Raw genomic sequence first — 71,881 nt, 5'->3', positions numbered from 1 at the left:
AATGTTTCCCAAAGGAAAACAAAGTTAAAGAAAAATAAAATAGATTTTGACAAGGCTAACAACAAATAAAATTCAGTAATTCACAAGCGAAATCACTTTTCACTTCATCTGTGGAGGCCCTCCGGCTGGCGGAGGCCCCTGGGCTGCGGACATTTTAAAGTTGATGGACCGAGACCCGACGACCGAGCGGAGTTTGCCCTCGGAGGTCCACGTGGCACCGAGGATTGTTTATTTTTTTCTAAAATAAATTGAACTTTACCGAACTGCAACCACGTATCCTACGGTCGGTCAAAGCCGGCGTCCGTCGCTTGATGATGGCGCAGGAGGAAGGGATCACTGCGTAGGGAGCGTCCGGCCGTTTGCCCTCCGACGATCTGCCCTCCCGTTGTCACATACTCCGTCGGTACCCGGCTCATGAATATTGGGGCCTCAATAAACGAGGCGCCTCCTTAATCACCAGGACCTGCTGACCTTCATCACCAGGATCGCCTGACCTCCTTCATCACCAACATCACCTTCATCAATATTGAAACGGTCTCGTGACAGTGAGACCTCTCCGTCAATACCGGGAGCCTGCTCACCAAACACCGCCAATCTTCACCCTCGCCGATCTCCGCCACCGTAACCTCGCCATGGCCCTCGTGGCGGCCGACAACGCGGCCGCCGCCGCCGGCGCCACGGCCTTCTCGCTGCCGGGCGTCCTCTTCAACGCGAGCGGCGCTCCAACGGCGTCGACGATGGAGAACGCGACGGCGTCGACGTCGCCCTCCTGCGCCGCCAAGTCGACGCCGAACCGCACCTCGCCCTGGTACTCGGCGATCTTCACCGCCGCGGGGCTCGCCTCCAACATCTTCGCCCTCGTCGTGGTGGCGAGGGCGGCGCGCCGCACGCGCAGCCGCTCGCGCGGCGCCTTCCTCGCCGTGGTCACGGGCCTCGTCGCCACCGACCTCGCCGGGCTGGCGGTCACGGGCGCCGTCGTCGTGAGCATGCACGCGCTCGACCTCGAGTGGACGAGGGTGGACCCCCGGCGCCACCTCTGCCGCTTCTTCGGCGGCTGCATGGTGTTCTTCGGCCTGTCGCCCCTGCTGCTGGGCTGCGCCATGGCGGTCGAGCGTCGCCTCGGCATCGCGCGGCCGCTCGTCCACGCCGCCGTCGTGACGCGGCGCGGGGCCGGCGCGGCCGTGCTCGCCGTCTGGGCCCTCGCGCTCGCCGTGGCGGTGGCGCCCGCCGCCGGCCTCGGCTCCTACTCGGTGCAGTGGCCGGGCTCGTGGTGCTTCCTCGCGACGGAGGGGGCGGACGGAGGCGTCTTGCAGGTCGGTGCCCGACGCGCCCGCTGGCAGTTGCGGCCGGGGTCAGCGGGCGGCTCCGGTTGGCACGGTTGGCTAACGTACGGTGCGAAAGAAGTTCGACGCACGCACGTAAAGGCAGTTTGTCGGATATATCATATAATGTTGAACTTCTTTCGTACGTAGCCAACCGTGCTCATCGGAGGTGCGGGGTCAGGACAGCAAACTAAACACAAAACGCAGTTCTAAAGAAATGAGTTTGTCCATCTAGATGATGGTTTAAAAGTGCATAGCTCCAGCGGCTTCCTAATATCAGAAGTGAGAGCGTTCCAGACGGTCGCAGGAGGACCACCGTCTTTGTTCGGTGGCTTAGACAAAAGCCGCCGCCGCTGCTGCTGCGAGGATGATCAGAGTTGGCGTGATGATGGTTCACAGCTCCTTGACGATTATCACCATCGTCGGAACATCAGCGAAGCGTCATTCGCGTTGCGTTGTTCCCCACTCCCTCCCCGATCCTCCACTGCGGCCAGCCGGCGCACGCGGCCGGCGCCGTCGTGTTCTCCCTCCTGGGTCTCGTGTCCCTCGCCGCCTCCCACCTCTTCAACAGCACCACTGTGCTCACGCTGGTGCGAGCTCGCCGCTGCGGTGCCGGTGCCGGGGCCGGGGCCGGCGCTCGGAGGCGGCACCGCGCCAACAAGCACGAGTTGGAGATGGTGGTGCAGCTGCTGGGCATCATGGTGATCGCCACCGTGTGCTGGACTCCGCTGCTGGTGAGAGACAGGGCCCTCGGGTCGTTGGGGACTTCGGGGGGAGCGGTGGCGGTGTTGTTGTTGTTGTTGAGGTTGTCGAGGTTCAATTTCTCGCCGAGTATTTTCGGCGCTCTCTGGGTCGCCTGCTGGAAGAGACTGCGGTGAGTGGCAGCTTGGCAAAGCGGTGGCCACAGTCGTCGAGATGTGCCGGGCGGCGGAATTATTGTAGGGGTTCGATCTGCTGGTGGATTATTTATTCGTTTGATTTTACTTTTTCCACCTACGTGACTTTACCGAAAGAACCAAAGAGTTTGTCTTGTGTTCGTGACCTACGTCGCGTTTCGACGTCACCACGTCAGATGTAATACTTTGAAGGCGTCGGGGGCCCCACACGGCGTGGTTTGCCCTGCACCCCCCCCCCCCCCCCGGCTGTGGATGTTGGGATGGGGAAGAGGAGGAGGAGGCTGCATGGGTGTCGAGTAAACAGACCCTGGCTCCGGCTCTGGCTTGCAAGTCGTCCCATTCAAACTCGATTCGAAGCTTTCGTGACTGCAGGGATTACTCTTTGGTTCTTTCGGTAAAGTCACGTAGAGTAGAAAAATTAAATAAAGCGCGGAAACGTCATGATTTGTTTTATTTTGTACCTACGTGACTTTACCGAAAGAACCAAAGAGTACTGTAGGGGTTGCTGAGCCGAGCGGACCCCGGTTTAGTGGTCGTGGTCTCTCTGTCATTTGTCGTCTTCGTTTTAATTTGCGTGTTTTTTTCTTTTGTCACTAATTCATCGCGATATTCATCATCTTCATTGTCAGTCGTCGCCCTCGTCATTTCCTCACGGTCGTCGACGTCGTTACGACGATCCAGTCCGGGTTTTCCTCACGTGGCCACGTGACCCCGTGACCGCCGCTCCGTCGTCAGAGGCTCTCGTTCACGGGGAGAGTGACTCTTCGCTCGCGGTGGGACCCTCGTTTTGGTTCCCGATCCGGTATTCATGGACCAAAAAGCCACAAATGGGAAAACCAGAACTGGAGATATTTTTATCGTGATAACAAACAATTCATAATTTACAGCCCCACCACCTCCACCAGCAGCAGGCATCGTGTAACTTATTGAATTCACAAAGAGACCCATAGACTCGCACACAGACCTATAGATTCACACACAGACCCATAGACTTACACACCGATCCATAGACACACACACAGACCCATAGACTCACACACAGACCCCTAGATTCACACACAAACCCATAGACTTACACACCGACCCATAGACTTACACACCGACCCATAGACTCACACACAGACTCATAGACTCACACACAGACCATTAGACTTACACACCAACCCATAGACTCACACACAGACCCCTAGATTCACACACAAACCCATAGACTTACACACCGACCCATAGACTTACACACCGACCCATAGACTCACACACAGACTCATAGACTCACACACAGACCATTAGACTTACACACCGACCCATAGACTCACACACAGACTCATAGACTCACACACAAACCCATAGACTCACACACAGACCCATAGACTCACACAGAGACCCATAAACTCACAGACAGACCCATAGACTCACATACAGACCCATAGACCCACACACAGACCCATAGGCTCACATAGAGACTTATCAACTCACGCAGAGACCCACATAACCATACAGGAACCCATAGACTCACACACAGACCCATAGACTCACACAGATAGCTATAGATCTGCCCGGTTGGCTACGTACGAAAGAAGTTCAAGATGCATACAATGCTGCTGAGGTTTATTTTCTTTTGTCACGTGGAGGAAAAGATTAAAGTTGTATTTATTTTTACCAGGCTGAGAGCTCCAGAGACCGAGATAGAAGAGACCCATTTGCAAGAGCGGCCCGGCTCACCAAAATAACAAAAAGCAAAACACGCGAAAGTAAATTGCAGCAATTAAGTAAATAGGAGGCGGATGGCCCGCTTTATTTATTGTATCCGAATTATGACGACGATAATGTGTACTTGTAACGCACCGCGCCCGCACGCCATTCGATCCTCTCCCAGAGAGGGAGCGAGGGGCACGAAGAGGAACTGCAGCAATGCGGTGAGCCCGGCACCAGATTCACACTGCGAGCTCTGCAATCCTCTATCTATATTAAGTTGTTACCGGACACTTAAAGAGTGCCTACATGCGGGAGGAGAGCAGAGCAGCCGCAGCGTGCGAGGGGGCAACACTCGATCCCATACAAAAGGCACTGGTGATATCAGTTAGCACTTTGCTGTAGACGGATTCTTCCTAGCGAGAGCTCTCCATCGACGGCCACAAGAAGGGAGCATCACCAACCCTCGATGCCTCCACAGCTTCTGGTTTAGAGGCCACGTGCATAGTCACCACCACCGCCACCACCGCAGCCACCCCACCAACACCACCGCCACCATCGCCACCACCACCACCATTCGCCACTAAGTGACGTGACGGTGACGTCACCACGGCGCCTGTGCCAGGCTAGGTGCACCTTGAGGCTACCACGTGAAGTGTCGAAGTCCCACTGCTGACAGGAGGTCTCGGGACAGACCCTCCAGGTGCAATGGGTCGGCCGACCGAGATGACCGGTAGATGCACCACCAGCTGTACCGCCCTCCTGTGCCAACTCCACCACCACTACTACCGCCGCCACCACCGCCACCACCACCACCACCACAGCCACCCCACGGCAACTCTCGAAGCTCTCACTGGTGGCGATCCCCTCCATCCTCGTTTCTCTCCCCCCACCCCCTCCTCCAGGTGTTCATCGCCACCATCGCGCTCAAGAGCAGCCTCATACCGGCCGAGCGCCACTGTAGCACGCTCATCCTGGGCATCCGCATGGCGACCTGGAACCAGATCCTCGACCCCTGGGTCTACATCTTGTTCCGCCGCTCCGTCATGCTGAGGCTGTGCCCCGGTTTGGGCGGCGGCGGCGGCGGCACCGCAGCCTCGTCCGTCCGGAGCGCGTCAGCGGCGTCCGTGTCGATGGCGGTCTACGGCGCCGCGCTTCGCACCGCCGCCTCCGTGAAAGGCGCGCCAGAGGGGGCGGTGGTGGCGGCGGTGGCTGTGGTCACCACGCCTCGGGGCCGAGCGGCCGTGATGCCCGCGGTGAACGGGGGAGGACGCGGAGGAGGAGGCGGTGGTGGTGGTGGAGATACGGGAGATCGACGAGACGGTGGAGATGGAAGAGGAGATGGAGGAGGAGAAACAGAGGAGGAGAGTCGCTTGTGAACGCAGTCGCCCCTCGGCGCGTGCCGACTGTGGCCGTGTTGAATGCCGGTGGAGGAGGATGAGCAGGAGGAGACATCGCGGGAACAGGAGACTGTGCGGCCAGGCCTCGTCAATGAGCAAAGAAAGATGGAAGAGAATCATAACATTGGAACCTCTTCTCCATTGCCCATTGTACCTCTTCATAATTTTTTTTTTAAAATCAAGATTGAAAACTAATTTCTTTAGAAACTGCTTGTAGTGTGTTTAGTTTGTTGTCCTTCCCCCCGCATCTCCGATTAGCGCGGCTGGCTACGCACGGTGCAAAAGAAGTTCAACATACAGTGTGCATCAATTATAGAATTATCTTCCTCTCCTTGCCTGCCCTCGTCCCCGCACGTCTTCCCGTCCCTCCCCGCATCCCTTCCGTGATCCCTAGGCACCCCCTCTATCTCGGCCACTCATTCCTCAACCCTCGCAGCACTACCCCTGCCATCTAAACTCAAAATCATTATGTTCTGTATAGCGCCTTGGGCGAAGGCGCATCCATAAAAAAATATATTAATATATGTAAAATATAAAAATGTGATTATAAACTGCACAAACTCCCCCCGCTGTTGCCACCACCCGCTCCCTTCACCCCGAGGGGCTCCACGTGCTCCACCTACGAGCCCGTGATTTAGATGGCGCCATGGCAGTGAGTTACAGGGTTTGTTATTTAAATCACGGCCGTTGAGCAGAGGCCCAAAGCGAGGCCTATGCGCATGTCCAGCGTAGGAGTTGTGGCAACCACCACAGCGTGTTCGGTGTGAAGGCGACCTCGGTCGATGAAGTTTGGCGTTGGTGGCACGTGACGCAGTAGCCACCGTGCCGAGCGAGAGGTGGAGAGCGTGTCGGAGAGCCCTCCCCTGGAGTGCACGGCCAATCGGGGCGACTGCCCCGGGCCCCACGCTTTGGGGAGGGTGTGCCCCGCTCTTCAAGGTCACGGTGTCAGATGTAATCACACTCCCCGCCTCCCTCTCTCCTGTCCTCTTTAGCCATTTGTCCCTCTCTACCTCGCTCTCTCCCTTCTTCCATTCTTCCCCCCTCCCTGCCCCCACCTCCCATTCCGCCTTTCCGGAGACGACCACCAGAGTTTGAAAAAATAAACACCACAACAGTGTCTTGTGTTCGTGACCTCCCTCCCTCCCCCCTCCTCCGTCTGCTCTCCCCTGGCTCTGTAACATCTCGAGATGGCCGTTGACGCTGAGCCGTCCCCTCGGGGTTCACGGCAAATCGGGGCAACTGCCCCGGGCCCCGCGCTTTGGGGGGGGGGGGCGGTGCCCTATTATAGGCAACGGTTAGCACACCGGACTTGCAATCCAGAGTTCGCCGGTTGAATTAAAATCTCCGGCAATTGAAACGACGGCCGAACGCCCGAATCACCATCGCCCCTGTCCACCCATCGGTGTCACTTGGGTGCACACCCAAGCTCAGTCCCGTCCAACGCGACATCGGGAAGAGTAGGCCTACGTGCCCATCGACGCGGAGGTCCTCAGGCAGTGCCCTCCTCCTAGCGGACGACAGCTTCCATCGGCGGCGGCGGTGCATGTGTAGTGGCGTTAACTACTCGCTGTTCGCAAACTGTGAGGGATCGGATCGTAAACAAGGGTTTCCCGCTCAATCAAACGGTCAGGGTCAAATGGGGTGAGGTAGGATCCAAACGCCAGATTGGGAAGGACCAATCGGAGGGTTCCACAGGGTGGCCGGGGATTGGACAACCCGGCCACGAACAGGTATAAAAGCCGGAGCGCTGAGAGCTCTTGGCCAGTTCTGCTACACGAAGACCCAAGTCGGCCGAAGACATCTAGGATAGGGACTGTGTGTTAAGATAATAAACAGTGTGTGCCATACAGAAGTTTAGGAAGTCCGTCCTTTACAACACTACACATGCCGACAATCGCCGGGGGCTGCGTTGTGGGGGTGCGGGGGGGGGCTACTCCTCGGCGTGCCCCTCCCCCCCTCCCCCCCTCCTCGTGCATCACTTACCACGTCATAATGGAAGCTGCCGGCCAAGCCCCTTTTGATTGGTTTAGCGGGCACGCTCTTTGCTGATTGGTGCCGTTCATCTGCGAGACGCGTGCTGCGAAGGGGGGGGGGGGGCACTCCCCCCCCCCCAAAACGCGTTGAGTTACCGGGGGGGGGGGGAGGTCGAGGTGGGATTTCAGAAAAATTGAGTCAAGCTTCAATTATCCGTCGCTTTGCGGGAATGTCTCGCGACGTTTCGGAGTGCGTGTGCACGTGTGTGCAATCGGTTCGTAGCGAGTGCGTACGACCTATTTGTGTGTGTGTCTGTGTGCGAGTGTGTGTCTGTGTCTGTGTGTGTGTCTGTGTCTGTGTGTGTGAGTGTGTGTGTCTGTGTCTGTGTGTGTGAGTGTGTGTGTCTGTGTGGGGAGCGGTAGTGTAGCGGTCAGGGCTCTGCGCTACGAACCGGGCGACCCGAGTTCGATTATCCACTCACGGCCAACACCAGCGACGATTATCTGAACCGGTCCTGGGCTTCCCACCCTAGGTCGACTCAGACTCAAATGAGTATCCGGTGCGGTGTGTAAACATCGCCACTCGGGGAGACAAAGGCGGCCGGGCGTGGTGCTGGCCACCCACCCACTCGTGTACCGTTTTGACCTTCATAGGTGCTCGCTAACAGCACTTGCCCCTACAGTCTGTTAAGGCTATACGGGGGATCTTTGTCTTTGGTGTCACGGTTAGGGCTCTGTGCTCGAACCGGGCGACCCGAGTTCGATAGCCCGCTCACGGACAACCAACACCAGTCACGATTATCTGAATCAGTCCTGGGCCTCCCCTAGGTCGACTCAGCCTCATGTGTAGACTTCAGGACGTGGGGAGACAAAGGTGGCCGAGCGTGGTGCGAACCGAACCACCCCATTTTGCACCGTGCCGACCTTAACGTGCTCGCAATCGGCACTTGCCCCAACAATCTGTGCGGCTATATGGGAGACCTTTGTCTTTGTGTGTATGCACACGCCCCACTTTATGAATCCATAGCCAGTGCTGTAATGACAGATAACGTTTATGGTATCAATATAAATATCAAGTTACGTAGATCGATGATCGTAAGCGCATCGGCTTGATTAATTAATTAAAGCGACGCCTTGACGTGTGGGAGTGAGCGTGGAGGTGGTTGATGTGATCATCGTTTGACCGATTTTCGTGAAAGCCACTGGGACCAGCACTGCTGAGAGCTTCGGTTCTCAACGAAACGATTTTTGTTTTATTTAACCAGGCAACGACCACTTAGCTGTATAGCTCTTTTTCAGAATGTGGACATTTCTAGCAACCGAATACTCTAAACGCGTGATGTTGTTTCTAAATGCGCGGGGAAACAACCGGAGGACCCGGAGAAAAATCCACGCGGCCACGGGGAGAGAGAGAGACACGCAAACTCCAAATATACAGCAGCAGGCGTCAGGGTCGGGATCGAACCCACGAACTCCTGTAGACCAGGCGAGGTAGTTAACATCTCCTAGCCACCGTGATGATGATGAGAGAGACACGCAGACTCCAAATAAACAGCAGGCGTGAGGGTCGGAATTGAATCCACAACCTCCTGTAGACCAGGCGAGGCAGTTAACATCTCCTAGCCACCGTGATGATGATGAGAGAGACACGCAAACTCCAAATATACAACAGCAGGCGTCAGGGTCAGGATCGAACCCACGAACTCCTGTATACCACGCGAGGTAGTTAACATCTCCTAGCCACCGTGATGATGATGAGAGAGACACGCAAACTCCAAATATACAGCAGCAGGCGTCAGGGTCGGGATCGAACCCACGAACTCCTGTAGACCACGCGAGGTAGTTAACATCTCCTAGCCACCGTGATGATGATGAGAGAGACACGCAAACTCTAAATAAACAGCAGCAGGCGTCAGGTCGGGATCGAACCCACGAACTCCTGTAGACCAGGCGAGGTAGTTAACATCTCCTAGCCACCGTGATGATGATGATGATGAGAGAGAGACACGCAAACTCCAAATAAACAGCAGGCGTGAGGGTCGGAATTGAATCCACAACCTCCTGTAGACCAGGCGAGGCAGTTAACATATCCTAGCCACCGTGATGATGATGAGAGAGAGACACACAAACTCCAAATAAACAGCAGGCATTGAGGGTCGGTATTGAACCCACGAACTCCTGTAGACCACGCGAGGTAGTTAACATCTCCTAGCCACCGTGATGATGATGATGAGAGAGAGACATGCAAACTCCAAATATACAGCAGCAGGCGTCAGGTCGGGATCGAACCCACGAACTCCTGTAGACCAGGCGAGGTAGTTAACATTTCCTAGCCACCGTGATGATGATGAGAGAGACACGCAAACTCCAAATATACAGCAGCAGGCGTCAGGTCGGGATCGAACCCACGAACTCCTGTAGACCACGCGAGGTAGTTAACATCTCCTAGCCACCGTGATGATGATGAGAGAGACACGCAAACTCTAAATAAACAGCAGCAGGCGTCGGGGTCGGGATCGAACCCACGAACTCCTGTAGACCAGGCGAGGCAGTTAACATCTCCTAGCCACCGTGATGATGATGAGATAGAGACACGCAAACTCCAAATAAACAGCAGGCATGAGGGTCGGAATTGAACCCACGACCTCCTGTAGACCCGGCGAGGTAGTTAACATCTCGCCACGGTGTCAGCCGGACCACCAATGAGACCCGCAGTCTCACATAGAGACCCATGGACTCAAATAGAGACCCATGGACTCGTATAGAGAAATATTGACTCGCGTTAAGACCCACAAACTCAAACAGAGACCCATAATCTCACATAGAGACCCATAGACTCGAATATGAATCCATAGACTCGTATAGAGACACATTGATTTACATAAAGACCCACAAATTTAAATATAGACCCATAGGCTCACATAGACACCCACAGACTCAAATAGAAAACCGTACACTCACACAGAGATCCATGAACTCGCATATAAACGCACGCACGCACATCTCTGACTTGTGTTTGGATTTTCCCACAAAGATGGAATTTTGGAGCAAACACGAAACCGTTTCCAGATGCCACTGGGCGAGCGCCGTGCGGTAACTGATGGAGCTTGGGATGAAAGTAAAAAAAATGTTTCCGCTTGCCGCTGGTCCACTTGCCCAGCGTAGACGGTGGGATACCGATAGGGCAGATCTGTGGTTTCTGTGAGCATATGGATCTCTGTGTGAGTCAATTAATCTCTGCGTGAGTCTATGGGTCTCTGTGTGAGTCTATGGGTCTTTGCGTGATGGGTCTATGGGTCTCTGTGTGATGAGTCTATGGGCCTCTGTGCGAGTCTATGGGTCTCTGCGTGAGTCTATGGATCTCTGTGTAAGTCTATAGGTCTCTGTGTGATGAGTTTTTGGGTCTCTGTGTGGTGAGTCTATGGGTCTCTGTGTGATGAGTCTATGGGGCTCTGTACGGGTCTATGGGTCTCTGTGTAAGTCTATAGGTCTCTGTGTGATGAGTATATGGGTATCTGTGTGATGAGTCTATGGGTCTCTGTGTGATGAGTCTATAGGTCTCTGTGTGAGTCTATGGGTCTCTGTGTCTATGGGTCTCTGTGTAATGAGTCTATGGGTCTCTGTGTGTGTCTATGGGTCTCTGTGTCTATGGGTCTCTGTGTGATGAGTCTATGGGTCTCCGCGCGAGTCTATGGGTATCTGTGTGATGAGTCTATGGGTCTCTGTGTGATGAGTCTATAGGTCTCTGTGTGAGTCTATGGGTCTCTGTGTCTATGGGTCTCTGTGTAATGAGTCTATGGGTCTCTGTGTCTATGGGTCTCTGTGTGATGAGTCTATGGGTCTCCGCGCGAGTCTATGGGTATCTGTGTGATGAGTCTATGGGTCTCTGTGTGATGAGTCTATAGGTCTCTGTGTGAGTCTAACGCCAGACGGTGGGATGAGATTCCCAGGGTAGACCTTGCAGGTGGCTGTGAGTCGACTCTGTAGCAGCTGCGGGATCTGGCGGAGGGGAAAGAACGCGTTGGCGATGGTGGTGATGGTGGTGGTGATGGTGGTGGTGATGGTGGTGGTGATGGTGGTGGTTGTGATGGTGGTGGTCGTGATTGTGGCATCAAAGGCTGTGGCCACGATGACAACTCGATCTTCTAATCTGGTGCTGTTTGTTGCTGGCCGTTTGGCATTTTGGACCTTAGCGCCTGTGCTCAGAAAACCGTGATGAAGACAAATCGTCACCACCAGCACCACCAACAGCAGCGTTCTCTCTGCTCATGGCTTTGGTCACATTCTCACTTTTTATTTGAAAATCCAGGCAGGATGTAAATCATGGGCTGTGTCCCTTCTCGCCGAGTGCTTCCCATGGTAATTATTCACAGAGGAAGATGGGGGGGGGGGGGGTAACACAGGTCATCATTCTGCCTGTCTGTCGCAGTGGCTATTGAGATGAATAATTTAATACATTTGGTATGTACGCCATTGCTGTAGCGCAGTGCTATCACGAGGGATCTATGTATGCTGCATTTATTTCGCACCGTATACGTAGCGGACCGTGAAATTTACTTTCATTGTCTACTCGACAGACCTGCTCTCCACCTGAGGACGGCTGCTTGCGTTGTGGCCGAAACGTCGTGAGAATTATTTTATTATGTTTTATTTTTATTATTTTATTATTTCCATCCTACGTGATTTTACCGAAAGAACCAAGAAGATTACTTTCACGTGTTTTGCTTTTTGTTATTTTGGTAAGCCGGGCCTCCTCTATCTCGGTCTCTGGAGTCCTCGGCCTGGTTATAACAAATACAACTTTAATATTTATCCTCCACAATGACAAAGAAAATAAACTTCAACAGCATTGTATGCATGTTCGTTGAAGTTCTTTCGTTACCGTGCGTAGCCAACAGCGCTGATTGGAGGTGCGGGCGAAGGACAAACAGCACGAAAAAGGCAGTTCTAAAGAAATTATTTTTCAAACTAGAGGATTTAATAAGTGCATAGCTCCAAGCGGCGCGTGACGCCCCCCCCCCGCGTTCCCAGTGACGTCAGGGGGTCTTTGTGACGTCCGCGCGTGACGCGGACGACGCGGAGTTGTTTCCCGCGGTTAATCCGCCCCGCAGCAGTAACCAGGGGCGGCCTGCCCGATTCGAACCGTGACCCCCCCATCTCTTGCAACAACGAGCAGCGACCGCGTGCTATGCCTCGCGTCACCCGCCCTGACATTGTCTGAGTGAGTGTGGCTGACGAGAGGCACAGTGTTACTCATCCATTACACAGGGGCTCGTTTGTGGGTTACATCGCGCAAATATATAAATGTGTCGTGGGAGAGCACATCGATTGTGCTGTGGTCGCAACGAATTGGCGCCCTTCTGTTTACGTGACAAACCTTACGAATTGGCTGTGTCGGGTGGTGGCGGGTTTGACGACACATTCATATATTTACGCGATCAAACCCAAAAAACACCTGTATTATGGATATTGGTCGCGAAAGCCTGCGTGTTAAACAGTATTACTCATGTTGAACTTCTTTCGCGCCGTACGTAGTGACCGTGATAATCTGACGTGCGGATTACAAGGCGAGCAGGTGATTTATAGACAGCAAAAAGCACGATTACGACCACAGGATAGGTCTTCCCATCATGCCTTGCACGTCACGTGACATCATCATCATCATGCGTGTCATGTCATCTTCTCTCGCGGTGCCTGTACGTGCACGTGACGCTACCTCACGAGTAGCTCCGGGGTGTCCGCTTCCGTGGGATGTTCTCCGACACCGCTGCTCTGTGAGATGTCCAAACTGCTTCTAGATTTGAAGCTTTCATGACTGCAAGAATTCATACTCTTAGGTTTTTTTCGGTAAAGTCACGTAGGTAAAAAAAATGCTCAAACTGCTCATTTCTTCCATTGAAACCTCATTTGCCGGAAGAAAAAATATGATAATTGTTTTTTTACCCTTTTATCTGGCAACAAAACTGACACCTTTTTTTACAAGGAGTCATGTTTGCATTGACCACAACACCTGCGGTCGTAATGCAAACAAAAAACATAACTCTGATAATGTATGCACTGTCCTTGAAGTTGATTGGTCCACACCCGAGACAGCTTTCCTTAGAGCCTAGTCTCACATGGTGTTGGACCAGATGACGCCAAAAGGCGCACTATTTTCTTCTCGTGCCATGATGCCGATAGCACCACATCATTCACATCATCATCGTCATCATCCTCGTCAACCACGCTCATGGCCACCCAGAGCTTCCTGGAGGCCCAGCGTCGAATTCGACAACAACAACAAACACCAGACGCGTTGTGGGGACCTCTTTCAGAATCGGCATCTTAATTTGGACTGCGGGAGGAATCCGGTGAGCTGTGAAGCTCTTTGTCCTCAGACGTCCAGTCGGGACGGGGTCAGAAAGTCACAACAACAACAAATAATACAAACACATTGTCGGAGTGCAAAGTATATAGGAAGGGTCAGCGAATCGCAAAAACAGAACATGATTTATTTTCTCCAAAAATTGACACGAATACATCTTTCGAAATGTTTTAAATAAAATGTTCTCGCCTTCTCTCTAATTGACATGCTAAGTTATCTACCCCCCCCCCCCCTCTCTCTCTCTATGTAAGGCCTCGACACAGAGGCGTTGTTTCTCTGTGTGCCTATGTGTGTGTCTCTCTCTGTGGTGTCTCTCTCTGCTTATGTGTCTGTGTGTTGTCTCCCTCTCAAATTTAGTAATCTTTGGAAGAACGTTAACCAACCAGGTAGGGTGTTCACTTATGTTAGCCGACTCTCTGTGTTGTATTTCATTATATTTCTAAATTTACTAGGTTTGTTTTCTCTTTCATTTGTACCCGATGACGAGTGCTTGTTTTGCAATCGAAACGTCTATTGTTTAATTATTTTTTTCTTTCTCCGTGACTTTACCGAAAGAACCAAAGAGTAATTCCTGCAGTCACTGAAAGCTCCAAATCAAGTTTGCCTTCTTCCTCTGCTTAAGCGACTTGGCATTTTGAACAAACAAAACAATAGAGACTGTCTGACTATCGACGGCGTTGCACGGTGGAAACGTCGCCCTTTAAATGTTGATGAGTCGCGCCGGACACGACGGAGACGATGGGTGCGCAAATGAAGCCTCTGCGTCGTAAATCAACGCGGGGCTCACGTTGAGACGTCGTAAAACGCGGACTGTGGAGAAAATCGTAGGCTGTCGCAAACCGGATGTAATGATGCCCCAAACTTTAAATCATCATAATAGAGGTTTTTATGGGTTACATCGCGAAATGTATAAATGTGTCGTTAAACCCGCCACCACCCGACACAGCCAACTATTAAGGGTTGTCACGTAAACAGAACGTGCCAAATCTGGCTGTCGCCTGATGAAGCTAGTTGTAATTACTGGCGAAACGTCGTACTCAGATTGTAAATGTTGTGGCTTGGCTCTCCAACACACCGGTTAGTGCTTTACTCGTGACGAATTGGCACGTTCTGTTTACGTGAGAACCCTTACTAGTTGGCTGTGTCGGGTGGTGGCGGGTTGAACGACACATTTATATATTTACGCGATCTAACACAAAAAAATATCCTCTATTGTGGATGATATTAGTCGAGAAAGCCTATGTGTTAAACTTCAAATAATAATTTTTACTGGAATTGAAAAAATATACGTAACATAATTACTTAATTGAATTGCAATGTTAAAGCAAAAAAATGGACATTAACAAACTGACACTTTCTCCATTATAGTATAACGATGATATAATACACAGTACATACATGTATAAGGTGCACAAATTCCTAAGCTTGGGCAAGGCAGTAAAACAACAACAACAACAGTCCAAGGCCAAACCGAGACCACACACAAACAGTCCCTCCAAACTATGGGCCGCACGTATGTATGTTGAACTTCTTTCGCACCGTACGTAACCAACCGTGCTAATCGGAGGTGCCGGGGAAAATGGATATCTTTTTCAACGGTGGTCAAATCTTGTAATCAAAATTTAGTCTACTTCCTGTTGCCCAATCATTTCCAAATTTTGCACACGTACTCAGATCCGGTGACAATGCATGCCTGTATTAAAATCGGCATCAATTAGTAAATGAATTGGCTCTGTTAAAGCAATTAACATTTTGTATGGACGGCTTATTAATTAAATATTGATTTGGGCAGGTTAAAAACGCCGCGGTCCCTTAACTCTGGAATCGCCTCGCCCAAGAAGCAGGTGCCACGTGTCTCAGGCGCGCCTGCTCCGTGTGAACGAGTTAGAGAAGTCATCAATTTATTCAAGCATTGATGTGGGAGCAAGCGCCGCGTCATTGACGTACTTCTCGACTGTGAGTTAAACGAAGTCGTTAATAAAACCTTTGTTTTAAAAAAAACTTTCTTTAAGGAGTTTATTTATTCAACAGATGAAGGGTTCTAATCTGGGTTTCATCCACCCGTGATTAAACCTCGTGAGTTGATGATGATGATCTCAGCCCAGTCACTGATGGTTGCAGTCAACATGCAACGTCGTGCCAAAGCCTTCACGTGGTTGGAAACGTTGGCCCAATCTTTGGTCCAACATGCCATGCTTGGCTGGGCCAAGCGTCGGAAATTTAAGAAGTAAACTGTTGTTTGGGGGTTTGATAAGTTACATCAATGTAAACACTCCATTCTAAACCCTGGTGGAGAGCGGTGGTTGCAGTGGTGAGCGCACTGTGCCGTGCTTTGTTCTTATTCGTATGATTCTGATTGTTTACCCAGGAAAGCCTCACCGAGTCTCATGACGCCCTTCCCAGGAGGGTCCTGCCACGAACGCACAATAGCAGACGATGGCGGCTGCGTCTAACCCCAATTTAGTCACTTTAACGGTGTACCCTTGGTCTTTTTCCCCAACTCAAATGTGGACGATGAAGTTGGCAACACGGTGCCCCAATATAGTGATAGGTTTTTACCCTTTCAACTGGTACAAAAACTGACACCTTTATACAAGGCATCATGTTTGCAATAACCATTGCCACTGGTAAAGGAGGTCTCATAGTGTAAATGCTTACCCCGAGCTCTCAATACTCTGATAGTGCGCTGTCTTTGAGTTTTACGCCTTTTGGCGTCATCTGGTCCAACACCAATGGAAACTAGGCTCTAAGAAAAGCTGTCTCGAGTGTGGACCAATCAACTTCAAGGACAGTGCATATCATTATCATCATCAGAGTTGTTTCTTTTTGTTTGCATTTTGACTGCTTGTGTTGTAGTTATTGCAAACATGATGCCTTGTATAAAGGTGTCAGTTTTTGTACCAGTTGAAAGGGTAAAAACCTATTACTATATTTTGCCACTGGTAAAGGAGGTGTAAACGGTGGCCCAACTTTCGCGAATGACTTCACCGGGCAATCTTTGACGGCCACTGTGAAGGAAGAGGACGCGCATTTTCAACGGTTGAGTACACAGACACACACACACTCTGCGCTCTGCGTGAACCCGACACGTGAGTTCGAGTCCAGGCCAAGGGCAACGTCACGAGCGAGTGGGGTCAGAGCCGGTCCTGGGCCCTGCTCTTTCAACCGCCATCCTGGACTGACCAGCACGGGCAAGTATGGTCAAGACAGTGATCCCCCGTATAGCATTTACAGGATCTTTTGGACGAGATCAGGGGTGGGGAACCTTATTTCTGCCAAGGGCCATTTGGATATTTATAACATCATTCGCGGGCCATACAAAATCATCAACTTAAAAATTAGCCCGTTATATTTGGTCAAACATTTAATTAACTCGCCCCTAATGCGATGGCTGGAACTGCTTCTCTTTGGTGAGGCATGTGATGTTAGCTGGTATTGATGATGCTGCTGCTACTCGCAACTGCTTTTCCAGGTTTGCTGCTAGATTTATTGAATTTCGAGTCCCGCCTGCGGTTGCCTTGGCAGGGTCACACCAAATGATTTCGCGGGCCTTATACGGCCCGCGGGCCATATAAGGCCCGCGGGCCGGACGTTCCCCACCCCCCTGGGCTAGATGCTGAAGGCCGGCGTGATACACCGCTCCGTGACAGTTATTTACTAAGGGACCGTCGTCTCGTAGTCACCCACAGTGGCATTGCGGCTCTTGAAATTCAGAGTTTTTTTTTGTTTTTACCGAATTCGGACCAAAAAAAATCTACTCTTGTTATTTTGGTTGCCGACCTCTGCACTGGGGGGGGGGGGGGGGGGTGGCCAGCTCCGCACCCGCCCGCCTTTGTCTCCCCAGTGCGGATGTTTTATACGCACGGCACCAGGCACTCACTTGGGGCTGAGTCGACCTAGGGGAAGCCCAGGACCGGTTTAGATGATCGTCACCGGGTGTTGATGGGCGTGAGCGAGAATCGAACTCGGGTCGCTGGTTTCGTAGCGCAGCGCGATTACGGCTACAATACCGCCCCCCACACACACACACGTGAGTACAACTATGTACTCACACGCATGGGTACACGTGGACATGTACACACACGTATAGGCACACACACGCATGCAGACAAATGAAAACCTCCACATGTCACAGAGGCCATGGGGGTTACTGAACCATACTCCAGCGCGCTTGTCAGTGCGGGTTGGTGAAGGCAGGGGGTGCAGATGGAGTGTAGTACATTGCCCCTGCTGGTGGGAGCTCTAGGGAACCCGTCTAAGACGGTATTTGGCCTACTCTTCCACACTGGTCAGACTTGTTCTGGGAGTACCCACGCTTCACCCCACCACAGACGATCTGCCCATGAACTAATATTATTACGATCGTCACAGTCTTGAGATTTAAAAAAAAGCAAGGGGGAGATGTTCACGTTTCACACCTCCGTGCAAACGGCAGTGGCCTTGGCGATTTTCCCGATTGCTGGCGGCGAAGTTTTGGCCCAAAGAAAAATCCCCCAAACGGAGAGGGTACGTTCCACCATCGCAATTTGTTAGAGGTGCCCCGTGATTTATTCATACACACGATGGCACGCGCGCGCGCGTGTGATGTAGGTGTGTACTACGCGTGTGTGTGTGTGTCCGGCAAAAACAACCCCCTACCTCGTTGGTGCCAGATGACAACGCTGTGGTGAGCAGTGCCGTGGGGGGGGAGAGGACCAATTCCGATTGGCCATTCCCCTCATGGCGTTTGTAACCACCACAGTGGCCAAATGGGGGCTCTGGACGGGTGCGAGGGGCTGGTAACCCCTCCACCTTCAATTAATTACCACCAAACAACGATACAAATGTTGTATTAATAAGCTTGTGCAAGAGGCCCCGGGGGGACAGGAGTCTATGACGTCCCCTGGCCAAACCCCATTTGGCAGAGCCAGGAGACTGAATCCTTACCCTCGGGGCTCCTCCAGAAACAACAAAAAACCACTGCGGGTGGCCACGTGGAATGTTCAAACGCTCACTGCGAAGGAGAGGCTGCCACTCCTCTGTTGGGGGCTGGACTGGTACCGCCTGGATCTCTGTGGTATTCAGGAGGTCCGGTGGACCGGCTCTGGCTCATGCCACCATGAGGGGTGGACAGTCCTCTACTCGGGGCAGGAGACTGCCAAACAACAGGAAGTGGCTAGTCTTATGAACAAAGGAATTGCAGGGGGCGTGGGAGCATGGCGGTGAGGTGTGGGAAGCGGTAAACCCCAGGCTACTTTGGGCTCGCCTTCCAATCAATCGGAGGCAAGGAGTGGTGGTCGTGGTTACTTATACCCCCACCGAAGACTAACATCCGTGGAGGGATGCAGGCAAGGCCGATAAGTCAGATGCTTTCTATGACCTCCTGTTACAGGTGCTAGCCAAAGTGGATCCTCGGTATAGAGTCATTTTGTTGGGCGACTTCAATGCCCAAGTTGGTCATGATGCTGGCACCTGGTCTGGAGTGATTGGAAGGCATGGGCCAGTTCAGTTCAAGAACAACGGTAGGAGGCTGCTAGATTTTTGTGCAGCCCATAGGCTTATAATTACCAATACGCTGTTCCGGCATCGGCGCATCCACACATCATTGATGCATGCCGGGTCCAAGCAAGAACATCTGCTGGCCTATATAGTGATGGAACAGCGGATGCAGGCCCATGTCCTTGACACCAGGACCTACCGTGGAGCTGATCTGCCCACTGACCATCGACTTGTCATCTGTAAGATGCGCCGGCCATTCTTCCACTCCGATGGTGGGTGTACAGCCAGGACCCCATTCAAACCCATAGTGGCCTGGTCTCAGCTAGCTGATGAAAGTTGCAAGAGACAATTTCATCATCGCTTGCGGCTGGGATTGGCATCGTCCCCCACTCCTCCTGGTGTCGAGGGAAATGCGTGAGGTTTAGGACTATGGCTCATGCAGCTGCAATGGCTGCTTTAGGTACACGGTTCAGACCTCCCTAGAGACCCTTGCTGACAGAGGAGGTGTTCAGGCTCGCTGAGAAAAAGCGACAGGCCCACTCTCATCGGCTACAGTATCCCACGTCAGAGAATGAGGAGGTTTACCGCAGCCTTCGCTCAGAGGTTCGGAGAGCAGCGAGGCACTACAAGGATGGGTGGTGGTCGCGCGTTGCTGAGGAGATGGATTCTTCCCCAATAACCCGCAATCACAAATCGCTATTTAACTCCAATAAAAAAGTAAGCTGCAGTGCCACACCTATTACCATAAATAAGGAAAGGAACGGTGATCCAATCTCCGACCCCCAGGAACAGGTTTGCAGATTTGCTGAGCATTTCTGTGAGGTCCTGGGGGAGGGGAAATTCCTCAGCCTGGAAAACATCGTGGGACACGTTGTCTTAAATATTGGAAGAAGAAGAAGAGGTCACCCCCTGTGAGTGGCTGGCTGAGGTGCCATCTGTTGAGGAAGTACTGAAGGCGATCCAGAGTCTGAGACCAGGAAAGGCACCGGGGCAGAGATGATCTCCCAAGCGAAATGCTCAGGGAGGGTGGAGTTTGTACACAGACTGCCCTACATGACACCATAACAACAGTCTGGACCACTGGACGGGTTCCACAGGATTGGAAGTTTGCCCTGGTGGTCCCCCTCTTTAAGAAGGGGGATCGCACAGACTATAACAACTACAGGGGCATCTTACTCCTCAGTGTGCCGGGAAAGGTCCTGGCAAGGATTATTCAACATCGACTTGCCAGGCACGCCGAGGAGAGGCTTGCGGAGCCTCAGTGCGGTTTCAGGAAAGGGCGGTCTTGCACAGATGCCATATTTTCTGTTCGTCTGCTACAGCAGAGGTGTAGGGAATTCCAACAAAATCTACATCTCTGCTTTATTGACCTGGTCAAGGCCTATGATACCATCAGTAGGCCTGGGCTCTATTCTTTGTGCATTCTGAGTCTTTGACCCTCTGCTCACGATCATTAAGGACCTTCATGATGGTGAGCGGGCCCGGGTAAAACTATGTGGCCGAAAGTTCGAGCCATTCCCTGTTTACCTTGGAGTGCGACAGGGATGTCCTCTGGCTCCCTACATAATTTGACATCTTTTTCAACCACGTAGTTCGTGAAGCCTTCGATGGCTGTACTGGAAGAATTTCCATCTGGTGCAGATACAATGGGAGACTGATCGATGCCCGGGTGCAGTCAAGGGATGGCTCCCTATTGGTCAACCACGTTATGTATGCCGATGATCTGGTAATTGCTACTCACTCAAAGGAGTAGTTGGAGGCGCTGCTGCTGAACCTGGAGCTTGCCACTAAGAGGTGGGACCTTACCATCAGCCCCACCAAAACTAAACACCTTCCTGGGTACCATCGGACACTCCACCCTTACAACTCCCAATTGGTGATGGGGCAGTTGTGGAGAGAGTGGAGAGTTTCCCATACCTGGGCAGTGTGCTCATGACCGGCTCCGGTTTTACAGCAGAGGTCTTACTCCGAATCAGTTGAGCGGAATTATCTTCTCATCGGTTGCGTAACGGTGTGTGGAGGCTACCTGGTCTGTAGCTCCGCACGAAGCTTCAGTTCTTCTCGGTCATGGTTATTCCCTCCCTTGTCTACACTTGCGAAACGTGGACCCCCCTAATGGAACATCTTCGCCGGTTATAATCATTTAGGCTGGCCTGCCTACGATCCATCCTGGGTTTAAGTAGGCTGGATTGTGTGAGCTCACAAATCCTTGGAAGATCTGGACAAAGTCCCATCGGTGAGCTCCTCTGGCAGGCAAGGCTGCGTTGGCTGGGTCATGTAGCCCGCATGCCCAGCCACTGCATGCCTAATCAGCTTTTTTTCGGCCAGATACAGGGGGCTAAACGGGCGTGGCATGGGCTAGAGAAGAGATGGAGTGATGTGGTACAGGAGGATGCGGAGCTGAGTGAACTTGCCGATGACTGGTACCAGCGGTGTCAAGATCGGCCCCTGTGGAGGAAGCTCGTGAAGGACGCTACTGGGCAGTTGGAGGCAGTCGCCTTCCAACAACTACGGAGGGCGGAGGAGCGACGCTCACAACAACGAGCGGAGCACCGTGTGGCTAAAGCACAGCAAGTTGGCACAGTAGGGGGCACAGGTGGTGCATCAGCCAGTCGTCTCAGTCAGTCAACCCGTGACACCTGAGTCTGTCCCGTGACCTCCTGCCAGCGGGCGTTCGACACTTCACGTGGCCTCAACGTGCACATAGCCTGGCACAAGCGTCGTTGTGACGTCAACGCCACTTAGTGGCGAATGGCAGTTGTTGTTGTTGTGTGTAAGAGAGGAGTGGTGGTGTAGTGGTTAGCGCGCTGCGCTGCGAACCCCGGCGACCCGAGTTTGATTCCAGCTCACGGTCAACATCCGTGACAATTGCCTGAGCCGGTCCTGGGCCTCCCCTAGGTCGACCCAGCCTCAAATGAGTACCTAGTGTGGTGTATAAACATCATCACTGGGGAGACAAAAGCGGTCAGGCGTGGTGCTGGCCACCCAGCCCCCTCGTGTGCCGTGCCGGCCTTCATAGGTGTTCGCTAACAGCACTTGTCCCAAAAGTACCTTAAGGCTACACGTGGGATCTTTGTCTTTGTAAGAGAGAGAGAGAGAAATTAATCACCGTGCATTGGCGTACATCCCTTTGTTTGAAAGCGCAAATGAGGCAAGGGACCGGGTGCGTTGAGGAGGCATTGCCAAGATCTCTCGTGGAATGATGTATCGTGTTGCTCTGTTCCAGACTCGCGCGCGTTGGCAGCACCAATCTGCTTCAGGGATCTCGATGTCAATGTGAAGGTGCTGCTGCTGCTGTCACGACGAGAGGGCTTCAGCAGAGAGAGAGAGTTCGTGTGGTGCTGCTGTTCCTCCTCCTCCTGCTCCGTTGAAGGGGAGCAGAACACAATGGGGTTTACTGTGCGGTCACTAACATTGCCCATAGACTTACATTGCCCATAGTCTTACATTGCCCATAGTCTTACATTACCCATAGTCTTACATTGCCCATAGACTAACATTGCCCATAGACTTACATCGCCCATAGACTCATAGACTAACCTTGCCCATAGACTAACCTTGCCCATAGACTAACATTGCCCATAGACTTACATTGCCCATCGACTTACACTCCCCATATACTTACATTGCCCATAGACTAACATTGCCCATAGACTTACATTACCCATAGACTAACCTTGCCCATAGACTAACATTGCCCATAGACTTACATTGCCCATAGACTTACACTCCCCATATATTTACATTGCCCATAGACTAACATTGCCCATAGACTAACATTGCCCATAGACTTACATTACCCATAGACTCACATTACCCATAGACTAACATTGCCCATAGACTTACATTGCCCATAGACTCACATTGGCCATAGACTTACACTGCCCATAGACTTACATTGCCCATAGACTAACATTGCCCATAGAATAACATCGTCCATAGACTAACATTACCCATAGACTTACATTGCCCATAGACTTACATTGCCCATAGACTAACATTGCCCATAGACTAACATTGTCCATAGACTAACATTACCCATAGACTAACATTACCCATAGACTAACATTACCCATAGACTTACATTACCCATAGACTTACATTACCCATAGACTAACATTACCCATAGACTTACATTACCCATAGACTAACATTACCCATAGACTAACATTACCCATAGACTTACATTACCCATAGACTAACATTACCCATAGACTAACATTACCCATAGACTTACATTACCCATAGACTTACATTACCCATAGACTAACATTACCCATAGACTAACATTACCCATAGACTTACATTACCCATAGACTTACATTACCCATAGACTCACATTGCTCATAGACTCACATTGCTCATAGACTTACATTGCCCATAGACTAACACTGCCCATAGACTAACACTGCCCATAGACTAACATTGCCCATAGACTAACATTGCCCATAGACTACCATTGCCCATAGACTAACATTGCCCATAGACTAACACTGCCCATAGACTAACACTGCCCATAGACTAACACTGCCCATAGACTAACACTGCCCATAGACTAACATTGCCCATAGACTCACATTAACCATAGACTAACATTACCCATAGACTAACATTACCCATAGTCTAACACTACCCAAAGACTAACACTGCCCATAGACTAACACTGCCCATAGACTAACACTGCCCATATACTAACATTGCCGATATATTGACATTGTAAGAGGGAGATAGCAATGCATCACCGTGCGTTTGTGTACATCCCTTTGTTTGAAAGCGCAAATGAGGCGGTGATGATTTAAAGTTTGGGGAAACATTACATCCGGTTTGCGACATCCGGGGATTTGCTCCACAGTACGCGTTTTACGACGGCTCTACGTGACGCCGCCGTTGATTTACGACGCAGAGCCTTCACGTGCGCACCCATCGTCTCAGTCGTGACTCAACAACATTTTTAAAGGGCCACGTTTCCACCGTCGATAGTCAGACAGTTTCTATTGTTTTGTTTTTAAATGCCAAGTCGCTTAAGCAGAAGAAGGCAGAAGGCGAGGTGAGAAAAGTGAATTTTTGTGTTACATTTCAAAACATTGCTTTGTGTTAAATTCGGATAAAAAATATACTGCATCTATTTTACCTATTTATTTTTTGCGATTCGCTTACCTTTCCTATATACTTTGCACTCCGAGAATGTGTTTGTATTGTTTGTTGTTGTTGTGACTTTCTGACCCCCGTCCCGACTGGACGTCTGAAGACAAAGAGCTTCACAGCTCACCGGATTCCTGGATTCGGATTCCTCCTGCAGTCCAAATACAGATTCCGATTCTGAAAAGAGGTCCCCACAACGCGTCTGGTGTTTTGTTGTTGTTGTCAAATTCTACCCTGGGCCTCCAGGAAGCTCTGGGTGGCCATGAGCGTGGTTGACGAGGATGATGATGACGATGATGATGAGGATGATGACGATGATGATGAGGCTGATGATGATGATACTCATACTCTTAGGTTTTTTCGGTAAAGTCACGTAGGTAAAAAATGTTTTATTAATAAAGTAAAATATGATGATGACGATGAGGATGATGACGATGAGGATGAGGAAGATGAGGATGATGAGGATGATGATGATGATGAGGATGATGATGATGATGAGGAGGATGATGATGATGAGGCTGATGATGACGATGAGGATGATGATGATGAGGATGATGAAGATGATGATGATGAGGCTGATGAGGATGATGATGATGACGATGATGATGATGTGGTGCTATCGGCATCATGGCACGAGAAGAAAAGAACAGTTTGTAAATCTCACAGAGCAGCGGTGTCGGAGAACATCCCACGGAAGTGGACACGCCGGAGCTACTCGTGAGGTAGCGTCACGTGCACGTACAGGCACCGCGAGAGAAGATGACATGACACGCATGGCGATGATGATGTCACGTGACGTGCAAGGCATGATGGGAAGACCGATCCTGTGGTCGCAATCGTGCCTTTTGCTGTCTGTAAATCACCTGCTCGCCTTGTAATCCGCACCTACGATTGTCACGGTTGGCTACGTACGGCGCGAAAGAAGTTCAACATGAGTAATACTATGAGACCTTCTTTACCAGTGGCAAAATATAGTGATAGATGTTTAAAGGGTAAAAACCTATCACTATATTTTGCCACTGGTAAAAGAGGTCTCAGTGTAAATGCTTACCCCGAGCTCTCAATACTCTGATAGTGCGCTGTTTTTGAGTTGTACGCCTTCTGGCGTCATCTGGTCCAACACCAACGGAGACTAGGCTCTAAGAAAAGCTGTCTCGGGTGTGGACCAATCAACTTCAAGGACAGTGCATATAATTATCAGAGTTGTTTCTTTTTGTTTGCAATTTGACTGCTTGTGTTGTGGTTATTGCAAACATGATGCCTTGTATAAAGGTGTCAGTTTTTGTACCAGTTTAAGGGTAAAAACCTATCACTATAAGTAATACTGTTTAACACGCAGGCTTTCGCGACCAATATCCATAATACAGGTTGTTTTTTGGGTTAGATCGCGTAAATATATAAATGTGTCGTTCAACCCGCCACCACCCGACACAGCCAATTCGTAAGGTTTGTCACGTGAACGGAACGTGCCAATTCGTTACGACCACAGCACAATCGTTGTGCTCTCCCACGACACATTTATATATTTGCGCGATGTAACCCACAAACGAGCCCCTGTGTAATGGATGAGTAACACTGTGCCTCTCGTCAGCCACACTCACTCAGACAATCTCAGGGCGGGTGACGCGAGGCATAGCACGCGGTCGCTGCTCGTTGCAAAAGGGGGGGGAGAGTCACGGTTCGAATCGGGCAGGCCGCCCCTGGTTACTGCTGCGGGGCGGATTAACCGCGGGAAACAACGCGCGTCTGCGTCACGCGCTGACGTCATAAAGACCCCTGACGTCACTGGGAACGCGGGGGGGGGGGGCGTCACGTGCCGGCACGTGGCCCAAAATTCACGACGCCGCAATAAAAGAACCTATTACTCGGTGTGGTTCTTTACACATCGCAACATTGGAACCAGCACCCCCCCCGCCCCCCGGGCTGCTGGCAGCCAGTATCTTGTTCCTATGATCACTGTTTCATTGCTTTTATGGATTTATTTTGGTGATTTTCGAAAAGTTGTTTGGTTTGGCCATGTTTGTTTGTTGTAGTACAGAGTTAGACTGATGGCCTTAATCTAAGTTGTCTTGTGGTTGTTGTTGTTTGACTTGCATCCTACTGGGATTTTTGCACACAGTGTTAGTGTACGGTGCTTTTTCTGCAATATTTTGCGGTCTTTTCTTGGATTTTCTGTTTGCACTTTAAGATGTTTTCTTGTTCATGTTTTAGTTTTTTGTGTGTTGCGGTTGCACCCGATTCAAGAGCCGAATGGCTCACAGGGCTATACCTAATAAATTAACTTGAACTTGAACTATCTGTCGGTGATATGAGGAAGCCACTGGGATTGAAAACTCATTTCTTTAAAACTGCTTTTTTTTGTGCGCTGTCGTTTGCTGTCCTTCCCCCGGACCTCCGATGAGGGCAGTTTAGCTACGTACGGTGCAGAAGAAGTTCAACGTTACGTACATGTGCACGGTGCACATAGTTTGGGCTGCATGGCCACTATAGCGCTACGACTGTGACTCAAACTAGATTCGAAGCTGTCGTGACTGCAGGAATTACTCTTTGGCTCTTTCGGTAAAGTCACGTCGAAAATAAAATCACGTGATAATAGAATGCGACGTTTCGGCTGCAACACAAGCAGCCTGTTTGACTTGGTGTGTGTCTCGCTCGGTGTGTCTCTGCATGTGTGTCTGCTTATATTGTTTCCGTGTCTGTGTTTTATCATTCATTCTTGCCTGATGATGGCTGCTTGTGTTGCAACCGAAACGTCGTATTCTGTTATTATTTGATTTTATTTTCTACGTGACTTTAGCGAAAGAACCAACGAGTAATTCCTGTGGCTCGTGACTGTAATTGTCCGTTCATGGAGAAGAAGCGTGCATCGTCCTGTTGATGATATTCCGATGATTCGGTTTGATGGATGCCCCAGAGACTTTGAAGAGAAGGAAGAGAGAGATGGGGAGGGGGGCAATGTCAAAGCCACGGACGTGGAATATTTATAAACAATCGCGGTACAAAGACAAACGACCCCCCCCCCTATAACTACAGCACCACTTTTAATAACTCCACCACTATACTCGAAGGTGGAATTTTATAATTGCCGTTAATTCGCCTTGGAACAAGGCGCTATGTGAAACGTTTTGTAATAATGATGATAAGATGGACACGACAAACCGGTGGGCCTTTGCTCAGCAACCGTGGCTTATTAATTAACAACAAAACCAGTCGCGCATTCCACGCTATTAAATTCACGAACATCAGATATTATCGCCACAATATCATCATCCACACTCGATCTCGTCTCGTAAGCTCGTGAGCTCGGGGGAATTGCTGTTTCCTTTCAAATGTTGGCCATGAGTTGAGTTTGCAGCAATTCTCTCTGCACCCCCCTCTCTCCATCACGCCCCCCCCCTGCCCCCCGTCGTCTTTAGGAATTCACGATGGTTGAAAAAAAAATTTGTTTCGAGATTGTTTATTATTTGGCGTCTTGGGAGGGTTTTTTTTAGCGCGAGGTGCGCGTGTGTGTTTGTTTATCGCCGAAGAGCACTCACACGTGGACGTGACGGCGCGCCAATGAATTTGAGATTAAACTGGGGGCTGGACTCGCCTCGAGAGAAGGGTTGCCATCATCTGGATCACCAGCAGAAGGCGGCACGGCAAGTGGACTGATCTATCCAACTATGAAAATATATTTTTTCATTTTACCAGGTAAGGACGCTTGAAGGTTGAGCGATGAAGCTCGTTTGTCAGAAGCGACCTGGCCACAAGTGAAACTCCAGAGCAGCCAAAGACATGAAAACTCCAAATATGTAGCAGGCGTCCGGGTCTGGATCGAACCCACGACCTCCTGTATACCAGGCGAGGTAGTTAACATCTCGCCACCATGCAAACTCCAAAAATACACCAGGCGTCAGGGTCGAGATCGAAACCACGACCTCCTGTATACCAGGCGAGATAGTTAACATCTCGCCACCATGCAAAATCCAAATATACAGGAGGCGTCAGGGTCGGGATCGAACCCAGGACCTCCTGTATACCAGGCGAGGTAGTTAACATCTCCTAGCAATCGTGGCGCCCGAGAGGGAGCTCTAAGAAAAGCCCAACTGGAGGGTGCTTTTGGCCTCCTCTTCCACGCTGGCGAGACGTCGTGGAAGAGGAGGGAGTTTCCCACACTTCACCCCACCACAAGCAAGCCACCTGCATGCCGATCTTCTGTCGAACTGCGGTGGTGTCAGCGTGTGCAGTAAGGGGCCGTCGGGTGGACAAGGAGGACAGACAGAGGAGGCGGGTTCAATCGACCTGGTTTGGCTGAAAACATCTTAAAATTAAATCCCAAAGCATCAACCCTCCTGATAAAAAAAGTCCTACAATTCTCCTGAGTAAGTATATTTCCAAATCTCGCTTTCCTGGAAATCCAGTCCACATTTGGGGAACATGCAATCCGGGAAAGATCCACTCCAGATTCCTCATCTCTCCCACCCCGTGCTTCCGTTTCTCCGCTCTTTTTCCATAATTTTCCTCTCATTTCCTTTTCCTCATTATTTACTGATCTCATTTCCAATTCCTTCCCCGCTCTCTCCCCATTCCCGTTCCTCTCTCTTTCCCCACGCATGGACATCCTTGACTCTTAGTTTTTCGGTAAAGTCACGTAGGTAAAAAATGAAATTAAAATGAATAAAAATAAAATAATAAAAATCACGACGTTTTGGAGGCAACACAAGTCTCCGTCATCAGGTGGGACCGTCACAGCCAGACTTGCTGATGACAGAGACTTGTGTTGCCTCCGAAACGTCGTGATTTTTATTATTTTATTTTTTATTAATTTTAATTTCATTTTTTTACCTACGTGACTTTACCGAAAAACTAAGAGTATGAATCCTTGCAGTCACGAAAGCTTCAAATCTAGAATCCTTGACTCTGCCACCCACCCGGTGGTTTGCGCCACGTGTAGAAAATTGGAAGCAGACGAACGATTTGGTTGCATGCAACTCAAGTTGCGAGCTCAGGTGTGAGCTCGGCTCGAAAGCTGCCGTCCCGGCATAATTCCGTTTCCGTAATGAGCAAGTGATTCGTCTTCTTGCTTCTTTCGGTAAAGTCACGTAGAAGGGAAGTAATAAAATAATAAAAATAAAACATAATAATAATTTTATTACTTCCCTTCTACGTGACTTTACCGAAAGAACCAAGAAGATGAATCCCTGCAGTCACGAAAGCTTTAAATCGAAATTTAATTATGTTTTATTTTTATTATTTTATTACTTCCCTTCTACGTGACTTTACCGAAAGAACCAAGAAGATGAATCCCTGCAGTCACGAAAGCTTTAAATCGAATAGCAAGTAATTCGTTAATCCTCGTGTGTCTACGGACAACTCCCCGAGATGTCCGTATAAGTTGGGGGCTACAGCCAGACCCCCGGGCAGTCTAAATAAAGATTCTGATTTTATCTCTGGCAAATGTATAAAATCCTCACGTGTGCCGGGCCTGAAATCCCTGCGTCAGTATTCGGGTGGAGAGGACATGCGTGACCGAACACGTTCAAGAATAAAGTCGTGTGCGGTGGAAAAGTTTACGAATTGCAGGCCGATTCAACATTAAACACTTCAATTATTGTTTTTTGTTTCCTGCAATTGGGTATTGATCTCTTGTTGCGTACCGAGCGTTTCTGGGAAATTCCACAATCGTGAGCGTTCCAAGGGAAGTCGTGCCCAACTCACAAGATAACTCATGGGGCACGGTACCTATTTATTTTGCCAACTCCGTGGTAGGTCACTTCATCTCCTGTGCTGCTGCCAAATGTCTGGAACTTCTCTCCCCACCCCGCCACCGCCGCCTCCTGCCGTCCGTGCTGTCAACTCCATTCCGCTGTTCGTGCCCAAGCTCAAACATTAGCGAGCGTGCACAGAACTTGTTGGCACGTGTCGCGATGGGGTGACTGCAAGATCTGACCGTGTCCGTCCAGTGCTCGCCATGCTGCGTTGGCTTCTGGTTGCTGAACGAATACATTGCGAGGTCGCGCTCGTTACACACAACGCGCGTGCCACAATTGAACCACAGTTTTCTTGGTTCTTTCGGTAAAGTCACGTAGAAGGGAAGTAATAAAATAATAAAAATAAAACATAATAAAATAATTCTCACGACGTTTCGGCCACAACGCAAGCAGCCGTCCTCAGGTGAAGAATGAAACGCCACGTGACTTTACCGAAAGAACCAAGAATATGAATCCCTGCAGTCACGAAAGCTTTAAAATCGAAATTGAACCACAGTTCCTTGCCGTTCTCTGTCATGGAGCATAAACCATCACGCGACATCGCAAAAACGCTTCTGCGGCCGTCTGGAACGCTCTTCCGTCATTCGGAAGCCACTGGAGCAATGCAGTTTGAAATCTAGATTGAAAACTAATTTATTATATAATTGCGTTTCGTGTTTAGTTTGTCCTTTCCCCACTCCTCCAATTAGAACGGTTGGCTATACGTACGGTGCAAAAGAAGTTCAACATACATCGTAAACCAGTACTGATGGACAAAGTAATAATGTGGAACATCAGCATAGGCCGACTGGAGGGCAGGGAGAGCAACACAGGGAAACAGGCCAGGAGATGGACAAACGTACAAATACAGATGACAACAGCGGCATCACCACGGTGCTTGTGCCAGACTAGGTGCGCTCTGAAGTGAACTGCTGGTAAGGTCCCGGGACAGATCCAGGTGTTATAGGTTTATTTAAAACGAAGGGCTTTTGCGACCAATATCATCCATAATACAAGTTTTTGTTGTTAGATCTTGTAAAAATGTGTCGTTAAACCCGCCACCACCCGACACAGCCAATTAGTAAAGGTTTGTCACGTAAACAGAACATGCCAATTTGTCACTAGTACAGCACACCGGTGTGTTGGAGAGCCAAGCCACAACATTTACAATCGGAGCACGACGTTTCGCCAGTAATTACAACCAGCTTCATCAGGCGACAGCCAGATTTGTGGAGAAGTCCTCCTGTTTCGTTCCTTAAGTAGCGGGGTATAGGTGTTATAGGTTTAGTGGCAGATGCTAAATTCCAAACACAAAGAGAGACAGACAAACGCAGAAAGGTGCGATTGGGTGTAGCTCAGAAGCCTGTCGCTGTTGAGAGTCTGGGTTCGAACCCGTCTTGGAGCCACCGCTGACGAACCCGGGTTCTCGAGTGTGTAGTAGGTTCAATGAGACGTAGACGACGTAGTCGGAGGAATACTTACTTATTATAACGTTCCACTCAGCACAGGCCAATGTATACAACACTCGAAGGGGTAACGGCCCCTTCACCCGTCTAACAGGGAGACCCCAGTCGCTCTAACCAGCTAGCCTACTCCCAGGTCGTCCACTCGAGAACTAGGGGAGGCTAGCTGATCCAGCTCTGGTCAAGCTGGGATCACGGCACCCTTAGCCACCAGACCGGCTCTTACAAGAGCATCAGCTCTGGGCTCTCGGGGCCATGCCACTGGCTTGCCCTGGTCGGTCCTGAGAAGGACAGCGAGCCAGGGGAGTCCCAGGGCCTATCTAGCCGGTCTTCACTGGTTTAAGCTAAACACTGAACCCCGAGCCCACCGGCTCACCACCTTATACAGCAACTCCCCCCCAAGGGGTGGGGCCGTGGGGGATCACAGCGCCGTTACAGCCCCCCAGGGCTAACCGATGCGGACGTGGATGTAAGCATCCTTCCGCGTGCGGGCATAACCACCTCTTGTGTGTTTGTTCGCCCTCCCGTAACACCCCTACAAGTGTAGAGTTAAAGGTCTCCGCTTAGGTCACAAATGGCCGTCACACACCAGAGCCCCATCGCTTCCTGCTGTATATCAGCTTTGCCACGTCATTTGAAACAGTGCAACTTTTGAAAATGAAAAGCTCCGTCGCTTTTTAAATCCTTTTTATTAAGTTCGCTTGCTTGCTTGCGTGCTTGCGTGCTTGCGTGCTTGCTTACGACCGTGCAAATCTTTTGGTCGTTTTTTAACCCACTTCCCGTGATCCAATCGAGCTGACATTTTGCACACAGACTCGTTGTGCGAGACAATTAATGTTCGTGAAAATTTTTTTCCAAAATTTTACACTGTTTAGGGAAAACAAATTAAATATTTAATTACCAATTGCTTAATACTGGCAGACAATCATCTGACCCATAGGTGGCAGCCATCTCAAGCCAGAGGACGAGAGGACTCTAGCCGCCACGCATATAAAGAATTTATAGTGAAAAACTTTGTTTTTACGGGTTATACTTATTAAGACTGCAACGTCCTGTTACAATTTCACAGCAACGTTGTGTCGAACGGCACGAGTGTGCCATCTCCTGTGCGCGAACGTAAACGCCAGTTTTAAGGGCGTTTCAGAAGTACTTTTGAAGAGTCGCCGCTGCGCCTGAAACTCACGACAAACGGGTGGTTAACGGCATCTGCCTCCCTGCGAGATATCCTAATGGCTTCGCCATCTTCGTGACTTGGAGCCAATGACAAAGACATGTCCCCCTACCCCGCCCGTTTAGCGTATAAGCCAGTCATTGACTTACGAACGAAATTCGTTCCCGGGGCCCGTAAGTGGAGCGGTTCGTAAGTAGGAACAGTAATCTACCGTATTTAAATGATCATTAACACACAAAACTCTTACTCCCAGCACGAGGCCGACTCGTTTACATCTCGTGGAGGATCGCTCAGTCGGACAAAAAAAGTGTCGCAGTTCAATTGGCAGGTGAGAGTTCGCGTTTTAAGTCGGTGTTCAAAAAAAAATATTTCACGGAGGCTGGTTCGTAAGTGCGGGTGTTCGTAAATCGGAGACCGTCTGTAATGTTGCTGTTGGGGCAAGTGCTGTTATCGAGCAGCTATGAAGGCCCGCACGACGCACGAAAAACTATTAACTAAATTTTTTTAATTTTACCAGGAAAGGCCCACCGAGCTATGAAACTCTTTTTTCAGAAACGACCTGGCTATCGCAAATCATAGCTCGTAGAAGTGGCTTATCGTCGCGTGGAAATTTATAGCAGTTGCCAAATACTCTAAACGCATTTAGACTTTAATTGTGGCGGGGAAAAACCAGAAGGCATGGAGAAAAATCCACGCGACAACAGAGAGATACTAAAACTCCAAATATACAGCAGGCGTTATGGTCGGGATTGAACCCACAACCTCCTGTATAGCAGGCGAGGTAGTAAAGATCTCGCGACAACGGCCAACACCACGTACGCTCGGCCGCCTTTGTCTCCCCAGTGCTAATATTTTATACAGACCGCACCCGGTACTCCCTCAAAGGCCGAGTCGACCTAGGAGAGGCCCCAAGGACCGGTTCAGATATTTATCACCGACGTTGTTGGCCGTGAGCTGGAATCCGAACTCTGGTCAGCGCCGGGTCTTGTAGCGCAGTTTCGCTAACCGCTGCTCCTCCATAACCAATGAAAACGACACAAACACTCACGCACGAAACGCCGGCCGAAGTCTTAAAGTGTTATCATTTAATTACAGGAAATGCATAACATCGTCGTTTTGACCCAGAGGCGATGGCGCCCGTACAGATCCTCCTTTGCGCTGCATCAAATGTTCGGCACACATGCAAGAAAAACAACGTAATCAGACAAAACTAAACAAAAACACAAAACGTGACATTCGCTCGACACTTCATCATCATCGTCATTAGTAGTAGTAGTAAACAGACAAACTCTAGACGGACTAACTTGACACAAAGTCCGTGCCAATCTTAGCATTGTCTTCATCAAGAGTCATTCAAAAACGTGTGCTAATTATTTAAAATCGTGATTAGCATGACATCATCGTCAATGAATAACATTTACGAGTGAGCAGAGCGACTTCGTGTCAATTCGCTAACACCGTATAAAACACAACAGGCCCAGTAGTTCGTAACTTATTAGTGACAAAACTCCAGTGACATCATTAACACAAACCAACTCCCCCCCCAAATACTGTCGAATGAAAAACTAACAAAACTCAAAACGCAAAAGAACAGCCGGCGAATATTTCACGAAACTCAAAACCAGTGTTAGACAAATCAGACACGGTAACCAAAACGTTCGTTTCAGCGATTGCCAAATAGACACACACAAAAAAAGAAACCCCCACAATGCAATGCAAACGCCGACCACAAAAGCATCACCAGCCGGCGTGACCGAACTGCGCGGCCCTCCCGGTACAGTACCACGTGACCACGTGCACCTCTCCAAGTCCTCCTCGCTTTCAAAAAACTTCCAGGCACGCGCAGCGAAACGTCGGCACGCGCCGCGTCCCCCACACAACGGGGCGACGGCACAACCGCCAACGCCACAACAACGCAACCACCTACGCAGTTAGTTATTGCAGTTCAATCGCTTCACGACAACCAGGACTTTCATAAATAACAGTTGTGACCTTTTGTTTCGGTGTCGCGCGCTGGCAAGACTGGACCAAGGTTACGCGGCTTTCGGTAGCCACACGGCCATTGACGAGAGGTATACAGTACTTGGGAGTGCCGGGTCTGGGAAATACCTCATTGACAACCACCGCGGGACAGACCCGGCACGAATAAATGCAGAAGCCCTTGCCGTCACAACAGTCACGTGCCCTCCTCCACCCACCTCGGTACTGAAAACTCATCGGCGCTCACGGTTAAAACGGCTCTATTATTGGTCCTGCGTGAGACGAACTTTAAGCCCCAGAGGGCAAAAAAAAAACAATGTATATTATTTTTTTGGTAACAGCTTTTTGTCGAAAGTTTACAGAAGATCACGGTACTTTCCAGAAAATGCGCGCGGCCCCCCCCCCCCGCCCCCCGTTGCATACAGCGGATAGTGAGAGGAGCTGAGAGTCGCGGCAGATTGGGACCCATGGGGTTGATGGATCATGCGGAGATGCCCGCCCGCCCCCCCGCCGGAAAGCAAGGGCCGGATCACGTGGCAGCGCAGCAAGGTACGGCAAGTGGGTTGCTTGCTCGTTCCGCTGTCGGATCCACGTGGTGGGGTTTTCTTTGGGTACTCTGCCTCCCACACGCAGCCGACGACTCGTGCATTTCAAATCGCCAAACATACCAACGTGTAGCAGTAGGACCTCCCTGAAAACATATGCTTGAGGCTCACCGAGGCTTTCCTGCGTAATTATTATAGCTCCAGTGGGGTGCAGTGGCGGCACAGTCGTTAGCGGACTGCACTATGAACCCAGTGACCCGAGTTCGATTCCCGGCCACGGCCAAACATCGTGGATCCAAATGCGTCTTGGACCGCGGCATCCCTGCATCGAGTCACATTGACCACCGCCATGAAGTATGGTCAAACATTCACTCCCACGACCAACATGCGGTGGTGGCGAGGCCTCCATCCAGCAGTGGATTGACAAAGGTCTATAAATTATTACCATTGTAAAGGCTACAGTATTCACACTGGCCAGAAGATTCTCTCACACACACGAGAAAAACATCACCAATCGCACGGCACGCGGCGACTCACCGACTCGATTCAGGGGCACGATTCGGAGTTTTGCCGATCGATTCGTGAAACCGTTTTGGCCCGGTTGCTCATAGAGTGTAGTCAGGGCCACTTTGAGTCGGAACAACCGAGACCTGGGTTCGACTCCAGGTTTTCACGAATAAAACAGGGATCCTCCAGCATCCCGAGTCGATGGGGGCTATCACAGCCCGGTCACCAATAACCACGCGTAAATAAAATAAAACAGGAGTTTAGTTTCTCAACGAATTTCCCTGAATTGTGGCTCTGGGAATTAAACGTCGTTCTTATCGGCAAGTGATTCCTTACCCGTACCCGGCCGCACCAGGGTCGCAAAATGGGTACCCGTACCCTACCCGATACCCGGCTACCCGTACCCAGGCGGGTACGGGTAGGGTAAGGGTATCGGGTACCCCATTGCGACCTCTGGGATGAAGCCATGTTGCAGGTGCGGGTGGGTTGATTCTAGGAACTTGAATTGTGAGAAGAGACAAGACGTTGGGAAATGAGTGACAAACGGTGACTCACCAGTGACTCACGGCCTACCCGTACCCGGCCGCACCAGGGTCGCAAACGGGTACCCGTACACCCGTACCCGGCCGGGTACAATGCTACCCGATACCCGATACCCGGCTACCCGTACCCGGCCGGGTACGGGTAGCTGGGTATCGGGTACCCGGTTGCGACCTCTGATAAAGAGGTCCCCCTTCCCCCGCCCTACTGAATTGACTTCAGAAGTAGTTCTACGACATCAACTTCTCGGGCCGTTCCCTAAACAAAGAGCGTGGGAAAGATTTAAACAAAAATTAAAATCGACAGAAGAGAAATACTTTTTAATCCGGTCTTAAAAACGCCAATTGTCACTACTTAGCAGACTTCAGAATCGGCAGTCTACAGACTTCCGATAGAGAATTTCTATCTCCCGACATGCCGGTCGGACACAATTGGCATACAGGGGGTAGTGGGGGGGGAAGTATCGATTGTAATTATTTTGTCACTCACAAACGTCCAAACTAACTGCTGCCTCTGCTGGCCAACATTATTTCGGCACACCGATTAGGCCGATTCGACAGATTGGACCAAAATAAATATTGACGCTTGCTGATCTCTCTCCGATGTGCTTTCGGCGTAAGGGGTTATACCTTGTCTAGTACGGCACAATTATCCGACGTTCTGCTCCTGGCCCGTAAACTTCCTAATGGTGGTGAAGGGGTCGTTGTGGGGGGGGGGGGGGGGGCAACAGGACAGAACGAGAGACCTCTCCCACCGAGCGGAGGTCAACAGAATATTCGGTTGCGAACGAGCATTACGCGAGGCGTTTCCGTTGGACGCTGTGCCAAGCGAGGCATGGCATGGCACAGCGTCTCCCCGTGCAATGGCACGCTGCTGCAAAACCCCCGCCGGAGGCGTTGGGGGCCTCCGCCCGCGTCCAGTGAATCGGCGCGCCCGGTCAATCGGCGCGTGCTGAGCGGTGGCGGCAAAGGCCACGTATCCGGACGAGCATCGCCGCTCCGACCGCCGGCGCACACCACGCACAACTCAAACTGGGAAAAGTAACCAACATGAAAAAAAACACACTTCATATCCACGCTTGAAAACGAAAAAGCACTTGCGATGATTTCCTTCATCCTCCTGTCGCTGTCGTGTCTGTGTCCTTGGACACGAAGTGTGCACACAGTGATGCTCAGTCGGTTTGTACTGGCTTCGTTTTGAGGCTGCTCCGGATATCCGCGCGGGCGCAATATCCCGTGCCTCCGGTTAGCACGGTTGGCTAGGTACGGGGCGAAAGAAGTTAAACGCACACACATTCGCAGCGGACCCGCCACGGACAACCGACACGCCTTGCTAGCGGATCGCGCAGCGGTGACAAAACCGCGGTGGGGTGGGGATCGGCGAGCTGCCTGGTGGTGACAGTACAGCAAGTAGGCTGTGACGTCTACACGCCCACCCCCCACACCGCCCCATCTCATCTCGCTATCTCACTCTACTTCCTTCCTCCGCTGCACTCCAGTCACCAAGGCTTTCCATCGAAGCCTCCGGCCAGCTCCGACTCAGTGGCGGTCGCTCATTCTCCTCTGCTTCCGCCAGTCTGCAACTCCCTTTCCCCAGCCATCCGTGCTGTCGATTCCCTGCCCCTGTTCATGTACAGGCTCAAGAGATCTTTCATCGTATTCCGTCCCAAAAGGCTCCTGCTTTTTAGACGTTCAACCACTCCTGCACAGCGCACGCAAGCCTAACAACCTACTTGCTGTAGTACCACCCTTGAACTGCGCTCACACACCACCTCGCCAGCTTGCCGTCCGCACGTGCGTACGTACGGCGATCGACAGAAGGGCGCGGCTTCCCTCTCCATCCCGGCGGTGGCATTGCCATCGCAGCCGCACCACTGTTACCACCACCACCACCACCATCGCGACCAACCACTGCTACCATCACCGCCACCATCGCGACCAACCACTGCTACCACCACCACCACCACCGCCACCATCGCGACTAACCACTGCTACCACCACCACCATCGCGACCAACCACTGCTACCACCACCGCCGGCACTCAGAAGTGCGAGCGCCGGTGCTTAATGAAGTTGCTGGAGACGGTGAACTTGCGTCCGCACACGTCACAGGTGTACGGCTTCTCCCCCGTGTGCGTGCGCATGTGGTACACGAGGCTCGAGTTCTGGCAGAAGGCCTTGCCGCACACCTTGCACGTGAAGGGCTTCTCGCCCGTGTGGCGCCTCCGGTGGCTGGTGAGCACCGCCAGGTGCCCGAACGAGCGCCCGCAGAACTCGCAGTTGTACGGCCGCTCGCCCGTGTGCGTGCGCCGGTGGATCGTCAGGTACGACGGCGTCGAAAACTCCTTGCCGCACTCCTCGCAGCGGCTCGCGTTGCGGCCGAACACGCCGGCGCCGCCGTCTCCGCTGCCGTCGCCGTAGCCGCCGCCTTCGCCGGGCGCCAGCGCGAGCTGCCCGTTCCACTCGTCGGCGGCAGCGGCGGCGGAGGCCGGGGCGCCAGTCCGGCGCGCCGGGGCGTGCGGCGATTACGGGGCGGTGGTGGTGGTGGGTGCCGCCGGTCTCGCCGAGTTCGCGCGCCGACAGCGGGTAGGGATGCGACAGCGGGCGGTCGCCACTACGAGCCGGGTTCCTTGCCGGCGCCGGGATGCGGCGAACGTTTGCGACCGGCTTGATGTCCGCCACCACCTGCTGCTGCTGCTGAACGTAAAGGGCGCTGGCGGGGTTCCAGATTCTTTCGGGTTCCCTGCCCCAGCCGCCTGGAACGAACAACAACAACAGCATCGACCGGCGGCATCGACCAAGAGAACGGATAGGAAACGTGATTTGTTTGTAGAGGATAACGGGTGGCTTAGAAGTCAGAGTGCTGTCCTGGCCCCTCTGAGATCCTGGGTTCTGATCCAGGCGACAACCGGCTTTCGCAAGTGTGTGGGGGGGGGGGGGGGGTTAATGACCTGAGCCCAGTCTCCAGTTATTCACACATCAGGTTTTGGTCTTGAACTCCATTTTGGCTGACTTTTAACCGTCATGTCAAGAACACGGCTCTCTGAGTTAATCACAACTCGGTCAACCCCCACACAATTGCAGGCAATCCTCAGTTTACGTGCTTTTGCAGTACGCCATTTTGGAATAACGCGGCGCGCTTTATATTTAGACCTTTCATTTACATATAGCGAGGCAATTTTGGGAATAACGCCATCCTACGTCACCCTAGCCTGGCACCGCGACCCAATGGCGTTGCCAGCAGCCGGTGCGGTACAATAACCGGTGCGCTGTGCCGTACAGCATCACGCCACATGTACATCGGCACTCTTCGCTTTGTCTCTCGCTGTGATCGCACGCTGCAAAGCCGACTCCTCCACTCTCTCTCTCTCTCCTTCACTCTCCTTCTCTCTCTCTCTCCCGCCGTCCCTCCAGCAACTCCACCCACTCTTTCTCCACGCACGTGCGGCTCCTTAACTCCACCAACTCCAAGTCTGTCTCCCTCCTCGTCGTTTCAATCCATCCTCTCCACATCGCAACTCCGGTGTAGTTACAAGTAAAACTGTATCATGGGAACTCCTTTGCCAGAACAAAAATATGAGAAGAGGTTTTCCCCTTTTTTCTGGCAACAAAACAGCTGTGTTAAGATGTTAAAACACCAAACTGTAACCTTTTACAAGGAATCATGTCTGCATTAACCACAATACTTGTGGTCAGAATTCAAACAAAAAAAATACTCTGATAAGTAAAACTGTATTTCTTCATTTGAATTTTTATTTTGTAGGAAGTATATTAGAGTTCACATGATTTTCCTTTTAAATTTAAAGAATTATATTGTGTGTACATGTATGGTATTGACATAGGCTCAGATAATATAGGCGATTATGTCTGCGAGTGGGAGTGAAATCCCCGAACCTCCGCCTTGACCGTTATTTCTTATGAGCAAAAATTGCTTTTGACTTAACGCGATTTTGAGATACGCGCGATTTTCCGGGAACGCATCTATCGCGTACGTCATGGCGTGCCTGCACATCCGTGTCACCGGGGAGCCCAGCGGCGCTGCGTGTAAACGCCGATCGATTGGCAACCTCCGGGGTGGAAACTCACCTTCGTCCACAGCCTCCGCCTTCACCACGACCTGGCTAGCCTCCAGCTCCGAACCGCCAACCTCCACCACCGCGGGAGAGGTCGCCGAGCTCGCCGAGGTCAGCATCTCGCTCATCCTCAGCAGGGGCCCTTGCGCGGAATCTGTAACCAATCAGTGACGCCCGTTACTAGTTTGCCCGCCCGCCCGCTCGCTCACACTTAACTCTTTCCCATTACGAGACGTGTAGTGCCGCTGTTTGTCAAGACACCATGCTCACCGCAGGCGCCAAACTGTGCTAAACGCCCTCCCGCATGGCCTTGTGGGAGCCTCGTTAGCCATAGCTATTATATTTTAGCTTTTCTTCCGGTTTCCTTTTGATGACATACACGTACGTCATCGGAACAGGAAATGCTAAAAATCAAAATCAGCCTCCCGGTCTCTGTCAGACCTCGAAAGCTAAGCAGGTGTGAGATGGGGAGGGAGGGCTAACACTCTATCCCATGAAGAAAGAACAGATGAAGATCACTCAACAGTTCGCTGAACCGCCGTCTTCCTGGCAAGCCAAGGTAGGGCACATCCACGACGCCCACGGTGGGGGAGGGGGGGGTGAAGCAGTTTCACGACATCTGCGCGATCCGCCAACCCTCTCACCGCTGCCCGCACGGCGATGGACTACAGGCAGCCAGCGTACAGCAGCGTGGCCGCCACCACCACCACCGCCTGGCGTCGCCCTAACGTTACCTGCAGGGAGCTTGGGGTAGGAGGTCTCTGTCATCTGGTTGACTCTCCATCCCGAAGGCACTTCCACATCCTCCTCCTCCTCTTCGCCGTCGTCGTCGTGGTCGTCCACCTCCTCGGCTGGCATCTCGCACACCTCCTCGGTGCCATGGTCGGCAACATCTGGGCACGGGCGTCCATTTACTCCTCATTATAACCCTTTCCCGTCATCAGTTTCATCACGAATCATAGGAAATACTAAAATAAAATCAATCTATTGGTACGTCTTCAGGTCGCAAGACGTACCGAGGCTCCCACAAGGCCACGCGGGAGGGCGCGTGGCACAGTTTGGCGCCAGCTATCATTGAGTGCGGTCGTGTGGCTACGGTTCTCTGCGGTGCGTGCGATGTCTTTAAATAAATCGGCGCTACGCCTCTCTAAATCAAATTAACACCGAGCCACTTTTGCGCGTTCCGAGATCCAGTGGTGAACGGGACACTCACCCCCTGCCACTTGCAGATGCCTCGGAATGGGCAAGGGTTAACGTGTTTGTTTTCCCCTCTACCCCACCCCACCTACCCCCCCACACCACAATGTTATCCCAAATGTGGCTATCGGCATCGCGTCGCTCTAAGCGGTGGGGGTTTTCTCCGGGCTCCCCGGTTTCCTCCCACGCGGAAGCCAAACTCTCGTGAACCGAATTAATTCGTGGCCAAACATCATCCCGATGTTGGGGGACCCTCCCGAAGAAAAGTAAAAAAAAAGGACCGCCCTGTGGGGAGTCAACAGGAGGCTGTCCTACACAACGATTGCCTCCAACGATAGGAATGTGGAATTTCCACTGCGAGCTCGGAAACCACGAAATGAGCACGATGCCATCACACTGCTTGTTCCAGTGCCAACGACAGTGACCCTTAATCCTTGTCCGGTCCTCAAAGACTTCGGAACTAGGAGAGCTAGTGGAGCAGCGCTTAACTCACTGCACTATGAACCCAGCGACCGTCGATTCCCGGCTACGGCTAACATCGGTGGTGCAGTGATATCTTAACCGGTTTCAGCCTCCCGTCACGCCTTCACCATTCCTGACTGACCAGCATGGTCCAGTGAGATATAAACTATTTAAACTATTTTTTTTATTTTACCAGGTAAGGACCACTGAGCTACATAGCTCATTTTCAGAAGCGACCTGGCCACAATGATAGCTCAATGAAGAGGCTTATCACGTGGACATTTAAAGCAGCAATATACTCTAAACGCATGTTGATTCCAAAATGTGGAGGGAAAAACTGGAGGACCCAGAGAAAAATCCATGAGGTCACGGGGAGAGAGAAGCACTCCAAAAATACAGGCGTCAGGGTTGGGATCGAACCCACGACTTCCTGTATACCTGGCGCGGTAGGTTATATCCTCGCCACCGTGGGGAGGCCTTCCACCAGCAGCGGACTGAAAAATGCCCTCAAATGACCGACAGCAAGCTGGGGGAAGATGTCACCTGAACCGCTTCATTAACTACCCTCCACTGCTCTCCACATTCCAAGCGTTCCAAAGTGCAGTCGCCCGTTTCCTACGCGACGAGGATCCCCACCCCACCCCCGTGCTCACCTGAATAGCGGTGCGTGCCGCCACGTTGCTGACGCTGCCGTTGCCTCTGCCCCGGCGCCTCTCCGTCGCCGCTGCCGTCGGCGCCGCCGGAGTCGGCAACTCCGTCTCCATCCCGCGGCGTGCCCAGGTCCAGCGCGCTCAACTTGTTGGCCGAGCGGAGGAGCTCGCGGCTCAGGCTGCTCAGCGTGTTCACGAGCGCCTCCAGCAGCGAGCCGAGGCCGGGGCACGATCGGCCCGACGCGGCGGCGCCGCAGTCGCCGACGCGCTCCGCCGGGAACGCCGCCACCACGCGGCGCAGCACGGCGTAGAAGCCGAAGGGCAGGCGCTCGCGGGCGACTGAGAAGAGCTCGGAGCGAACCTGCAGGTCCTCGGCGCAGGCAAGCAGCACCTCGTAGTCCCGGATGCCCAGCTCGGTGTCCATGGCGAGCGCGATCTCGGGGCTGAGCCCGCGCGTGCCAAGCCACGCCGGGAAACCCCGGTGCGGCGAATGCAGCCGCTCCTCCACGGCCATGGTTACCGCCGAGTGCTGCGGCCTCCTCCTTATGCTCCTGCCGTGTTAACGATCCCTCCTCCGGTATTCCTAATGCCCTTCCTCCTCCCTCGCTTTCTCCTCTGCCTCTCTTCCTTCTTCTCCCACGTTCCTAATCCTCCTCCCGTGTTCACCGCCTCCTCTTCGCCCCGTGTCGCTCCTTCCACCTCTCCTCCACCTGCGTTTCCACGCTCTGTGCTTCTTTCTTCTTGTCTTTGCCTCTGGCTAGGTCTCGTCCTCAAGGCTCGGCGGCTTCTTGTCGCGAACAGTGTGACACCTGCTCACGCATGCACGCACACAGTGGACACGGTGAACTCTCAATTATCTGCGGGCGGGCGGCCAGCCCGAGTCGCCCACCGTCCACATTAAACCTGGATTTCGATTCGCACTTATGCTTTGATCGTCAGCTGCTCCTCAATCGTTCGAGGGCCGGCAGCCCAGCGGCCCATTGCGACCGACCGATCGCTTTAAGCAGCGGTAGGAACGGATGACGGCATTCTACGTTATCGCCGCCCCCCCACCCCTCCATTTCATGTAGGTAGACGATGGACGTGGTCTTATACGAGGGCTTTAACCGCCAATATTCTAATTCACAATTGGTTTGTTTTGACAGACACGGGCGATTTCCTGACCTAATATTAACACGGTTTGCGTTATCCGTGGGTTTGCTTGATCTTGGCCGCCGCAAAGATGACCTTAGTATGGAGTAATCGGCATTTGAATTTTCAATTAATTCTAGAAGTCAATAGGTGGATCATCGCATGTGGATCCTCGGACCCATGGGAGCAGTGGGTTTTATTATTGTACGGGACGTAACGGTTGGCCTAATGTGATTGATGTGATTAAAGCCTTTGTATTGAATGGGGCTGCTAGGAAGGGTGAATAAGCCTTTTGAATACAATACAAAAGGCTGGACCAGCATGTCCCGCATTCCGACGTGTTTGAATGGGGGCCATGCGGTACTCCAACTGATGATTTAAAAAAATATGTGTTCTTTCGCCAAATGTGCAGCCTATGACCAGATCACTCTGAATTCACCCCATCTCCCATCAGATCTCAGAAGCCAAGCAGGTCCGTGCCTGGAGGGTTGCTCTGATGGGAAAGGTGCTCATGAATAAAATTCACATTCATCAACAACAACGTGCAGCCTTCGAGGGGGGGGGAAATATACATAACAGGCGACATTCTGGGCAATGGCAGATGAATAAAAACAGGTTGGTATCGGCGTTGGGGCAGCAGAGGACAGAGTGGCCAAGTTAATAATAATTGTACCACATCTACGCATCTCGCTTTCACCAATCCGAAATGACCCAAGAATGGCCAAATAACCCCCACGGCACGGGGGGGGGGGGGGGGGGGGGAGGCCCTCATCCGGTAGCGGCTGACAATACCGCAGCACACGCACCGTCCAGCAACGTGGGGCAAGGCTCGCTGTGAAGATCTGACGCGCGGAAACACCACCATGGACACGTTTATTGAGTTGCTCGTCAAACTGTCGACGATGGTTGAGACCCACAAAAGGAGAGTGGAGGAGGCCCTCCATCCAGCAGTGGATTGAGGAAATGAGCTGCACACATGCAAGTGCAGACACAGCTGATGCTCTGGCAGCACACGGATCAGCGGTGACACCTTCCCAGTAAGCATGCCATTGGGCCGACGTTGGGCAAACGTTGGGTCAATGTCAGACCAACGTTGGCCCAGCGCTGGAACAAACGTTCCACATTTACGCTTCCTCAAGTCAAGAAACGCGCCTGCTCACATCCATTACACCTTTCATCCCAAACAGTGCCGTTTGTCACTGACCGCTCGGCGTTTTGGACCCGTGCTCGGCAAACTGAGAGTTTGAAACAATCACCACGTCCAGGACGAAGCCTCCGTGGCCGTGACGACACATGGCTCGGTTGTCCAACTCCGCAAATTGAATTTCTCTCTGGCACACGGGGGGCAAGACTCGGCTTGAGACTCAACGTTACTCATTCGCCAGTGATAGACAGGTGAACATTTGGCACATGAATAACACCACCACTACCAACACCACCGCATTACTCACCGATGTAGAGTACCATGCCCAGACAACTACATGGTGAATTCGCGACGTCATCAGTTGCAAGCGTCACTCGTGAACGCGCGAGCCGTGCCCTATCCACTGCTGGATGAAGGCTTCGCCAAGACAAGTCGCCATCTCGCGATGCCACGATAACTCGAGTTCCCACGCGAGAGACGGATCTCATCGTTCCATCTCCGCGGTGGACATCTGCTCGGGTTTTATTCCCTCCTTTGGCTGCTAGTCCATCACTGGTCTCGACCTAAATTCAGTTTTACAAATGCACTCCACCCTGCGGTCGTCCACCTGTGTATCATCGTTCCTGATCCGACCCCAATCAAACACAGAATTTAAATCTGCATCAACAACCCTCTGTAAAAGATTTCTATGCCAAGAAATGGTTTTTATGTAATCACTGACCAGGGTTTCGTCCAATCACAGACCTTCCTTAGGATTGAGTTGATTAAATATGAATGCCGTCTTCGTCCATGGTTCAGGGGTTAAGGATTGGGGGGTTAGGGTTGATGGTTCGAGTTTAGGATCTAGAGTTTGCGTTTAGTTGTTATGTATAAAATTATGGTTTAGAGTTCGGGTTTTTGGTCAGGGGTTAATGATAGGGTTGAGAGATAGGGTGTTTGGGGTTTGGGGTTTAGGATTAGGAGTTAGGGGTTGGCGAGAGGTTTAGAGTTTAGTATTATGGTTAGGGTTGAGGATTGAGGATTGGGGTTAGGGAAAATGTTAGGGGTTAGGCGTAAGGGTTGGGGTCTGGTACAGCAGTACAGTGCCGTGGATAAACTTTTATCGCCACGATTTTGCGAAGACAACACTCTTAAGCCATCTGTACCACTCTAGGATTAGGCATTAAAAAAATATAGCGCTTCAAAGTAGAAGATTTTGCATTACAGACTCAACCCATACCTGCTAATGATCCACTACCTGAGATCATTAATATACTCAACTCAAGCGACAAAGCGGGTATGAATGGTTAGCGCAATGTGTTATGAGCCCGGAGGGGCTAGGTTCTAGTCCTAGCGACGGCTAACATCAGTGGCGAGTGATGTCTAAAGCGGTCGTAACTCTACCTCCGCCCCCAAAACGCCTTTCACCAACCCGCACTGACCAGCGTGGTGAAGTATGGTCAAACAAGAACCATGACTAATACACTGCATGAGCATTACGGAGACCCTTAGTCTAGAATTTGTTTTATAATTGTTGTAGTAAGGTCCTTACCTGCCCCGACTGGACATCTATTAAAGAAAGCATTATAGCTCATCGGATTCTGTAAATAAATATTCCGATTCTGACAAATCGCTCTAAATCATTGTTATCATCACAAACAGACCGTCTTAAACAACGCCTAAGAATTAACAGCGGTTCGAGACAATTACTTCTTGGTTAAATTTCGATTTAAAGCTTTCGTGACTGCAGGGATTCATCTTCTTGGTTCTTTCGGTAAGTCACGTAGAAGGGAAATAATAAAATAATAAAAATAAAACATTATAAAATAATTCTCACGACGTTTCGGCCACAACGCAAGCAGCCGTCCTCAGATGAAGACCAGGTGTGTCGGGGAGACAGCGTCTGAGACAGCATCTCCCCGACAGACCTGGTCTTCATCTGAGGACGGCTGCTTGCGTTGTGGCCGAAACGTCGTGAGAATTATTTTATTATGTTTTATTTTTATTATTTTGTTATTTCCCTTCTACGTGACTTTACCGAAAGAACCAAGAAGATTGTTGTTGTTGTTGCCCGCATTGAAACGGCTGTAACGCAGTATGGACCTGAAAACTCAATTTCCCTGTACAAGAATACAGGGCAAACCGTGTGGGTTGACAAGTTATGGATTAGCCAAACCAAAGGTACTTCACGGAACGCGCGTGTACGGACGCTGCTGTCGATCCACTGCTGGATGAGGGTCTCTCCACGCCAGCGTGGGTCGAGGAGGTTATTGGACTGTGACCATACTTCACCACTGCTGGTCAGTTTGGGTTGGTGAAGGCGGGCAAGCATAGACGACTTGGGCAGCAGCATAGCACAGTGCAGTATAACAGCAGCATAGAAGAGTGTAGTACAACAACAGCAGCAGCATAGACCAGTGCAGTACAACAGCAGCATAGAACAGTGCATTACAACAAGAGCAGCAGCATAGACCAGTGCAGTACAACAGCAGCAGCATAGACCAGTGCAGTACAACAGCAGCATAGACCAGTGCAGTACAACAGCAGCATAGACCAGTGCAGTACAACAGCAGCAGCATAGAACAGTGCAATACAACAGCAGCATAGAACAGTGAAATACAGCAGCATAGAACAGTGAGGTACAACAGCAGCATAGAAGAGTGCAGTACAACAGCAGCATAGAAGAGTGCAATACAACAGCAGCAGCATAGACATTTCAATACAGCAGCAGCATAGAACAGTTCATCGGATTAAAAAAAATCTGCACTATGTCGTCCATCAGCAGCGCAGCCTATACCTCCCCCCCCCCGTTGATCGTAGTGGCGGCCCATCCCATCAACGAGACACCACGGTGGAGGAACAACAACAACAACCACCACCACCACCCCGGGTTTAGCTTTCCGAAGATTCTGTCGCAAGCCGGCGTGGATTGATCATAGACGGTCACGCCACCACCAATAACCCAAACACCACCACCAACAACCCAAACACCACCACCAACAACCCAAACACCACCACCAACAACAACCCAAACACCACCACCAACAACCCAAACACCACCAACAACAACCCAAACACCACCACCACCAACCCAACCACCACCACGACCAACAACCCAAACACCACAACCACCACCAACCCAAACACCACCAACAACAACAACCCAACCACCACGACCAACAACCCAAACACCACAACCACCACGACCAACAACCCAAACACCACAACCACCAACAACCCAAACACCACAACCACCACCAACCCAATCACCACCAACTCAACCACCACCACCAACAACCCAAACACCACCACCAACCCAACCACCACCACCACCAACCCAAACACCACTACTACCAACCCAACCACCACCACCACCAACCCAAACACCACCACTACCAACCCAAACACCACCACCAACAACCCAAACACCACCACTACCAACCCAAACACCACCACTACCAACCCAACCACCACCACCACCAACCCAAACACCACTACTACCAACCCAACCACCACCACCACCAACCCAAACACCACCACTACCAACCCAACCACCACCACCAACAACCCAAACACCACCACTACCAACCCAAACACCACCACTACCAACCCAACCACCACCACCACCAACCCAAACACCACCACTACCAACCCAAACACCACCACCAACAACCCAAACACCACCACTACCAACCCAAACACCACCACTACCAACCCAACCACCACCACCAACCCAAACACCACTACTACCAACCCAACCACCACCACTACCAACCCAACCACCACCACCACCAACCCAAACACCACCACTACCAACCCCAACCAACCACCACCACCAACAACCCAAACACCACCACTACCAACCCAACCACCACCACCAACCCAAACACCACTACTACCAACCCAACCACCACCACCAACAACCCAAACACCACTACTACCAACCCAAACACCACCACTACCAACCCAACCACCACCAACCCAAACACCACCACTACCACCCAACCACCACCACCAACAACCCAAACACCACCACTACCAACCCAACCACCACCACCAACCCAAACACCACTACTACCAACCCAACCACCACCACCAACAACCCAAACACCACTACTACCAACCCAAACACCACCACTACCAACCCAACCACCACCACCACCAACCCAAACACCACCACTACCAACCCAACCACCACCACCAACAACCCAAACACCACTACTACCAACCCAACCACCACCACCAACCTAAACACCACCACGACCAACAACCCAAACACCACCAAACCCAACCACCACCAACAACAACCCAAACACCACCACTACCAACCCAACCACCACCACCAACCCAACCACCACCACCAACAACCCAAACACCACCACTACCAACCCAACCACCACCACCAACCCAAACACCACTACTACCAACCCAACCACCACCACCAACAACCCAAACACCACTACTACCAACCCAAACACCACCACTACCAACCCAACCACCACCACCACCAACCCAAACACCACCACTACCAACCCAACCACCACCACCAACAACCCAAACACCACTACTACCAACCCAACCACCACCACCAACCTAAACACCACCACGACCAACAACCCAAACACCACCAAACCCAACCACCACCAACAACAACCCAAACACCACCACTACCAACCCAACCACCACCACCAACCACGCACGAGCTAAGACACGTGCGTGTGTGTGTGCCCGCGCACTTACTAAACGTAATAACGCAACGACGTCGTTTATTCAAAATTGAACGAACATTCAAAGCCCGAGGGCGCCATTCAAGGGGGACACGACGATGACGACGACGAGACGACGTTTTTGTTACCTTTTGGGGGCTTCGCCCACGGCTCCCTCGTACACTGGGGCCTGGTCTCACGGCCGCCTGATTCCCCCCCCCACCTCCTCCCACAAACACGGCCACAGCTTCCCGAGCCGAACTCCAAAAAAACCCACCGCTCTGCTGCTGCTCCTACTGCCTTGCTTTGTCGCCCTCACGCGGAGCGAGTAACTTTAGACGTTAGCATGGCCCGTTCGTTCTGACGCTCCCGAGGCAACGTGTCGTGTAGTAGCAGCAGTAGTAGTAGGAGAGATTTAAAAAATAATACAAAACCCCATGGGCGAGCGTGGTGAATATTCGCGTTACGAACACCACCAACACCACCACCACCACCAATATCACCACCAACCCACCACCAACCACCCACCACCACCACCACCACCACCACCACCACCACCACCACCACCAACCCACCACCACCACCAACCCACCACCACCACCAACCCACCACCAACCACCACCACCAACCACCACCACCACCCCCACCAACCCACCACCAAGCCACTACCACCACCAACCCACCACGTTCAAATCCTGCCCCAGGGTTGAGTGTTCAACAGTTCAATTGGGAGCGCTTTGTCCGCGCCGCTGTGCGCATGCGTGGGCGGCTTTAATTGTTTATTTAGTTCGTCTTTCGCGAGCGCTTTAATTCATTATTATTATTATTTGTTCGCGACACACCAAAGCTCCCCCGTGTAGCCTCTGCAGACTGTTGGGGGGGGGAGGGGGGCAAGTGCTGTTAGCGAGTGGCGCCTGTTAAGGTCGCCACGGCACACGACGGGGTGGGTGGATAGGACCACGCCCGGCCGCCTTTGTCTCCCCAGTGGCGATGTTTACACACCGCACCTGGTACTCATTTGGGTCTACCGAGGGGAGGCCCAGGACACACCACACACTATATACATAACACACCACACACAAAACACACCACACACAAAACACACCACACACACCATACATAACAAACACACCACACCATACATAACAAACACACCACACCACACATAACAAACACACCACACCACACAAAACAAACACACCACACACAACACACCACACAAAACAAACACACTACACACAACACCCCACACACACACAACACACCCCACACACACACAACACGCCCCACACACAACACACACAGTGTGGTGTGTGTGTGTTGTATGTGTGTGTAGGGTGTGTGTGGAGGGGGTGTTGTTTGTGGTGTGTTGTGTTTGTGGTGCGTTATGTGTGTGGTGTGTTTGTTTGGTGTGTGGTGTGTTTGTTTGGTGTGTGGTGTGTTTGTTTGGTGTGTGGTATGGTGTGTGTAGGAGTAGGCAGAAGCGTCTCGTACCGCACGGGAACCCGGGCTCCGACCATCACGTGGTGCCCCAAACGCACACATTCGCCGGAAGCCGAGCCTCGTCACGTGGGCGGCACAGATTCCCGTGGACCAATCACAGAGGGCGTGGGCGCGGAAACCCTCCGCCGCCCGGAAGTGAAGGGGTGGGGGGGGGGCATTGGTGGGGGGGGGGGCATTGGTGGGGGGGGGGCATTGGTGGGGGGGGGGGCATTGGTGGGGGGGGGGCATTGGTGGGGGGGGGGCATTGGTGGGGGGGGCGTTGGTGGGGGGGGCATTGGTGGGGGGGGGGGTGAAGCGGTGAAGCGGTGCCAGTGATGTTAAAGTTTAACACAGAGTAGTAAGTAGTAAGTAGGGCCTTCGCCACCAATATCATACGTGATATATGTGTTTTTTTTATTAGATCGCGTACATATATACACGTGTCGTACTGGTAGGAAACACCTGGTTCCACCAGCCCACAGGGGATTATTGTGTCCGTCCGTCGTGCAACAAAAAATGGGAGGGGGAGGGGCTTGGTGGAGAGAGGAGGGTGGGGAGGGGCTGGGTGGGGTGGGGAGGGGCTGGGTGGGTGGGGTGGGAGGGGTGGGGCTGGGTGGGGAGGGGCTGGTCACCCCGTGGTGCCCTTATAAAACTCAACGTTTAACCTACTCACGCCGGCTTGTGCCCGCCCTCACAGTCGGCCATATTTGCGGAATACACCACGCCGCCGTTGACCCTGGCCATTGACCGAGCAACCCAACGTTCCTACCAGCTCCCTCCGCAGGAATGTGTTTATGAAGAACGCTGTACTATAATAATCAACCCAGTGTAGAGGTGTAATTGTGTAGATGTATGGGCACGGATGGGTAACAAACACAAGGGGCGTGGTTATGGCCGTACACAGAGAAGGTGCTCACACCGACGTCCGCACCTGCATCCCCCACGGCCCCCGGGGGGGGGGCCGATTGCTATAAAAGGTGGTGAGCCGGAGGGCTCGAGGTCGAGTGTTAGCTTTATCCAGCAAAGAGTGAAGACCAGCTAAAATAGGCCCCGGAGCTCCCCTGGCTCGCTGTCCTTGTCAGGGCCGACCAGGGCAAGCCGGTGGCGTGGCCCCGAGAGCCCAGACTGACGTTCTTATAAGAGCCGGTCTGGAGACTCAGGGTGCCGGGATCCCAGCTTGACCAGGGCTGGGATAGGTAGCCTCCCCTAGCGCCGAAGTGGAGGACTCGGGCGTAGGTTAGCGGGGTTAGACGTTGTGTCTCCCTGTTAGACGAGTGAAGGGGACGATACCCCTTCAAGTGCTGTGTGTACCCGTTACTGTACACAAGTTGGTGTTAATAAATAAGTGTGCCTCCAACGACGTCGTCCGAGCCTCCTGCAACTTACTACACCTGCAGTACTGCAATGGGGCAGCCAGGGGAAAGCCAAATGTCTCAGGAGCAGAGAGAGGTCGTAGGTGATTTTGTCACTCAGCTGGCATGGCAGATTGGCTAAGAGGTCACAATGCAGCTATAAAGTAGCTTCTGACAGGATTGTGCTAATCGTTTACATCTTACCGGTATTGCAGATCAGGGACAGTCTGCCCCCATTACCTTTACAGGGTGTACGACTGATAATCCGGCCAGAAGGCGGAGATCAAGCACGACCATTGGCCTTTGCCAGCAAAGCACTGACAGGGGCACAGAAAAGATACCCTGCGCATCGACTGGGATTCCGCATCGACTGGGATTCCTCAAGTGGAGTGTCTGTGAGAAATTTAGTCACTGGCTGAGGGGACACATTCACTGTTTTCATTGACAACAATCTGCTGACGTATATCATGAACAACGTTGGGTTTCCAAGTTGGCCCTATATGCTTTTGATATCAAGCACATACCGGGGAAGGGGAACGTTGTCGCCGATGCTCTAAGCAGGGCTCAAAATGGCCGCTCAGCAACTTCGTACAGATTCGCATGTATTTTCATCAGTGGGACGTGAAGTTGACAGCACATTTGGTCGTTTAAGATGGTCCAATATACTCGATTGCTGGAGAGGCTGGTTCAATAAACCCATAGTGTGTGAACAATCTCTGCCTGGATTCCTTGTGTCCAAGCATGGAGAGCAAGAAGATCACCTCTGGAGAACTATTGGTTTTTATTTTGTTACTTATTGTTGACCACCCCCACTGTGCCCAAGAGGACGATCATGGCCACGAAGAACCGAGGCACGGTGGGCACGGGTCACATGGAAGATTATCCCTACGTGTAATTTAGACAGATTCAATTAAAACAACTTTCGTTCAGTGACCGGGTAGCGCGGAGGTCAGAGCGCTGAGCTGGTACAACCTCGGTCCTGGGTTACAATCCGGATACTGCCGCCCAATGATTAAAGCATGTTTTATAGTTGAGTTTATCTCCGTTGTTTTTTTATTTCAGCCTGATCATCAATGACTGCACAAAAGAAGCAATCACAATGCAGGTTTCACCTCGCTTTACACAGGTTCGGTTTGTGCCATTTCGCGTACGTGCAGTTAAATTTATTTTTACCCAAAATTATTTTTGGTTTGAATTCACTCACGTGACTGCGGTTGGACGTGGGACAACATTTGACAACATTTTGTGTACCGTATGGGCTCCTCTGCAGGCATCTCGTGCGGTTTCACTTTGTGCACTGCTTATTTTGGCACCCATCTTATCGCATGAAGCGGGGGAACCCTTACGTTATATTTTCCACTTAATTTTGCTAAATGTCAGCTCAGAGAATCAGTTTACCTGTCACATGTCCAACATTTTGGCTAGCCATTGAACAAAGACGGTCACTGCATCGCGTGCTTTCAGATGCGCATCTGCGACCTGGATTGCTCTTCCGATAATCGGAAGTCACTGGAGCGATGCACTTTTAATTGTAGATTGATAATGTATTTTTTAGACCTGCCTTTTGTGTTTAGTGTGATGTCCTTCCCTCACACCTTCCATTACCATAGTTGGCTACGTACTGGTGCAAAAGAAGTTTAACACATACATTTTTCTCGATGGTGGAGTGGGTGGGGAAAGTGCTGCTCTTCATTTTGTAAACCACGTGATTTGATCATAGGATTTTTCACCTCAGATGGTACTGCCCGATTAGAAGGCTGTTGGCCCGTGGTATTGCTACTTCTCGCACCTCCGATTAGCACTGTTGGCTACGTTCGGTGCGAAAGATGTTCAACATACGTGCATTGAGTGTGCAAGTGGTGCACATGCAATCAGGGTCCATGAGCTGGAGGGGCCTAGGCACGGTTAGAAAGAGGGCAAGTTGTACAGAGGGCTCCATTTAATTCCTTGCACCAGGGCCCCGTTGCCAACCATGCTACGTCATTGTTTTTTATCTGTGTGTGAGCAGCACTTCCCAATGAGGTTTTCATTTAAAGGACTGGCTCCCAAGGCTAGTCTGCTGGAGTCTCGGTTTAATCAGCCACACGTGTGCACAGACAGCCAATACATCTGTAAGTGCTTTCACTTTGAGATTGGGGCGCAGGACTACATTTGGACGCCAATGTCCCCATTTACACCACGTGTAAGCCCTTAGTGCCGTTTCGAGTTGAGTGGCATTCAACGAATCGGGGTATCGTGAGCTGTTTGGCTTCACTGTTTCATCTCTATGCCCCCTATTTGTAGCCACAGCAAATACGCTCTTCTCTTGCAAGTATACTCCAGGGTCTCCCTTCCAAGAGACTGCTCTCACATCGGTTCTGAATAAAGGCCACTGACCAATTGATATGTTGTCAAGCAACCATACATCCTGTTTTGGCTGGGACAGTCCCTGTGGCTTCAGAAAGGCTCTATCGGTGTGCCCCCCCCCTCACCCCCGAAGCATTTGCTAAAGATGAGAATTTTTCCCAGGTGTAAATGTTCTGGCCGCATGCCCGACTCAGGATGATGAGGGGGGGGGGGGGGTCAATGTATGGCTGAGCACTGGGCGGTGGTTGGACGCGGAGTAGGCAGGATCAATATCAGAGTGAGTGGGGACTGCAAAAGCTCACCCATGTGTCCCAGTTGAGCCGTCCAGATGTTTGGTAGCTTTTATTTATTGGAACAAATTCTAACAGCTCAAGTGAACAAAATGCATGTGATGCAGTGCTTCGGAGCCAACGTTTTGTGGATCATACAGAGGTAGAAAATAAAGTTAATTAAAAAAAATATATCTACGTGTCTACCGAAAAAAATAAAGAATATGAATTCCTACAGTCACGAAAGTTTTAAGTCAAGATCATACAGAGGTTTGTGAATCTTCCAAACCCTCTTGGCTGCAAGTAGACCAGGCTGATTGCAGCACAGAAAGTGGTACATGAACCTATCTGCAAAACGGACATTTTAGTGTTATCCTCTCATATCACTGGTAGATTTTCTACGGGTTCTTCGGTTTTCTCCCGCACAAAGTCACAAGCCCATCGGGACATCAACCCAGCGCCGCCTGTTCATCTAAAATCGCGGCACGCCTTCTAGATCACAGCAGCCTCACTCCATGCCACAAATACAAATGAAGGCGGGAGATGGTAGCAAGTCTGGACTGTGGTCGACGCGATAAAGAAACATCTCGTATAGCAACCCGAACGTGGAACCTCCCGGTTTCAACCTTTCCACGCAGCGAATGATCGACCATCAACCGAATCGGGACCGGGCATGGCCGATGCGGCCACGTGGTGCACAAATGCGATGCGGCCACGTGGTGCACAAATGCGATGCGGCCACGTGGTGCACAAATGCGATGCGGCCACGTGGTGCACAAATTGCGCATCGAAGATTCGTCGGCCTGCGAGTGGTGCGGCCACGAATTGCAAACCATCGACCCTCATCGTAAACACTCCGCCGCTGCTGCTGTCTTTACGCCTTTAAATTGGGAACGGACTAGATCCACTCTGCTTCTGAACAGACAATTGAGTTGATGACAAATCTAAATTTACATATTTAATCTGCTGCTATTAATCCATATACGAAAGAAGAATGGCATGTGGCCAAATATCCCAATTGTGGCAGGGATTTCAGAGGTAGCTCTGTGGACCATTATCCAGCACCGCTGAGATACGAATGGACCCTCTGTTTAATGACGCGGCTTTAATGGCACGATCTGGGTGATATGTGTGAAAGAGCAAAACTTGAAAAAAAATTCCTACGTGGCTTTAACGAAAGACCCAAAGAATCTGAATTCCATACAAGATCAGCACCAATTATTTTACACATTTTATATGTATAAGATGTATAATGACCGCTATTAGAACCAATGAATGATTAGGATAAATATTTCTCTCACATGTATTTTTATGTTTTAGCTATTTATTCGACTTTTAAAAAATGTTGAAACCCAGACATTGTTGATTGAGTGAAGTACATTTGATAAATATTGGCTCAAGCCACCAATTCTTCCTGGCCACTCTTACTCAAAGAGAACACAGATAAGGCGAAACATAAACCTAACTGAAGACGTTCAACCAAAGTGTACGATAACCACAATCCGCGGTTATTATACACTTACCAAAATAAAGAACAATAATAAGCATCATCATAAATCTGAACCCTAAGAATCCCACCGTGACCCCACCCCCCACAGCGCCCAAAGTAGCCCGGAGCCCTTTAGAAGCGCCGCCGGTCGCGTCCACCAATCAGAGCGCGTCTTACTGAGACGCCGGCGCAGCTCGTCCAATCAATGCTCGGCTTGTTAGGGCTCGCGGGGGGTTCAACGGCAGGGAAGCGTCGATGGTGAGTGCTCGCGGCGACCCGAGCGCACACACGCAACACATTTAGCTTTTATCGTTTTAATTAGAAGAAAACAATAAGAATAACAAGAAGAAGAAGGGGCGTTTGTTTTTTTTGGCGCAATCAAAGACGTCCGCCGCTGCTTTGGTAACCGTTTGAATCGTCCGGTAAGCGCGTTGGAAGCCGATCGCTGCTGCTGATGATGATGGCGATTTGGTTAAAACATTGCGGTCCTGCTTTTTAAGCGCGCTGCCATTAAAACTGCGGTGGCCAATTTGGTTATTTGCCAGGCGCCGTTGTCAGTCCGCTACCGGATCGAGGGTGGGGGGGGTGTGGGAGAGACTTTGACCACAAGCCGTGGCAACAGCGCTCTTGTGACCATACTTCCCCACGCTTGTCTGTGGTGGTTTGGTAGATGGATGGGTGGGTTGATACCGGGACCAGTTCAGATGCGTGCGCGCGTGTGTGTACAATGTGGCACTGTGTATATATTTAGTGGGGAGAGGTCGTGTAAGGGTTAGCACGCTGCGCTATGAACCCCGGCGAGCAGAGTTCGATTTCTCCCCCCACGTCCAACACCAGTCGTGACGATTATTCGAACCGGTCCTGGGACTCCGCTAGGTCGACTCGGCCTCAAATGAGTACCTGGTTGCGGTGTGTAAAAACATTGGCACGAGGGAGACAAAGGCGGCCGGGCGTGGTGCTGGCCACCCACTCCCTCGTGTGCCGTTCCGGCCTTCATAGGTGCTGCTCGCTAACAGCACTTGCCCCAACAGTCTGCTCAGGCTACACGGGGGGTCTTTGTCTTTGTACAGTATGTACTGTATATAGTGATGAGCAATCGTGTAACGGTGAGCGCGCTACGCTACGAACCCCGGCGAGCCGAGTTCGATTTCTCCCCCACGTCCAACATCAGTAGTGACGATTATATGAACCGGTCCTGGGCCACCCCTAGGTTGACTCGGCCTCAATTCAGTACCTGGTTGCGGTGTGTAAAAAACATTGGCACTGGGGAGACAAAGGCGGCCGGGCGTGGTGCTGGCCACCCACCCCCTCTCCTGTGCCGTGCCGGCCTTCATAGGTGCTGCTCGCTAACAGCACTTGCCCCAACAGTCTTTTACAATCTATACGGGTATGTTTATTTTGACGGTATATATAACACGCCACTGATGTTAGCCGTGGCCCGGGGAAGGCGGCCGGGTTTAGAACTCGGCGTCTTCAAGCTTTGCGTTGGGTCATTGTGAACTTTCGTTTGACTAAAACCGAGAAATTGACAAATGCAACAATAAAAAACACCTCCGGTGGTTCACAACCGTTAGTTCCAATGCTGCCCTTTTGGGGCTGGGGGTGGGTCTATACAATGATAACCGCTTGGTGGGCATTTCAGCAGCGGTTGGCATATGTACAGACTTGCTCCCGCCATACAAATGTACAATGTCGCCAATTCTCACTGGCCAAATTGCTCGCTTGATTTCACCACTTGCGTGTAAACCGTTGTGTCGGACCACTGCTGCGCACGCCGTGTTGGTCTTGGGGATTGTTGGACCGTGCTTCACCATGCTGATCTGTGCGGGTTCGTGAAGGCGGCAGAAGAGGACATGCGTTCGGCATAACAGTGGGTTGTGCTGCACTTCGTTCTGCTGCACTACCACGTAGCACCGCAAGCATATGACGACCTGTTTGTGTTTGGTGGTCACTGCTCACGCATCCAGGCACTGCCCAGGCTCGGCTTTCGAGATCTGACGAGTTGGGGGCGCATTCCCCCCGGCAATTTGCTCACAGACGCTGAAGCAGATGGGCATTAATAACGCCATCCACCTCCACAATGAGTCTCCGCGAAACATTGCCATCTGATACGTTCTGGATTCATAAAGCATCTACAAGCAACACTTTACAAATAAAATATTCACGTCGTTGAGTGTCAATTTCACCTTGCAAATATGGTACATTTGCGTCATGTGCACACTTTTTAGTGGTGTAAAAACAAAACTGGGAAACGCCTTATAATTAATATAAACTACAGATTGCATGATGATGATAAAGGCAGTGATCCATTTCATATAAACGATGATGAAGCCAATGATGATGGTGACTATGACCCCACCCGTCGCAGCCCACACCTCGCTGGCGGGCGGAATGGCGTGCCCCCTCGTAGCGGACCCACGCGGGGACTTCCCCACGTGGCTCGCCACCCAGGGCATGAAGCTCAAGTTCGCCGAGGCCATGGAGCGCGAGCTGGGCATCAGCGACTACGAGGAGCTGCTGGCGTGCGCCGAGGACACGCAGGTGACGGCCGAGCTGTTTGGCGCCGCGCGCGAGAAGCTGCCCTTTGCCTTCTACGCCGTGCTGCGCCGCATCCTCAAGGCCGTGTCGTCGGGCAAGCGGGGCAAGGCCAGGCTGGCGCAGTCGGTGATGGAGGTGGCCGTGCACCCGTTCATGAACTCGCTGCTCGAGGCCATCGTGGGCACGCTCAACAGCCTGAGTCACGAGCTGCTGCAGTCGGCCGACCGCTTCAGCTGCCTGGAGCCGACGATGTACACGGGCGAGCAGGCGGAGGCGGATGAAGCCCTGCGCTCCACCAACAACTCCTCGTGTAAGGGGGAGCATTCGGGGGGAGCATCTGATTGTTAGTGACCTTGTCAGTAAACTTACCTGTGTTTATCTTCTTGGTTCTTTCAGTAAAGTCACGTAGAAGGGAAGTAATAAAATAATAAAAATAAAACATAATAAAATAATTCTCACGACGTTTCGGCTACAACGCAAGCAGCCGTCCTCGGGTGCGTTGTAGCCGAAACGTCGTGAGAATTATTTTATTATGTTTTATTTTTATTATTTTATTACTTCCCTTCTACGTGACTTTACCGAAAGAACCAAGAAGATTAATCCCTGCAGTCACGAAAGCTTTAAATCGAAATTTTACCTGTGTTTAATTTTTTGTCCGTCCCACCGCACCTCCGATTAGCATGGTTGGCTACGTACGGTGCGAAAGAAGTTCAACATACATAGACGATACGACACCGTGCAATGCAATTCGGGTGTATAAAGTGTTTCAATGCGATCGCATCTCAAAACGCCACGCATATATGAGCACATCCAGGGAATATAAAGAAGAGGGATTTTCTATCAAATCATTGGGAATGAGAGGTAGCATGCTGCAGGCTTGAACGAGAAATGAGATGACACCAAGGCAAACATGCAAAATTAAGGCATTTGATAGAGAGACTTTGCGAATCAAATTGGCACGGTTGGCTACGTGTGGTGCGAAAGAAACTCAACATCCATATAATCACAGGCATTTTAGTTGTTTTCCTACCTGTTAGCCTCAGAAGCTATGAGTCATTGCTGCTTAACTCGCTCTGCCTTTAAACTAAAACTACACTTTTTTATTTTACCAGGTAAGGCACACTGAGCTATATAGCTATTTTTTAGAAACAACCTGGCCACAAATTATAGCTCAACAAATGGCTTATATTTTGATTTAAAGCTTTCGTGACTGCAGGGATTCATATTCTTGGTTCTTTTGGTAAAGTCACGTAGAAGGGAAATAATAAAATAATATCAATATAAAACAATAAAAATTCTCACGACGTTTCGACTGGCTTATGTGCAAATTTATAGCAGCCAAATACTCTTAAACGCATGTTGATTCTAAATGTGGAGGGAAAAACCGGTGGACCTGGAGAAAGATATACACGACCACAGGGAGAGAGCGCGAGACACGCAAACTCCAAATATATATCAGGCGTTAGGGTCGGGATCGAACCCACGACTTCCTGCATACCAGGCGAGGCAGTTAACATCCCGCCACCACGGCGCCCCTTTTGTCTGCGTCTGCCCAGGCGTGGTGGAGGAGGCCCCCGTAGAGGACTCGGCATTCCTGGCGGAGGAGGATCCAGCCGAGACGTGGGAGCAAGGCGTGGAGCACGCGTGGGTGGAGCGCCACTCGCCAGCCTCGGCCGGTGAGGCTCCACGCACCGCTACCGCCACTGCCCATTGCCTGACAGTTGTTTGACTGTGCTTCACCGTGCTGGTCGGTGCGGCTTGGTGAAGAGCGGAGGTCCCGCGACCGGTTACGATGTCGCTCGCCGCCGATGTTACCTGTGGGCAGGAATCGACTCAAGTCGCCGGGTTCATAGCGTAGTGTGCGTAGTTGTGTGCTAACTGCACGGAGTGGAGTGCTCTAGGTTGGAGTTCTCTGGACACACAGATAGATTAGCGGCTTTTGTAGTAGATAATTACGAAAGGTAAAAGGTGCGTCCCTGCAATTTTTTTGCCAATGCCACCGCTGGTGATGTGTCTATCCTTCCACATTGACCAGATGAGTTGGGAAGACATGGGCGTACCCACACTTTATCCCACAACACGCAACCTGCTGATTGACGGTGGCGTACCCGTTTTTACCGCTGGGTGGACACAGGAGGGAAGATTTAAGAAACTCACCGTTTCAACTGCCCCTCTGGATAATGGACTTGAACCAACGACCTCTAGATTTCAAGACCAATGTGCTAACCGTTACACCACGGCAGCTCCAGATAATGAACATGACACGGCCCAGTGGTGTAGCCTCTTCACCATGTGTTGCATAAGTTTTCGGTTTAGAAACAGCAGGCCATCCTGGCTATTACTGTTGATGTATTAACCCTAAAAAAATACACGACGTCTGCACACAGGGGACGATAAAGATCCCCTAACATTGCTCGCAAAAGCTTTTCCGGAATTATGGTCAAAATTTTCCAAATACTGAACATGATCTGCAATATGCTCAATTGGGTTTGCATATCGGATTCATCGCCCACTGTTTCTAGACTGATGCCAGCTTGCAGGCCGTGTGCTGAATTACCTTGTGACGTATAGGGACAGCTGTCACTAGGGGTGCCCTCCGCAAGTTTTGCGATGAGATTAAAGTCGCTTATCGTGTGTACATTGCTCTACCACACCCTGGTGTGAGAAGGACGCTATTTCACACGCAAATTATGATTATTGTTGTTATCATGCACGTGTGTTGCATTTCACCAAGGGCCGTGGTCGGAGCCCGTGGAGCCTCAGCTGGATGTGCCTTCGGATTTCCACGAGTCGGAGAAAGAACAGCGATCACACGGGTCATGGGGGCGGCTCCAGGTCAAGACGGAGATCATTCCCGAAGGTGCGTCCTGTCCTGATGGCCTCCGTACAAAACCTTCACGCGATGCCTTGACGTAACCCTCGTGCAGTTGTCATACATGGGCTTGGTACATTTCCATAAACAAGGTCTTGACGCAAAGCTTCGATACAATACTTGATACCGTATTGTATTACTTCCTGATGCAATTGTATTGCATCACCTCTTTGCTTTGATACAAATCATTGAAAGAAAGCCTTCATACAAAGTCTCAATTCATGATGTAGATCAGCGTTTCCTAACCTTTATGGACTCGCTGACCACTGATAACAGCTCAACATTTTTTTTGCGGACCACCGTGCAGTAACAAGAAAGCCGTGGTGCTTTGTAAAGAAAAAAATATATCTGCAAGAGTTCCCGCAGACCACTTCCCGTAACATTGCAGACCACCAGCGGCTCGCTGGCCACGGTTTGGGAACCGCTGGTTTAGATTTACAACACCTTCACAGAGCAGAGCAGTGACACAAATGCTGTATTGGAGCGCCATCCATGAACACTGTGGGGCCTATCTATCGCGTCTTTCGCCACACCAGTAAGCGCGCCTGCACGCCTGTGCCGCAGACTTTGTGAACGCGACGCGGGGAGGGGCCGGTGAGCCCCCGCCGGCCCCGCCGTCGCCCGGCGCCCGGGACGCGGTGGATACGGACGAACTGGATACGGTGCTTGGGGACGTCAAGAACGAGATGTACCGAGGTGAGAGGCGGCCCCCTCCCCCACCCCGCATCCACTGAGCGCCACACCGTCAGTGAAAAACGCCAAAAAATGAGATCGTACATTTGGCTCGGTTGACTTGGCATTTCTACAGGGTCGATAAAATAGAGTACCTCTTTGTACGGGATTCAACGGTTATCCTATGATATAGACTCGCCCTTCCACTATAGGATTGTGGAATTTTCACCGCTGCCGCAGGGCTTTGAACAGGAGGTAAGTGCTGCCTCAATGATCATTTGAGCAGGAAATCACTTTGACTTCCACACACGGAGCCCTTTTGTCAATGGGTAAACCCTAACCTGCACCGTGTCGGTACTGGGTGTTTTTTTTTACCATACCTTTCTGGTTCATGGTGCAGTGCACGGACCACTGCAACACCACTCTACTGCCATGGATAAATAAAATGAGATTGTTACGATCAATATTCACATTTCATAAACACTCGCATCAAAAGTCAAAAGTGTCACCGTGCTCAAACAAGCAATGGGACGGTACTGACCTCCATTGGCTAGTAATTGGACTAAGTTCGCTAGAGATTCACGGCACGGTGTTGTCGGTCACTCTGCCACCACGGCAAATTACCTAAATAATACCGAGCGTAAATAAGGCACAACTGTCGCTCGCAGTTCTGCCCGGAGCCTGCATCACCCCTCCCTCGCCTCCCTTCTCCCCGTGGTTCACCAACCAGGTCTGCCCAAGGCTCGCGTCGGGAGCGATCACAGCGCGGGGCTGGAGGCGGCGGAGGAGGAGGTGGTGCCGGTGAGCAGGGCCTGGAAGGCGTTTGCGCCGCCCGACACGCCCAGCGAGCGCTATTACGCAGGTGAGCCCCAGCACCCGGCAGCGGCGCTTTAAGAGGCGAGCACTCGCAACCCGAAACACAAAACACGGGGCTCAGCTTTTTTAATTGTGACAGCGGCGTCGGTCCGTGGCGATACGGCAGCCTCCATCTGGTTCTTAAAATAACAACGATGGGTTCACCAGTCAAATTACGCGCTTGACCAATTACAGTTAAGTGTGTCATCATGGCACTCCGGTGACGTCACTGTGATGTCAGACACACGTATGTTTTGGTTCAGCGCAGCGACAAATCGCGAGAACTCGCTTGTGGTGGATTTCCTGATTGTGAATATAATTGCCGTTAGGTTTTGTCAAGCATCCAAATGAGACGTATCTTGCGGCCTCACATTTTGACCTGTGTGTCTTAGGCTATCTGAAGAGCTTTAGCACTTCATTGATTATCCAAAAGGTATTAAAATCATGCTCAAGTTATCACAGCACTCAAGTGATGTCTTCATTGCCGGTGTATTATAGCGCACAGACGTGACATTGTAGTGATGTCACTGGCGTGCTCAAAATTACTAATGTTGATGTCCATCCTCTCATTAACGAAGCTTAAATCTTGCGTTGGATAGCCTGGGACGCACTCAGAAGATATTCATTTACAAGTGATCTTTGTTTTTTTTCATTGCATCTTCCTTTTAGATAAAATCAATGACTTATGTCACCCACACTTGTGACAGACACAATTTGTTATTGTTGTTGAGTTAGTAATGAGTTGGTGGATATTTAACACACGCGAGAGTTTCATTGTGACTGGGCAAATTGTGCGGTGGCGTTGCTGTGCGACCGCGTCACTCGCACATCAGCGGGCAGATCGCAGACGCGCACGCACGCTGTTGTTTATTATTTTACTCTTGTGCAAGTAACGTCTACAGGCGTGTGTTCGATGTATCCCGCGCAGTGGTACACAACGCTAGCAGGGCTCCCTGTCAGTCGTTCGAAGGAGCTTTGATCGCGGACGCTTCTAATGGAGGCCTTAGCAGCCGCTCGCGCCACTATTTCCCGCACCGCCTAATCCCGCACGAAGACCAACATCATCAGCAGCAACAGCATCAGCAGCAGCAACAACAACAACATCATCAGCAACAACAACATCATCAGCAACAACAACATAATCAGCAGCAACAGCAGCAGCAACAGCCACAACGGCGGCGGCGGCAACAGCACAACCAGCAACAGCAAGCGGACGCCAGAAGCCCGGCTTTGCTAAAGAGTTTTGACTCGGCCACTGGCACTTACCGGCTGAGCTACGACGCAGCGGGGGCAGCAATGGACGCGGCCTGCGGTGGACAGATGCAGAGGGCGGCGGCAGCGGCGGTTGTAGATGGGGGGATCGGCGGGACGACGGCTTGCCGGGACGCGGTCGGCTCGGGCGTCGCCGGGGAGCCGAGCCTGGTGTGCACACTGTGCGGCAAGGGCTTCGGGCGCGCTCGCAACCTGCGGCTGCACATGCGCACGCACACGGGCGAGCGGCCGTACCGCTGCGAGTTCTGCGGGCGCTCGTTTGCGCACCCCTTCGCCTACTCGCAGCACAAGCGTATCCACACGGGCGAGAAGCCCTACTCATGCGAGGTGTGCGGCAAGGCATTCGCGCGCCGCTTCACGCTCTCGTGCCACCGCAACACCCACGGGGAGCGTCACCGGTTGCCGCCGCCGCAGCAGCAGCCTCCGCCTCCGACGCACCAGTGAAGCGAGCGGCCGCGCACACGGCACTGCCGCCGGAGGGCTCGATGTGGACACGCGGCGGGGACTGTGGTGGCGGTGCGGGGACTGTGGTGGCGGTGCGGTAAGGCGGCGGAGGCTGCGTTTGTCACAGTCGGCCGATTTGGTTTGAAGGAACCTGTTCGTTAAAGTAGGACTGTGGAAGCGTTTTTTTTCTAACGGTGGGACGAATGGGACTTTAAAATACCTCCGGTTTGGTGACGCATTAACGCACTCGGCTAATTCACCCCTATAGTTTAACACGTGCGGGCGTTCTCGACCGATATGATTCCTAATTGATTTTTTTGGGTCGGATCACAGCAGTTAAATGTGTATCATACACCCTCCTCCGCCCAACGCAACCAACAAACGTGCCAAATTATTACTGCTTCAGCAGCACCACCTGGTGATGTTGGAGATCAATCCACACCCGGTTAACGATTGGGTACGACGTTTCCCATCATCAGGCAATTGCCAGAGTTGTGAACTGTGTTTGGCATTGCCTTTGCTGAGAAGAGTTTCCTCCCCGTAAATTTCACACGTAAGCCCCGATCACAGCAAGAGTCCCTTCCAGTGTGACATCGATAACACTTTTGGCCTGGGGTGAGGAAGCCACGGCCTTTGACTTTGCTTTATATGTCCTGTGGCCAAATGAGAGCTACTCCTTAAAATCAGCCCACAAACAAATTTCTGAACTAAATAATTGGTTTTTTACCCTTCTATCTGGCAACAAAACTGACACCTTTTTACAAGGAGTCATGTTTGCATAGACCGCAATACCTGCAGTCATAATACAAACAAAAGAACATAACTCTGATAATGTGCACTGTCCTTGAAGTTGATTGGTCCACACCCGAGACAGCTTTCCTTAGAGCCTAGTCTCACATGGGTTGGACCAGATGATGCCAAAAGGTAGGTATTGCGGTCTATGCAAACATGACTCCTTGTAAAAAGGTGTCAGTTTTGTTGCCAGATAGAAGGGTAAAAAACCAATTATCATATTTTTACTGGCAAATGAGGTTCCCATAGTTCTAAACTAAACTTTTGTATTTTACCAGGTATCGCCCACTGAGCTGTGTGGCTCTTTTTCAGAAGCGACCTGGCCACAAATGATAACTCAACAAAGTGGCTTATCACGTGGAAATTTACGTGTGGCCAAATATTTTTAAATGCATATTGCTAAGTGTGGAGGGAAACACCAGAGGACCCAGGGAAAAATCTACGCGACCACGGGGAGATCATGAAAACTCCAAATATTATACAGGCATCAGGTTCGGGATCGAACCCATAACCTCCTGTATACCTGGCGAGACAGTTAACATCTCGCCACCGCAGCGCCCACATTAAATTTCCACTGCCAGCATCTTGGCCACACTAATCAGTTTGCAGAGGGTGATTATCTTGACCGTGGTGATATTGTGTTTCTCGTGTTCGCGCACTCGGTCACTTCCGTCACCACGAGGGCCTCTTGCAGCGACAGACGGTCACTGAGGTGTGTGTGCGCGTTAACACGTATCTTGCCAAAGGTATTTCAAAGTCCCCATTTGGCCCTCATTCAGGAAAAGGTGGGGAGTGGTGGTGCAGCGGTCAGCGTGCTGGGCTATGAACCCAGTGACCGGAGTTCAATTCCTTCTAGATTTGAAGCTTTCGTGACTGCAATGATTCATATCCTTAGGTTTTGTCGGTAAAGTCACGTAGGTAAAAACATTAAAAAGTAAAATAAAATGAAAATCACGACGTTTCGGAGGCGCAACACAAGCTTCCGTCTTCAGGTGGTACCGTCACAGCCACGACAGCTGTATCAGGAGTTACCACTGCCTTTGTTATGCAGTCTATTCTTAGTCTCAAGCCTCACCTTACCATATTAATAATAAAGATGCGGCCCATGCCCCACCACCTTCTCCAACCATTATATAAACGCAGTGGTAACTCCTGAAATCTCTCATTTACTTGATACAGCTGTCGTGCCTGTGACGGTACCACCTGAAGACGGAAGCTTGTGTTGCCTCCGAAACGTCGTGATTTTTATTTTATTTTACTTTTTAATGTTTTTACCTACGTGACTTTACCGAAAAAACCTAAGGATATAGTTCAATTCCTGGTCACGGCCAACACCAGGGAAGATTATCTGAACCAGTCCCAGGCCTCCCCCAGATTAACTCGGGCTCAAATGAGTACCCGGTGCAGTGTCTAAACATCACCACTGGGGAAACAAAGGCGGTCGGGCGTGGTGGTGGCCACCCACCCCCTGGTGTACCTGTCAGGCTTCATAGGTGATCCCTAACAGCACTTGTTACAAAAGTCTGTTGAGGCTATACGGGAGATCTTTGCCTTTGCCAAGGTATTTAAAAGTCTCTGTCTCGCCCTCAAGGACAAGGTTCCTTACCACTGCTTGGAAGCTTCGTTGCTGAAATGAGTGACAAGCACGTTTAATAAATTTCGAATTAAAGCTTTCGTGACTGCAGGAATTCATCTTCTTGGTTCTTTCGGTAAATTCATGTAGAAGGGAAATAATAAAATAATAATAAAATTCTCACGACGTTTCGGCCACAACGCAAGCAGCCGTCCTCAGGTGAAGAACAGGTCTGTCGGAAAGACAGCGTCTGAATGAACAGACGCTGTCTTCAGACAGACCTGTTCTTCACCTGAGGACGGCTGCTTGCGTTGTGGCCGAAACGTCGTGAGAATGATTTTATTATGTTTTATTTTTATTATTTCCCTTCTACGTGACTTTACCGAAAGAACCAAGAAGACACGTTTAATAAGTGGAGTCACAAGGTTGAAAGGTCACCGCCAGCTCAGCCTCACAATACCATCGGAGAGAGAATCTCCGAAGGCACAGGTGTAGGTTCGCCACCTGGCCGACTCGGACAACGCTCGGTTCACTGTACGATGAGTACTCATGAGTGCCTAACGCACTCTCGCTTCATACCACCGCAGTTCCACCTGCCTGGCAGTCCCGTACAAGGATGTACAAGTAATTTCTATCGCCAATACAAGTCTGTGTCCCAATATGCCAAGGGTCGGCAACCTACAGCTCCGGTGCCGCATGCGGCTGTTTAAGGACCGTTGCTTTGTGACATTTATTTATTAAGGACTACCGTTTCGTCGTCTTCACGTGCATTGCGGCTCTTTAAATATTGATACCGAATTCGAAAAAAATGGCTCTCATGATTTTGATGGTGATCATCATTCTTGGTGATCTGTAAGCCTGTGGTGGAAATTCCCCATTCCTATGTCGGGGACCGGTTTTTAAACCAACAATCACGCTTGACTTCCAACAACGTCTTCCTACTCTGAGCCAGTGGTGGACATTCCTCATTCCCATAGCGGGGGGTGGGTTACACTATAGCAACAATCACTGCTGGACAGAATGTGGGCGAAGTCATGAACTTTTGATCTCTACGTCGGGTGTCTTGGCGCAGTGCCGCAGTGGGCGATGTACAGAAGACAACGTTGCATGCAGGAATGAGCACGGTTTGAAATTTCTACAGATCATACGTTGCGGTACTTAAACAGAGCCATGCAGCGCTACGCGCGTGGTGATCCGAATTCAACTCCTGGCCATGGCCAACATCAGCGGCGAGTGATTTATTTTGAATATTTTTTTTATGTAAAAAGAGTCCAATACAGAACACGCACGACGGTGGAGAGAGAACTCGATCAAGCCCGTGGCGAGGTGCCCTCGGAATAGTGACCGGCAAGAGGTGACTGGGCTCACTGCTCTGCTATTCTCATAGGGGGCAACGATCAGGAACATATAATGCTTAAGGGAAGTAGGGGGGGAGAGAGGAGAGGGGGGTTGTAGAGAGAATGACGAGAGATATCTTAACCGGTCCTGCGCACTTCCCCCACGCGTACCGCCCCCGACGGTTCACCAACCCGTACGGACCTGCGTGGTGAAGTATGATCTGACAAATCCCATAGTCTGATATGGCGTGGGGCAGGGGGCTTCATCCACAAGTGGATTGACAAATGGCTGTAATGTACAAGTCTGTTAGACTAAGTAATTGAGAATGAATTGATATTTTTTTGAGTTGTGCCTTCCTTTTAGATAATGCTCCCCACCGTGGTGCTGTGCTGTGTGCGTGTGTGATTTTGGAAATTAAAATTTTGGCTGGAAATAAACCACAAATTCAAGAACTGTCAACACTGGCGGCTTGTTTGGCCACCTACGTTTTGGCAATAATGATTAGGCCTCCAAAGAGGCCGTTAAATATAATTATAATAACAATTGCAATCGCTTGACTGGTTTTGGTTGGTTTTTATTGCACAGGTTGGAAGATTGCAGAGTAATCATTAATAATTATCTTTTTGGAGTGTTTTTACAACTTGCAGTAGTTGTGCTTTGCATAGCAATGGAATGTCCATTTTGTAAACTCTAGCACTGAAGTTCAGTTTATGATCACTTAAGGTATACCCACAATGCATTCTTAAACCTGATATATCGCGTTTACCCGATAGTATAAAAGTGCCGTACATTTTAACACTTCACAACAAACCCGTTGCATTTTTCGCTCTGTGTTTTTGCGTGAATCTTGCCTTTTGAACTTTAGATACTGGCAGACCGGGGCGTTCAGCAGAGGTCGCAAACGGGTTTTGATTCCTTACCCGTACCCGGCCGCACCAGGGTCGCAAACGGGTACCCGTACCCGTACCCTAACCGATACCCGGCTACCCGTACCCGGCCGGGTACGGGTAGGGTACGGGTACCCGATTGCGACCTCTGGGATGAAGCCATGTTGCAGGCGCGGGTGGGTTGATTCTAGGAACTTGAATTGTGAGAAGAGACAAGACGTTGGGAAATAAGTGACAAACGGTTACTCACCAGTGACTCACGGTCTACCCGTACCCGGCCGCACCAGGGTCGCAAACGGGTACCCGTACCCGTTCCCGGCTGGGTACAGGTAGCCGGGTATCGGGTAGGGTACGGGTATCGGGTACCCGTTTGCGACCTCTGGCATTCAGTGGTTGTTTCATTATGGTCTCGTGCCATACATCGACCGGAGGCATTGAAACGCCTCGAGCGACTACATCCCCCAAAACGTTGGAGCAGCTTTAAATGAAAATCAAGGGGAGAAATTCCGCACTAAAAGGAAGTAGAGACTTAAACTGCAAATTGTCACGATTTTTATTTGGGAGTGATGGCCGTCTCTCCGCAGATGAGGGAAAAGAATGGCAGCCTCCGGCACTGCTGTCCCCAGAGATTGTTTTTGTTTTATCCAATCATAGAGAAGATGTTTGTCCATTCGCAGATCTCTGATTAGCGCTTTCCCGTTTGTGGCCTTTTCAAATTCCGGATTCTTCAGCTCCCAGCTGATGAAATATTTAGGGATCCCGCCTCTTTATTTTCGTGTAGGGTCGAGGGTAAGGGCTTAGGGTTAGGGTCTTAGGGTCGGGGTCTTTGAGTCAGGGTTAGGGGTTAAGGGAGTCATCTTCTTGGTTCTTTCGGTAATTTCACGTAGAAGGGAAATAATAAAAATAAAAATAATAAAATAATTCTCGCGACGTTTCGGCTACAACGCAAGCAGCCGTCCTCAGGTGAAGAACAGGTCTGTCTTTCCAACAGACCTGTCTTTCTGACAGACCTGTTCTTCACCTGAGGACAGCTGTTTGCATTGTGGCCGAAACGTCGTGAGAATTATTTTATTATGTTTTATTTTTATTATTTTATTATTTCCCTTCTACGTGACTTTACCGAAAGAACCAAGAAGATGAATCCCTGCAGTCACGAAAGCTTTAAATCGAAGGTTAAGGGAGTGTTCTTCATTGCAAGGCTCGCGGGCCAATCGTAATCCCTGATGGCCTTTAGTGCGGCCCCTGACGTGCGGCGCACTAAAAAGACCCCATCATGCTGTCAAACCCATTGATTTAAAATGTGTGGTGGCCCTCACACTGATGTCTTATCGGCGAAGGTGCCCCCCCCCCCCCTCTGAAAATGAGTGAAGAACACTGGGTTAAGGTTTCCGAGTTTGACGGCAGGGTGCGCACAGGGGTAACACTCGTGGCACACGGCAAGAAGGGCCTGGGTTCTGTTCCCTGAGTCGTGTTCTCCGGTTTCCCCCCACAGCTACAAATATATTTATATATATACAAGACAAAGACCCCCATATAGCCTGGAACAGACTGTTGGGGCAAGTGCTGTTAGCGAGCACCTATGAAGGCCAGCACGGCACACGAGGGGGTGGGTGGCCAGCACCACGCCCGACCGCCTTGTCTCCCTAGTGGTGATGTTTACACACCGCACCAGGTACTCATTTGAGGCTGAGTCGACCTAGGGGAGGGCCGGGACCGGTTCAGATAATCGTCACTGGTGTTGGCCGTGAGCGGGAATCGAACCCGTGTCGCCGGCTTCATAGCGCAGCGCGCTAACCGCTACACTATCGCTCCCCTATACACACACATTGTAACCGACATTGGCTAAACATCTCAACACTCAAAATATGACCTAAGAATGACTCAATTGAGATTACACACAGCAGCAACATCGCCCCCCCCCCCCCCCCCCAAGTGCGAAAACTTGGCAGGACCCTCCTGAAAAAGTCTTGAGACTCGGTGAGGCTTTTCCTGGGTAAAGGAGCGGAATGACAAAAAACAACTAATCGAGGTAGGGGTTAAGATTTAAGAGTAAGGGTTCGGGGTTGGTGGCAGTAAGTAAGTTCATAGAACTTTTAGAATGGATTTTTGTGTTAAGTTTGTTGTCCTTCCCTTGCACCTCCGATTTGCACGGTTG

At 51.1% G+C, this 71,881-nt stretch overlaps 3 protein-coding genes across 4 annotated transcripts in view; 2 read left to right on the top strand and 1 right to left on the bottom strand.

Moving 5' to 3' along the window:
- The window catches only part of LOC133349686 (thromboxane A2 receptor-like), a 12,883-nt gene extending 5,521 nt beyond the window's left edge, over nucleotides 1-7,362 (top strand). For both annotated transcript variants that reach the window (XM_061563349.1, XM_061563341.1), the window contains 3 exons: nucleotides 1-1,313; nucleotides 1,817-2,056; nucleotides 4,816-7,362. The exon at nucleotides 1-1,313 is cut by the window's left edge. In XM_061563349.1, coding sequence (XP_061419333.1) covers nucleotides 633-1,313; nucleotides 1,817-2,056; nucleotides 4,816-5,289 — 1,395 coding nt within the window. In that variant the 5' untranslated portion in view covers nucleotides 1-632 and the 3' untranslated portion in view covers nucleotides 5,290-7,362. The remainder of the gene's footprint in view (nucleotides 1,314-1,816; nucleotides 2,057-4,815) is intronic.
- Nucleotides 7,363-29,719: 22,357 nt separating this feature from the next.
- On the bottom strand, nucleotides 29,720-50,032 carry LOC133350686 (uncharacterized). Its single transcript, XM_061565319.1, has 7 exons — nucleotides 49,695-50,032; nucleotides 42,589-43,394; nucleotides 41,011-41,169; nucleotides 40,290-40,430; nucleotides 38,393-38,959; nucleotides 33,727-33,791; nucleotides 29,720-29,743 (listed from the first exon to the last, which is right to left on the bottom strand). Exons 2-7 carry the CDS (start codon nucleotides 43,097-43,099, stop codon nucleotides 29,720-29,722), a joined length of 1,467 nt encoding a protein of 488 aa, XP_061421303.1. The 5' UTR covers nucleotides 43,100-43,394; nucleotides 49,695-50,032.
- A 6,702-nt stretch (nucleotides 50,033-56,734) lies between these two features.
- On the top strand, nucleotides 56,735-66,823 carry LOC133349536 (zinc finger protein rotund-like). The gene is made up of 8 exons (XM_061563080.1): nucleotides 56,735-56,741; nucleotides 58,322-58,353; nucleotides 58,852-59,331; nucleotides 60,578-60,697; nucleotides 61,756-61,881; nucleotides 62,458-62,589; nucleotides 63,296-63,427; nucleotides 64,349-66,823. The coding sequence occupies exons 3-8, from the start codon at nucleotides 58,875-58,877 to the stop codon at nucleotides 65,134-65,136; spliced, it is 1,755 nt and encodes a 584-aa protein (XP_061419064.1). The 5' UTR covers nucleotides 56,735-56,741; nucleotides 58,322-58,353; nucleotides 58,852-58,874; the 3' UTR covers nucleotides 65,137-66,823.
- The last annotated feature ends 5,058 nt before the right edge of the window (nucleotides 66,824-71,881 follow it).

The sequence above is a fragment of the Lethenteron reissneri genome, chromosome 4 (assembly GCF_015708825.2).
Source record: "Lethenteron reissneri isolate LAM-NWPU_2019-01 chromosome 4, ASM1570882v1, whole genome shotgun sequence".
Lineage (NCBI taxonomy): Eukaryota > Metazoa > Chordata > Hyperoartia > Petromyzontiformes > Petromyzontidae > Lethenteron > Lethenteron reissneri.
The sequence above is the reverse complement of the archived record's forward strand: the minus strand, read 5'-3'. Positions and strand labels throughout refer to the sequence as shown.

What these genes read in the sequence shown, in the direction of transcription:
- LOC133350686 (XM_061565319.1), bottom strand. Translation starts at nt 43,099, where the DNA reads ATGGCCGTGGAGGAGCGGCTGCATTCGCCGCACCGGGGTTTCCCGGCG. An exon ending in CGGCACGCACCGCTATTCAG is followed by an intron (nt 41,170 to 42,588) that starts GTGAGCACGGGG and finishes GCCCGTGCCCAG; the next exon opens with ATGTTGCCGACCATGGCACC. An exon ending in GACGATGTTATGCATTTCCT is followed by an intron (nt 29,744 to 33,726) that starts GTAATTAAATGA and finishes ATACTGACGCAG; the next exon opens with GGATTTCAGGCCCGGCACAC.
- LOC133349536 (XM_061563080.1), top strand. Translation starts at nt 58,875, where the DNA reads ATGGCGTGCCCCCTCGTAGCGGACCCACGCGGGGACTTCCCCACGTGG. An exon ending in CAAGAACGAGATGTACCGAG is followed by an intron (nt 62,590 to 63,295) that starts GTGAGAGGCGGC and finishes TTCACCAACCAG; the next exon opens with GTCTGCCCAAGGCTCGCGTC. An exon ending in CAGCGAGCGCTATTACGCAG is followed by an intron (nt 63,428 to 64,348) that starts GTGAGCCCCAGC and finishes TATCCCGCGCAG; the next exon opens with TGGTACACAACGCTAGCAGG.